The sequence below is a fragment of the Hydra vulgaris genome, chromosome 02 (assembly GCF_038396675.1).
Source record: "Hydra vulgaris chromosome 02, alternate assembly HydraT2T_AEP".
Taxonomy (NCBI): Eukaryota; Metazoa; Cnidaria; class Hydrozoa; order Anthoathecata; family Hydridae; genus Hydra; species Hydra vulgaris.
Window position 1 is genome coordinate 1,066,002 of NC_088921.1, and position 72,089 is coordinate 1,138,090.

Below are 72,089 nucleotides of genomic sequence, written 5' to 3' on the forward strand. Positions count from 1 at the left end.
TTCCTCAAGATTCCATTCCTGGACCCCCAAGGTTTCATACTTGGACCATTATATTTGGAGACTACATTATATTTGGAGCAAATAGAGCAGGTTCCATTCTTGGACCTCTTCTGTTTCTTCTATATATTAACGACCTTACAAAAGCATCGGATAAACTTGATGTAATTATGTTTGCCGATGAAACAAACTTATTTTATTCCTCGAACTTAATCAAAGATTGTTATGAATGTATGAACAAAGAGCTTAAAAGCTTAAATATATATACTAAATAATCACTAAACGCAGAAAACACAAAATACATACTGTTTCATTCCAAAAACCAAAAAATTAATATACCAACTATCCTTCCCTTACTAAAAATAGATAAAGTAAACATTGAAAGAACAGAAACAACTAAATTGCTTAGGTTACTTATTGACGAAAATTTATCTTGGAAAGCCCATATAAGTACAATAAACACCAAAATTTCAAAAAATATTGGGATACTCTACAAAGTTAGAATTATGTTGTTCCAACATAATCTTAAATCCCTTTATTTTTCTTACATCCAAAGTTATCTTACGTACGCTAATATTACATGGGCAAGTACTCACAAATCCAAATTGAGTACTATTTATATAAGTCAAAAACATGCATCAAGATTAGTTTATAATAAAGATAAACTTACCCATGCTGAACCCTTATTAAAAATCTTGAATGCTCTAAATGTTTACCTAATGAACATCTATCAAAACGTACTAGTCATGCTTAAATACAAACTTGGACTAGTCCCATCACATTTTTTAGACAACTTCTTTCAAGTTAGCTCTAATAGATATATAACATGAGCAACAGGCAACTTCTCACTGCCGAAAAGAACAACAAATTTCTCACGGTTTTATATTTCCTACCGGGTTCCGTACCTATATAACAAAATAATATCAAAAAGTATAGAACTTAAAGTATTAAATAATCCTGCCAACATGATAAAAAAATTAAAACACCTCATACTTAATATCAACAATTATATTGACATGTATTAAACTTAACATCAAAATTTATACTAAAATGTTTATGGGTATCACTGACTGTATACTGTTTAACCACTTTTGACTATATATAAATATAAAATAGGCTTTATTTAACCATTTAAAGAGGTACTCGATGATGAGTCTTCTTAGACTTCTACGAGTTTTCCTTTACAAAAACATGTATATATCTAAAGTAACAACAAATTTCATTTAAAATTTGATTTACACAACGTTTACAAAATGTTTTTTAATATATTAAAAAACATTTTAGTGTGATCACAGATATTCCACAATTGGATCAGCACATATGATTATGGAAGATTGTGAGGATAGTGAAGATGATAATATTGAAGATTCAGATTCATTTTTCGCTTATACTACTACGTCTTCGAGCTTGACTGTATCAGAACCAGGTTCTGAAGATAATAACACTGAAGAAAGTGAAGCAATCAGTTTACAGACGTTCATCTAAGAGCCAATGCAGAAGATTTTTTAATGCCGCCAAAAAGAGCATGGGTAGTCATTTTTTAATGCCGCCGAAAAGAACAATGGGTGGTCTTGCTTATAGACAAAATCAAAGCAAAGCTCAACAGGTAGATCTTATAAGTAATATTTTGTCTGACAAAACATCTTCTGAAACAAATCCATCTAGAAATTCAAATCAATGGAAAGATGAACCCCTCAGAAGAAGCTCGCGTTTTAAAGATTGGAAATCAATAAATTTAGTAGATATGCGGCAGTTTCTTGGAGTTCTTCTTCATGTGGGGTGAGTCAATACTATGGTAGTTAAAAATGCCTTTTTTATAAAAAAATAAAATAAAAAAAACTTTAGATATCTTTACCTCTTGTTACGCAATATATTTTCAAACTAAGCATGTTTTGCAATAAGTGTGTTTATTTTTTGTCAAATTATTATAAAGTGATGACGTAATCTTAAATCTGTTTACGTCCCCGGCAATTATCTAATGAATTTTAATTAGAGGAACAACTGTTTCGGCGAGACAAATTCTGAAGTAGGGTGATTCGGGGCAGAATGAGACAACGGGAACATAAGGCAAATTTCTTTATTCTTCTCTGGAGACAAAGAGGATTAAAGAAATTTGGTTATAATCATTATCCCAAAATTATTATAAAGGATTTAATTTATGTTTTTACTTGCAATGCTAAACAAACCTGTTTTTTGGAATATTTAGTTTATTTAATGAAAAAATATCTAGTTTTATTGTGACGTAGTAAAACCGTCGTATTTTTAACTCGCTTCTTAGCGAAATCATAATAAATGCAAATCTTAGTCTTAATTAATACTTACAAATACCAGATTTGTGCTGATTATTTTAAAAAAATAATTTCTTTATTATTCATTACCCAAAAAGAAAAGTTAACTTATTTGATTCGTAATGTAAGAACTTTAGGTTTTTAACACGCAGTCTTTGTTGGAAAGATGAGGCAATCCATTATTCAGTTTTCTTTAAAGTTTATAGACCAGCATAAATTTTTCCCTTACTTTTTGTAACTCACTAAAAACATCAAAAAACTATTTGTAAACATTTTATGGTTATTTATGACAATTAGAAGTTAAAAATGAATACTCGGTTCCAAAAGATTCGCTGAACATGTGGCCGTGGCGCAGTGGTTAGAATGCTTGCTTTATAAGCAAGAGATCTAGGTTCAAAACGAGCCTTGGACATATTTCGCGTCACGGTAAGGAAGGAGGCGTTAACTTCCTGATTAAATGCACTTCCGCGGTGCTCTGTGACAAGACCGTTAGGTCTTCTTGGGGCACCTAAATAACAGTATAAAAAACATAAAAGTAATTTAAATGAGGATTTTTTAAGCTAAAATTAGCTTAAATATAGTAATATATAGTAAAATATAGTAGCTTTAAAGCTACCATACTTTTTATGAGTTATATTTATTATCTTTTGATAATAATGAGTTATATTTATTATCACAAAAAATAATTAATTTAAGTCTCAATACTGCCCCGAATTACCCTATGAAACAAACAAAGTTTGCCATTTTTATATATATTATAAAACACGGAACTTGTAAATATTTGTACGGCTAAATAAGTGAAATAAAAAAAAAAGTTTCGCGGATTTTAAAGTTATTTTTGTAATGGATTTTGAATTTTGCGAAAATGTTGTTTTGCTTTACTGACTTAAGTAATGGCTGTTTCAGTTAACGTTTGGTTTAAGTGAAAAAAAAAAGTTATTTTCATATTGATCTTACAATGTGTACATTTGATCATAAATATCTGAAATATATATTTTTTTAGATTTTTTTTAGATAAAAAGTATAAACAAATTACTAAAATTTAGCCAGGTTCATCATTTGCCACGTTTATTATAAAATTGAGGAAAGTTTTTATTAATTTGTTCAGTGTTATAAAATAAAACATTTTAAATTCTTTTTACAGAACAAAATTATCTCTAAAGTTATAAAAGTTTAAGTAGCACATTATAGAAATGATTTTTAAAAATAACAAGAAGCTGTAAAGCTCGCTTGAAACAGCCGCGTTAAAATATAAAACTAATGTGAAAAAGTTTTAATAAAATTAAAACTATAAATAACTATTAAAAAAAAATTAACAAAAATTTACTTAACGCAGAATACTTTTCTCATTTTAACTAAAGTTTAAACAGGGTTGTGGAGTCGGAGTCGTAGAGTCGGAGTAGCGACGCTTTTAGCGAAGTTAGAGTCGCTAAACAAAGTCGCGACTCCGACTCCAATAGCAAAATTTCTCGGTATTGCACGTGCATGTACAAAATGTTCTTCTAAAAAAAATAAGTTTAAATACTTTGTAGTTATATAAAGTATTCTAAGTTATAGAATAACTGAAAAAACCTCCGTCTATATAGTTTAAACTAACAATAAACATATTTAAATAAACACTAAATTTAGACAGATGTAGAAGATGTAGAAAATTTAGATGTAGAAAGATGTATGACATGTATGTAGAAAGATGATGTATGACATGTATGTAGAAAGATGTATGACATGTATGTAGAAAGATGTACGACATGTATGTAGAAAGATGTATGAAAGATGTAGACAGATATAGAAAATTTAGACAGATGTACGGCCCCTATAGACAAGACGCCTTTGACATTTTTTTATTACATCTCAAGTGATTTTATATTTTATAGAACTGTTGAAATCAAGTCCGTTCACCCACGTAGATAAAATAAAAGAGCTTTTAATGGGTTTCAGTTATGAAAGCTTAATTTCAGTTGATTTCTGTTTAATATATATAGGGAGAGTTGAGATAAGTCGGGATAGCTTAGTTGAACAATTCCTTGCAATTATTCAATACTAACAAAAACGCCCATAGCAGGTTTATAGGTTTGAATCCCAGCTCTGCCAACTCAGTGTGAGTAGATCTTCGGTACAAATGAACTCGCCTTGATCAACTCTGCTATCGTGAAGCTTCCTCTACAATTTATAAAATAAATAAAATATAGTTCAGAGAAAAAAAAATTACCACTTATCACTAATACTGTCTCAAAGCATAGATTGGTAAACTAATAATAAGTCGAGAAGCGACTGAACCTAAATAATTTACTAAATAAAGACAGAAACATTTTTCAAAACTTATGTAGAACCTGTAAAAATAAATGACCTAAGACTATTTGATAAAATATTGATAAATATATAAATGACCTAAGACTATTTGATAAAATATTGTTAACATAAAGTCACAATAGTTATAATAAGTCAACTTTTTCTGATAACAACTCTAAAATACAACAAACAATACTTTAAAAACGTAAAATAATAGTAAAAATTTTTACTATTATTTTGCGTTTTTAAAATGTTGTTTGTTGTATTTCAAAATTGAGCACAATTAATTGTGCTAAAAATGTTGCATTCTGATATTAATCTAATATACGGATTCGATATCAAATGTTTTAGTTGTTAGACGCAGACTGTTGTAACTGTAAAGTAGTGAAATATTAACAAAGAGAATAATATCAACCGCATTTATTTTGCGAATCATTTAGATACCGCAGAGAAGTGTGAGGGCATACTGCGACAGCGACAGATCCAGGATTTTTTGGTAATTGAGATAGCTAACTTCGAGACATGGAGCAAACAGCAAACATTTGTATGTTTATGCTTATGTCAAAGAATGAGGCTGTGCAAAAAATTGCTATGGTTGGAGGCTGGTAATGAAAAAGCCCTTTGATTTCATTTCTTCCCCCCACCCCCCCTCCACCAATACGATGGGGGCAACAAATTGATAAAAAAATTTTGTGTACTATTCTCAATTAGACATATATTCATCGATAAAATTCAAGTTTCATAGTATTATCTCTCAGCGTTCTATAATTATGACCATATAAAATTGTATATAAAATTATATAGTTTAAACCCCCTCGAATTGAGGGGGTTTAAACTTTATAATTTTCGAACGCTTAGAGGATACTATGAAACTTAAAATTTATCAATGAATATAAGTCTATTTGAGAAGAGTCCGATGACGGTCTGAGCTTATTATACTGAAATATTAGATGATTAAATTTAAAATTACCTAGGACGGTGATTATTTTTAATTAGTTAGTAGCTGTGTTTTATTTTATTAAATATCAAACTGTTATTAAACAAAATGTTATTAAATATCAAAAATAAAAGATAATCTGTTTTAAATGGCTTTCGTAAATTAGAACATTTTTAAAATATAGAAATAAAACCTTTTTAATTATTAGAATTTATATAATAGTTACAAAACTTAAAAAAAAATTGTTGCACAAAAAGTTAAGGAAAAATTAGTGACTTATTTTTAACTGTTTATTTATATGTAGCTATAAAACCTCGTGATTTGATTGATCCATTTTACAATGGCATTAAGATCACAAGCGAGATACCCTTAATGAGATCAAAAATATAATAAAACGCTACACTGAATGAAAGCATAGTCTATAGAAATATACCCTATAGTCTATAGAAATATACCCTTAGTCTATAGAAATATATTGGGTATATTTCTATAGACTATGATCAAAGTATGTTTTACGTTAAGGTAGCGTTAAATTTTACATTAAGCAGACCTATAGTATGGAAATTATTCTTCATATAACGTAAAGCAGACACTAAATTTTTTATTTAGTTTTTTTGTATCCTAAGTGAGTTTAATTACAGAATTTGTTTTCTACAGCAAAAATAATATGTTTTTACTAAGAACTTCATTACTATTTTGTTTTTAGGAACAAGATTTCAAGTGTCTGCTTTAGGTCAATTTTTTAATACTGTCTGCTTTGCTATCAACTAGCGTTATATATATATATATATATATATATATATATATATATATATATATATATATATATATATATATATATATATATATATATATATATATATATATATATATATATATATATATATATATATATATATAGATATATATATATATATATATGTATATATATATATATATATATAATTTAAAACTAAAATAGTTGTTTTACTTAAAACTCAGCTTCTCCATTTTACTTTGGTTCTCTGAATCTTTATAATATATGCCACAATCTACAGAATTACTAAAGTAAAATGAAGAAGTTAGGCTACGACTAAAACGACAGCTTTAGTTTTTGCTGATATACATTTAATATTTTTAAATCAAAAAAGTTTAGCCCAAAGTTTTTTTTATGAAAAATTTATTTTATATGAACACAACTAGTCAAGGCAGTGTGGGATCCCTTTAAACATTTATTTTTTTTAAAAATTAACATTTATCATAAAAAAGATACGTAATTATAAAAATAAATATATAAATATGTGTAACATTCATTATTACTTTATATATAAAATCATTAGCAGTAATTTTAAAAACGTTTTGATAGTATTAAAACATTAGTAAAGATCAAGGTTTTTTATTTGTAACGGCTTTTAAAAACATTTGTCATTTTTTTCAACAAAAATTTTTTTATCTTTTCAAGTATATTAACTCTAATGATTCTTATATAAAGTTCATTAAAAACTTTTGTCTAAAAAAGTCATTTATAAAACCGAAATAACTTTTTTTTTTTTTGAAATAATATTTATTATAAAAAATGAATAGTTATATAATTTATATAATATAAATTAAAAAAATTATAAACAACTTTCATTGATACTTAAAATTATTATCAGTAATTTGTTGCTTTATTTATAAGCATTTCACTTAAAATGTAAAGATAAAAGTTTTCATGTTATTTCTAACATATAAATATAATATTTTTTTCTTTATTCAGTATAATATTTTTTAATAAAGCAAAGTCACGTGCAGAAAGCAAGTCACGTAATGCTTATATTTTATATAAGTACTTCGCATAAGGATATAAGTATAAGGCAGACTTGTTAAATCAACAAGTTTTATCATTACCTAAAAAATTTAATTACAAATATTTTATAAAAAAACCATATAAAAGCTTATTATTTTTTCTGTCCCAAACTTTTAAACGAGCGTGATTTTATACTCTCGTTATATGCTGAGGGGGCAGTGTTTATCGCGCTTCGAAGGATTAAAAATACCGTTCATGGGCGTATTTCACAAGCGCAGCGCGATCGCGCCTGTTTCATCACAAGCCCTGCAATATATAATTATATAATTTTAAGTTGTACTATATATAATGTAATATATAAATTATATCATTTTAAGTTATACTATATATAATGTAATATATAAATTATATAATTTTAAGCTATACTATATATAATGCAATATATAATTATACAACTTTAAGTTATACAATATATAATGAAATATATAATTATATAATTTTAAGTTATACTATATATAATGCAATATATAATCTTAGGTAAACAGATGGTAATTGAAACAGTGTTGACAATTTTCCATATAAATGAAATTAAAAATTGTAATTTGGAATCATGTAAACATAAAAAATTGTTTAAAAAAACTTTTTATATATTTTCTAAATTGTTGATTTTAATTCAGACACTTTTTTTCAAAGAAGACAAAGAAAAAGTTTTTTCATCATTCTTTAAGTGAACTAAAAATAAGGATAGTGCAAACCTAAGTCAGAAGTTAATATATATTTTAAAAGCAGTCGATATATATTAATTATATATGGGCAATTCCACGCAAGTGACTGTCGTAACATTTGACGCTTTCTTAGCCATTAAAAATTAACCAAAAATGGTATTTACATAAAAATTTCCAGAAATGTTAAATACTGTTATACAATTTAGTATGCAAAAGTTAAATCATTCAAATGTTCAACTTAAATTAAAAATCCAGTCAACGTAGCGTGACCGTTGTAACGCTTACTTTATGACAAATCTAAACAAATAAACTTTGTTAATCTTTATGCAGCCATCTACACAGTGAAAAAAAAAAAATCCTTTGCTTTGTTCTTCAACTACATATTGAACTTACTATATGGTGAGTTTCATAGTTTTTGATTGAAGTTTTCCTAGAATTTTATTAAGTTTTATGTCGTGACAGTCGTAACTGTGACGGTCGTAACAAAAAAGCCAAAAAAGAAAAACAACAAATAACGCAATGAATGACATAAAAAACGATGAATGATTATAAAACCTATTAAATTGTGTTAAAAATTTAAATTTTATAACATTATCAAGGTTATCCATGATGGCTCTTTTGTTGCAAACCTTCGCTTGATTTTTTTGTTTGCTTTCTTTTCTTGGTGTCAATAACGGCCGCCGTAGATAATTTTTCTATCTTTCTTTGTTTCTTGCTCTATAAGCTTTCGATCTTTCAGCATCTGATTTTAGCATTTTAAATATGTTATTAAATATAACGGCCGCTGTTTGTGATATATGCTCTGTTATTTATTTGAAAAAACCCGCAAAATGTTGTAGATAAAAAAACAACCGCGAAATCGATTGAACAAAAACGTTGCATTACAAATTATAAACAACGTTTAATCTAAAAAAAATTTGCCTTTTTGTTAAAAGTTTTTATTTCCAAAAAAAAAAATTCTTTACATCATTTTTTTGAAATTAGTTACTCATAGTTTCAACAAAAACTTTAACAAGTTTAGTAATAAAATGAATAAACAAACTGCAAATTAAACAATAAACAAAATTGATTTATATTATAACTTGGTTTAAATGATGTAAATCGTTTGAAATGAATTAAATCGTTCGCGCTTTAACAATTTTTTTTTAAGTCTAGAACCCGTGATGGAAAAATCTTGACGGTCGTAACATACTTTGTAACATGTTGAAATGGTGATCTAAAGCACTTTAATGTTTTTTTTTAAACAATGATAAAATACGTATGAGTATCTTTATTTTAAACATGGTTGTAGTTTTAAAAAGTTTCATAAGAAGCATATAAAAAGCTTTTCAACTTTTTACGTCTTGTTTTCATTAATATGCTCTTCTTATAGACCTAGTTTAACTAGGTCTATAAGATTTTTTGACGTTTATATATAGTCATGTTGTGAAGTGTTGAAAAAAGTTTCAGTGCTGTTTTTTTAAATAACTATTACTTCTAATTTTGACTAAAAGGCAAAATTAAACATTACGCATAATATTTTTTTATAAAAAACTCTAACTAGTAGTTAGAGTATAATATTTTTTTATAAAAAATAATATTTACATTATAAAAATAATATTTATACGCATAATATTTTTTTATAAAAAACTCTAACTAGTAGTTAGAGTTTTTTATAAAAAAATATTATGCGTAATGTTTAATTTTGCCTTTTAGTCAAAATTAGAAGTAATAGTTATTTAAAAAAACAGCACTGAAACTTTTTTCAACACTTCACAACATGACTATATATAAACGTCAAAAAATGCTCATTTTACCCTTATAACTTTAAAAGTATGTTATAGTATGATAAAATAATTTTTTTAATAAAATTTTTTCTTAAAAGTTTTCTTAAATATATATATATATATATATTTTTTTTCTAAATAAAAAGATTGACTGTTGGTGGAGGGTATTTGTACTAAACCAGGTCAGAGAATAATATCTCTGGTGAGCATCAACTTATAATTAGGCAAATGGATGGCTTTTGGATGAGTTTTTCTTAAAAATAGTCTTGATACATTACAAGATTAATGCTATTTCATTTGTTAAAATGCTGTTTTCTTTGAACTAAACAATTAAATATTAAATGGTATAAAAGTTCAATACATTTATAATCCACGTGAATTTAATTATTTAATTGTAATTTTATTTTGTTTACTTTCAAAAAAGGAATTAAAAACAGTTAGCAAGTTTCTAAAACTACAAAAATCTTGAACCCAGGGCCTCCAAAAATGTACTGGATGCAACGAATACCGACATCAATGAAACAGGACAGGGGTTTTGACATTTTTTTTTCTATAACAATTAGTAATTGTAACTACTTTTATAATATTACTAATAATTTTTAAAATCCTTTTTAATCTTACTATTATGCATAACAGCTAAATCACAAATATTTATTAACTTTGAAACATATGTTATAAGTTATATATATAGTTATAATATATAATTATAATTGCAATATAGTATGTAGTTACAATTAATTTTTATGCATCCTATGTAAGCTTAAGTAAACTTAGATAGTTATTAGGTACCCTTTTGATCTCAAACTAAAGCTTACAGTTGATGTTTAATGATTTTTGATAAAAGTTAGATTAATTAAAAAAGTTCTTCATATCAGTTTCAAACTCTATATTAAAATGATGATGGTGTTAATCTACAAATTTTTTTTTTTTAATTTTTGAAAAAATTTTAGACCGACATGCTCCCTACAAAATCTAACTAACAAATTAAAATCAAATCTAAAACTTGTATTACAAATGACATTTAAATCTTTTTCTATTAAAAACAAACTTTATTAAAAAATTTACAAAAACAAACAAGTTACTCTAAAAACTTCAATTTTATAATATCAAAAATAGTGGTTAAAACTAGCAAATTATCAAAATAATTTAAAAACTTTATGACTTGTTTTAATAGCAACTTTAATAAAATGTTTGAAATTTTTAATTGATGTACATTAAACATATCTAAATAAAAGTATTATCATTACCAAACATTATCGAACTGTATTTTTTATACCATACAAAATAAACAAGTAGCAAAGCCTTCAAAATGCATTTTGACTTGTTTAACATAACGAACCACATAAGTTTTAAATTAAGTGAGCAGAAAATCAATTTTTTTCAATATTATTGTTGTTATTATTATCACTATTATTTATTATTAATGTTATTATTATTGTTATGTTTATTTACAATTGTTATTATTATTATTATTATTATTATTATTATTATTAGTATTTGTTCAAATAGGTTAATTTTAGATTAATATATGTACTATATTTAAATATCTGCAAATTGTAACTACTATTTCATTGATTAAATTTCAATTATTTTTTAAACGATTTTTAAAGATTTTATTTTTAGTTATACTTTTATTATATTACATTGATTATTTCTACATAAGACATTATGAGTACTAGCAGAAAGCAACCCATAATACGGGTAATGGTCGGTCTGTTACATTATTAATTTATAGTGGCTGTTTTCCACAATTTCAAGTTGCAAAACCTTAACCAATACCCTTTTAGAAAATTGCCTTCAAATTGAAAAAATTAATCCATCTGTAAAATTAACATAAAAAGTATGAGGAGGTAAATTAATTTACCAATTACTATTTAACATTACTTGAGCAATTTACAACTGACATGGGTCATATCAATGTAAGGCAGAACCATTTTCCTCGACATTGCTAAGTTCAACGCAATACGTTTTTAGTTACTGAAACAAACTAATAACACTTCATCATGCTTTAAATTGAGGAAAATATCATCTAAACTCTTGTAATATTTTTTAAAACCTGAACTTTAATTAATTATTAAGATTAAAATGAAGTTAACTTATATTATACAGGAGTTTTTAATATTTTTGGTATCCCCTTGATTCATTTTTCTTTAAAAAAGAAAATTCTTAAAAATGTTAAATGCACACAACTAAGTAAATTTATTGAAAATAACCAAGTTTATTATAAATAACTAAGCAATTGAGTGCAAATACGTTTCAAACAAAATAAATTAATTTACAATCAAACATGTGTATAATAAATTTAAAAAAATATGTAAACTTTGATCTTTTATATTGCATTAATGCATGACACATTAATGCAATATAAAATGACAAACCTAAAATAAAAATTGTAACAGATAAGTAGACATAAAAGAAAATAAACAAAAAACTGAAAAACAATTTACCTGCTTTTCAGTAACCTGTTGTCATCCTTCAGTTGCTGTCATGATGCAGCTTGTTGGTGTTGTTTAATTGATGAAAAAACAATTAAAATTTTAATTAAAAAAGACCAAATCAAATATACAACATAATATGTTACTATAAAAAAAATTACAAATTAAAAAAAATAGAAATAAAAAAAATCATCGAAGAAAAAGCAGCAACAAAAAAGTTATAAATATCTTAACAGATAGAAGACATTTACAACCTTCTGGTTGCTGTTTTTTTTTTCGGTGTCTCCCAACACTCTGGTATGGATGAGCCCTCCATTTGAAGGAGGGCTCATCCATACCACCATTACTACATCACTTATTGAAGAACCTCTCCAAGAGAGGCCCTGGGTGGTGGGAGCGATAATTTCTGTAGTGCTCAAATGTTAATGAATCTAAAATTACAAAAGCTCTCAAATGTTAACGACTCTAAAATTATAAATAGAAGAATATAATAAAAATTATAAATATTTGGAATTTTATTTAATCAAAATATAAAACATAACCTCACCATTTTCATAGGTAACAAAAGACGATGCTGAAAATAATGATAATATAAAAATGAGTGTAAATTAAACAAAAAGGTTAAACTTAACGGTTAATAAAAATGAGTAAAACACGAACAGTTAAAAAATGTCACATTTATTAAAGAATTCCACCACCTATTGAACATATTTCTTCATACAAAATATATAAAATATAAAACACAACCCTACCAGTAACGCTTCTACCAGACACTAAAGACAAAAAAATTTACCTCAGAATATTGTATAAAATAATATTTACACATAAATAAATATATAATTATAATTTTTTTACCTATTCCCCTCATTTCTCCCAAAAAGTTGTCTAAAGTAAGAAAAAAGATAACTGAAGCTAAAACTAACTAAAAATAAACTAAAAATGACTATAAACTAAACCAAAACTATAAACTAAAATAAACTTTAAATCTTAATTTCTGTACCTCAAAAGACAAAGGTCGGTTGTCCAGTTTTGTGAAAATGAGTTATGTATGACACCTTTTTAGTTTTTTCAGTATCTACACAAAGGTATAAAGACTGTCGTCCTACAACAATGTAAAACAAAGTTAGGTCAATATAAAAGGTCTGGTGTCTCCACAATGTTCAAAGGAAAAATGTCTGTTGTCCAGAAAAGACTTTTTACTTTTTTTATTTAACTTTTTTTGGCAAAATTATATTTCATGTGCCTTAAGACAAATTAAATAAAACACCAAAAAAATTACAAAAATTTAAGACTTCCTGCTTAAGTTGATAGCAAAACTACAACACACCCTGGTCTAACATGATCATTTTCAAGGTTGTTTACGTGTTCATGTCAGGCATCATTCTGCTCGCTTCTCAGTTTGTTTTGATTATTTCTGATGAAAGCAAGGCGCTGGCCTTCAATTTTAACATACCCATCAATAGCATATTGCTGAAACAGTATTTTGCCATAAAAGCGTGAAGAAAGAAGTTGTCTAACCGAAAGTTTGTAAATGTAATACTGAGATAATGTAACATGATTTCTAACCAATCTAGCACATTCAGCGTTGTGAACCAATTGATTATGCCAACCAGCATCACCCCTCAGAAAAAATAGAGGATAAACCATAGAATCTAAGTTGGCAGACATACTTGATATAGTTTTAAGAGATGACCTCTTGGGTAAGTAACAACTTCCCTGGAACCAGGTGGTGCACCATCTTCACCAACAAATACAACTGCAACTTCATTATGTGAAGGGAGTTTATAGCGATGTCTATCTTGCCCTTCAAGTAAAGACATTTTCACAACTGACACTGAGCGACCTTCTATAGTTGCTCGATGAATTTCTTCATCTTCCACTTCAGCCATGTTTTTAAATGCAAGAGCAAATGGGTTCTCTTCACTAATAATAGTTTGCAATCGAAACATTAAATCATTTAAGCAAAGATCATTACCATGTTGTTGCATTCTAAAATTTACTGCTGCAAGTGGATCACAGATGTATAGTTGACAATATATCTTCAGAACATCTTGATTTGGCCTAAGATTCCTGTATGATGAAAAACTTGACCACATATTCTAAAATATGGCGGCCCATGATTCATGGGTTGAACTGCATCAGCTTTAAATGAAGTAAAAAAAGACAGGCATTATAATTTCTAATATAGTTTAAAAAGTTCAGATAGCATTTCCATCTGCATAATTTTCTTTAAATAAATCTTGTAAATCTTGTGGAAATGGTTGCAACAAAACTACCTTTCCATTATGGCCACATAAAAAATGTGTTTCATCAGGAAATTTCTTAGCACCACAATGCTGACAAATATATTTCATTTCACCTAAATAATTATAATCTAGAATAGTGTTACCTCTTGATACACAATGCATGCTTTTGTGTCTAGGAGTATTTCTAGCATTTTGTTGATTATTAATTACATCTCGCCTAAGCCTATCTCTTTCATTTCTGCGACGATTAACTTGCCTATTAACATTTCCATTTTCTAAACTAATATCTGCTTCTAGCCTAATATCATCAATTTAAACTTCGTTTTTTATTGAAAGTAGTAACAAAAAATCTTAAAAGAATCTTGTGATCTTTTCTATATAATTTTCTCTCTACTCTAAATAGCACACACAAATAATTTTTATATATAACAAACTGTCATTTAACATAAATTATACAATAATCTTACGATTTAAAAAATATATATATATCAGCAAGGTGATGTTTAAGAAAAAATTAACTTCTAAATTTTTTTATTTAAAAAAATTAATCTAAATAAATAAATTAGCAATAATAATAAGAAAAATTATTAAAAATCTGCAGTTCTAATAATAAACATACCGCTAAACACAGAAAAAGTAAAAAAAAAATGTTGTAAACTTTTTACGCAAACTTAAATATTATTTCTTTAAAAAATTATTAGTAAGCGTTTTTAAAAAATTCACAAAACTTTACAATATTTTGTTCTTCTATACCACATAAATACATCATCTGATGAATCTAAAATAAAAAATGCAACAAATAAGTAAATAAATATGAAAAACATATAAAAAATATGAAAATCAATGTAATAGAGAAAAGCTGTTGCGATTTACTAGAGTAGTAGTTGTTAAATATTATTATTTCATGTTAACTTTTAGAAAATAATTTATGCTAGTACATCATAATTCCAAAATATTCATAGTAAAATCAATTAATGAACAAAGCTAAAGACAAAAAATCAAATTGAGATAAAACACATTGTATATATGACAAAACAATTTGTCTTGGCTTTTAGTTAATAAAATAATTTATAACAAAATATTTTGTATTGGCATTGAGTTTTTAGTTTTATAATACAAATTGTATATATTGCAAAATAATTTGTCTTGGCTTTTAGTGAATGATTAAAAGCAATGAGATCTAGTAATGAAATTACCTATTTATCATTTTAAATAAAAGACACCAATGTGAAGGTAAGTTGAATGTCTATCAACTCAAAAGATTACAAAAAAACAACATCGCAACAACAACACACAGCAATAGCACACATTATAAGTTAATATAATATGCATATAACATAACTTTTATATAATTACTCATAACAGATGAATTTTTGTATAAGCAGAATCTAACATCTAACTTAAACATTTTTGCAATTTAAGTATATTTTTCTACTGTATTTAGAATTGATAAAAAATTTTATTTAAATAAAAAATAAATATTTTGTATCTTGAAAATATGATAAATTAAAACCATTACAAAAGAACAACATAAAACTAGATGTAAAACTTTATAAAGACAAAAATATTACATAAAAACAATATAAAACTACATGTAACACTTTATAAAGTTAAAAACTATAATTTGAAATATAAAGCATAATTTTAAAGAACTCTTTTTTTACCTTTTGTCATTTTGAGGCATCACCTTTTTTTTTCGATTAATTTTTAATTTTAATTATTAAAATGATGTAAATATATTATCTATCATTGGAAACCAAAAATTAAAATAAGTTAATGCTACAATCAATTTTACCTTATTACAAAAAATGTACTCAGTTTTTTCATATAAGTTTTTACTTCTTCCGCAGTTTCAACAGTTTAAATAATTTTTTGATAATTATTTTTGGTTTTATTAAAGTGTATAGTTCGTTAGTAGTTCTAATTTTATATTTAAGAAATAAGTTATAAAAATTTTTTTTTTTTAATAAAAATCTAGTTGTTTTTTAAAATAAATAATGGTGCCCTGTTTTTTTATGACACTGTTAATATACATTTTCCGCACAAAAATTGTTTCTATACGGGTTTTTTTCAGAAAAATAAAAAATAATGAAAAATCTTAATGCTGCCCCAACCCAAGCGCTCAGTTAACATGGCAAGAGCTCTATTCCATGTTCTACTTGCATTAGTTAATGTATGCACTGAACAGCTCCCTAAATCAGAATGACATCAGATTGCCAATTTAAATGTGCTTTCAATGTTATATATAATAATAGTTTTTTTTTTTTTTTCATTAGCCTCATTTTCTGAATGGAGTAGTTGGGTGCATGTCAGAAAGCCGTAGATTAGACAGTGGTTCTCCGACAACATCTCGGTTTAAAACATGTTCCTCTGGACTTGGATCTTATATTTGATCTTTATCAGAGACACAAGAGTGCAACACAAGTACTCCTTGTCAAGGTAAAGAAAATGTTAAATTTATAAACAAATTTTTATTAGGGAACAGCAAAAAGATACTCAGGAAATGCAAAAAGTTCAAGTTTTTGCAACAATATTTACAAAAAAATTATAATAAAATTGGTACATAAGTTTTGTATTATCTTAATTTATTACTCATAAAAAGCATAAGTATTATGTAATTGTATAAAAAAATGCCAAGCAGAAAATAAATTTGATATTTACTATGCCTTGTCTTGGGGTCCTAGGTCAAGTAATGGCCAGAAATGATTGCTTACCATGGGTGTTATAAACTGCTACTGTCTGGTAGAAGACATTTGTAATAAAAAACAAATATTTTATTTTTGTTTAAATGATACACAAATGAAAAACATTTATATCTAATAAAAAACATTTTTTGATGTAATGTTTATATGCATTTATAAAGTTTTTTTCTGCAATTTTTTTTTGACTTGATTATATAATGATATAAGGTCTATTTGTTAAACATTTTAATGAGTTTATATATAAGATAGTCAATGTAGTTGTGGTAGAGGCTGTGCAGTCTATTTTTGCTAAAGATAATGGTTATTACAGCCTTAACTTGTAGAATTTGATTTAAAGACCTTTGATATCCTGTTAAACAATTAGGGATGTGCAGATTGCTTTTTTTGTCATCAAGCCAGCTATCAAGTACTTACCCCAAATTGATTTATTTTTTGCTATTTTGACTTCTCCAGGTGTGTTACATACTTTAATGTTGGATAGTGGTTTTGTTGTCAGATTTAAGTTTAAAGGGTGTGTGTTAATAGAAGTTAAAAGTTCGAAAGTTGTGTACTGGAAGATATAACTTGATTATTCTTGTTGATTTTATTGAAAAAGACAAAATAGTTGTTTATACGTAAGAAAAAATTTAAGCTGTTTTAAAAGTAGCATTATTTTGTCAATACTATTGTGTAGTTGCTTTTTAAAAACATATTTAAAAACATTCACATTAGTTAGGTCTTTTTTAATGATTTTTATGCAAAATATTAAACTTTATGAAAAACTTGTTTGAATAAAATTTATTATTCTACGGAAAATGTACAAACAGAATAAAATAATAATCTATAAAACAGATAGAATAATAATCTATATATAATAAGTTATTTTAATAAATAAATCTCAAAGAAAAAAATATATAAACTAAATTTTTTTTTTTTTAATTATATTTTATTAGATTTATATCATATTATTTTATATTATATTACTTTATTAATGAATAAAGTAAAAGTTAACTTTATAAAATATAAGAAAAAACTTTTATTGAAGTTTTTAAATTTTTTAAAGCAATTTTTTAATATAGGAACAATATTGGATTGGAGTTCTTGGGGTGCGTGTTCTTCTGTATGTAATAATCTTCTGTATGTATGTAATAATATTTATATTATATTACTTTATTAATGAATAAAGTAAAAGTTAACTTTATAAAATATAAGAAAAAACTTTTATTGAAGTTTTTAAATTTTTTAAAGCAATTTTTTAATATAGGAACAATATTGGATTGGAGTTCTTGGGGTGCGTGTTCTTCTGTATGTAATAATCTTGTTAATATACTTTTTTAAACAAGAAGTTGGTCATGCATAGGCCATTCAACATGGGATCCTAACTACACGGGTTGTCCAAGTATCACTACAAGTGGTCAACAAACTTGTAATGTAAATGTTGCTTCTTTAGGTAAAATTTGTTCTTATAATGAATTTTATATAAAGTTTGTTAAAATTTAAATTTTCTAAAAATGTTTTTTAATTTAAAACAGGCAGTTATGGTGCATGGAGCGCATGGAGTAGTTGCTCTGAATCTTGTCAGTCTAATCCTGTTGCAACCCCATTTCAAATGCAGACTAGACCATGTCTAGGGGCTACATTAGGAGGTGGTTGTGCTGGGCCTTGGTCTCAAACTATGGCTTGTAGTAGTGAAGTAGCTTGTCCAGGTATTTTTTTAACAGAAAGTTTTCTGTTGCTTTGTTTCTCTATATATTTTGGTTCACAGTTGTTTTGTGCCAATAGTAGTTACAACTATTAATACAATAATAGTTTAATTACTGCTGTAATTTTGGTAGAATTATCTGTATGTGTGTGTATAAATATATATATATATATATATATATATATATATATATATATATATATATATATATATATATATATATATATTAAGGTGGTCCAAAATTATAAATTGTTGAAATTCATTTCTCCACAAGGCTGCCTTTGTTCCTAATAATATTTGCAATATTGTAGCCAAATTTGAAGCAAATTTGATAATATTTGGGGGTTGCTATAAATTTTGACTTTTTGAACACTATGATAATAAATCAAAAAATTTAAGTTTTCACTATTATTTAATATCAAATTTCAAAATTAAAGAAAGTAACAATTTAAATCAGGTAAATATGAATGCTTGCAAAGTATCTAATTAATATAGGTCATCTGATCAATTTTCATTAAAGTATTTCAATGTTTCGTAATTTTTAAACAAAAATGTAATATCAAGCAAGAATATTGTGAATATGTTGGAAAATGTATGTTTATTAATCAACAATTTTGTCATTTTTCGCCAACATGGCGAAAAATGACAAAATTGTATAAGATGTTCTTAAAAGAACCAAAGGTGTCGAGAAAATGCAGTAAAAGCTGCAACGGCGATTGTGCCGTTTGGATACTTTTGGAACTGTTTCAGCATTTGAGCATCATTAAACGGAGCATTTGCAGCCAGGGGAGCTTCTTGCCAAAAACGTCCATAAATTAATGCCACAAACAATGCAAGCTCTACTAGATCTTTTTTCTCTTGAACAGTCAGCGTAAAGTCTGTCCAAAGCTCTAGCAACTTCTAGGCTTGACACAATACTTTTCAGACGATTTGGCTTTGGTGTAGAAGAAATAGATTGCAATGCAGAAGACAGAATCTCAAAACTCTGGTCATCATTGCTGTTTCGACTGTCTTCTGAACTGCTGATGTTGGCTGTGACAGGACCACTAGAGTGTTGCTGTTTTGATAACCTTGCATCAAATGCTTGATCTCGAGCTCTCTTTCTGGCTTCCTTTGCCAGTAGGTTCATATGAACTCCGACCATGCTGAAGCTGGTAACATCTTCTCGCTGCATTGCAAGAAATTGCCTATCTTCAGCAATGGTTATTGTCTCCATTGCGGTTTTAGTTGCCAAGTCAAAAAGCTCATAAAGTGTGTCCTTGAACATCTGTTTTTTAATTCTACAACTTTCTAGGTCTGTAGCTCGATTCTTTTTTAGAAGCTGATAGGAATCGTATAATTTCCGAAGTTTTCTTTCTCCAGAATCAATTCTTTGTGTTGGGATTCTTACCTTATTCCACACAACAATCAGCTCTTGAATAGTATGATGAATGCTCTCCTTTATTGTGAGATGCTCTTCCAGATGATGAAAGAGGAGACAATGGAGGACATCTCATTTTGTTGCCAATCTTGATGATGAGAGCTGCTTAGATGCCTTCCCAATGAGCCATACCTTTGCAGAGCTTCTTGTAGTAACTGCCATAAGTGGTGATGAATCAGTTGATATAAGAATAATAAGTATAAGAAAATAAATTATTTGTTACCAGAAACAAAAAAATAATCATTATAAATTGTTTATTGAAATACTGCAGGCATGTGCCTATTACAAATTGGGCACCAAATTATAGACAACAAAAAAATTTTAGATATATAAGTGAATTTATATAGCATCTGCTTTTCAGCAAGCATTAATTTATTTACCAGTGTTGAGATAGATGTTCAGTTACACCAAATTATAAAATTGAGTATTGTCAAACAAATGATGAAATCATAACGACCTCTAAAACTGTTCAGATTGGTCCAATTTTTTGTATGGTTATTCTCTAAACAAAGTTGAACAAAATTAGGCTTGTGGAGAGAATGTAGACATATTTTGAATGTGTGTGTGTATATATACATATATGATTTGTAAGGCGCACAAAAAGATTTCTAAATCATATATATATATATATATATATATATATATATATATATATATATATATATATGATTTGTAGGGTAAATTAATAATAATAAAGTTATGATTTGTATGATTTGTACACAGTATCGGTAACTAAAACTTTGCAAAGAAAAAAAAAGTGCAACCTAAAACTGTAAAAATTATTTTTTGTCATAATAGTTTAAAAAATGCACGATTTATTTTAATGTAAATATTTTATTAATAAGATATTTTGTTTATTGTTAATTTAAATTTTGGTTATTGTTAACGTAAAGTTTTAATGACGTTTGTTTAATTTATGAAAATAAATTATGATCACGAATATGTTATCGGTAACTGATAAATAACAAAAAAAAACTCTTTATTGTTAAAAAACATTATTAAAAAGAGTTCACAAATTAAATAAGAAAAAATTTATTAACAGTTAATAAAATAATCAAAAACCAACTGTAAAATCATAAGAAAATAAACAAACATTATTTTACGTTTCATGAAAAGAATATTTTTTTCAAAATAAAATTTAGTTCATATTTGAAAAAAATAATAAAAATGATTTATTAAATAAGAACTTAGATTTTATTTGTAACTTTTGTTCTAGTGAGAAAAAAACTAACTGTTTGTATGATTTTTAATGCGTTAATAAAATAACTTTAATTACAAAGCGGTACTTGAAAAGACGCTAGTGACGCAATATAACTTCTAACGATGCAAAATATATTTGCTGAGTTGAGTTACTTAGAAATGTGTTACGCGTTTTCGCTACGCAGCGAAATCTTGTAGCAAGGCCTGATGTGCGTATATATATATATATATATATATATATATATATATATATATATATATATATATATATATATATATATATATATATGTATATATATATATATATATATATATATGATTTGTTATATATTGTGTGAAAATGTAAAAAAGTTTTCAAATAAATTTTAAAGCATAAAAAATGATATTTTTAAATAATAATGACTTATAGACATCAGCATCATCAACTTGTTAAATAAAATAAATTGGAAGTTACAAATGCAATAAAAACGAGTAATAAGTGTAGTTGTAATATAAAGCTGAAAAATTTGTATTTTTTTGAGAAACTTCTTTTATAAATGTCATTGTGTACTATTATGAACAAATAGTAAATATTTGTTTTTAATTTTTTTTTTTTTTTTTTTTTTTTTTTGGGAAACATGTTTTTATTGCACATAGAATTTTTAAAGTTGTTTTTACAAACTTGATAGTACCTTGTTTGCATTTTTGTTTTTGTTTTATTTTTAAAAGTAAAAAAGAATAAAAAAGTTTTTACAAGTAAAAAAGTTTAAGTTTTATTTAATGGGAATTTTAGTGATCATCATAAGTTTTGATTTTTTTTATTTTCATTCTCTGTTTTAGTCTTAGGTGTTTTAAGCATGTTTTTTTAAATTTATTTTCAATTTCTCATGTTTCAGGTGTATTTATGGGTTTGTCAACATAGCGTGTTCAGCTTCTTGTCAACTGGTTTATACTGTGCCAACACAAACCAGTACTCGTACCTGTTCATGAGCTTCCTTAGGTGTTAATTGTAACAGCCAAGCTTTAACTCAAACTGAAAACTGTAATGTTCTTTTTCCAGGTTATATTTTAACAGTTTTTTCATTATTTGCTATGCTTTGTTTATTGTCTAAAATAAAAAAATATTTACAAATAGTTAAATACAATATAACGACTTGAATAAGGACTTTCTTTAAACAAAAAAATAAAGGCAAAAAAAAACATTTTGAATCAGTTTGGATTCAGTTCAATATTTTCACATATAAGATAAACTATATATTTTAGATGTTGGAGTCAAGATTGAGATCAGGATGTAGTCAGGGTCAAACCCAACTACATCCTGATAACACCAGTGTGTATACTTTTAAAAATGTTTCATTTTAAAGAATTCGGTTTGAACTTAGCAATGTGTACAAAAGATTACAACTTGTACAAAAAGTTCAAACACTTTTTTTTTTAATGTGTATAAATCTTTTAAGAAATGATAACCAAATAAATTACTGTCTCAGTGAAAACCAATCGGCAATTCATTAACATGCATAAAATGAAAATGAGCAATTGACAAATTGACTGAGGCTTGAATATTTCATCATTTAATGTAGAAATTACTTATCTACTGGTAGTGTCAATAATATATCTCTTATTGGGCGTCCAAAAAAATAGTCAGCACAAATGTAAACATGCTTTATGAGCTAACCAGATGCAACCCAAAAGCAAGATTATAAGCTTTAAGTTTAGAAGTCGATAGATCGCGTGTGGAGGTATAGTTGTATGACAATAAATAAATTATTGTGCAAGAAAGAATTGTATCATGATTACAATACAATTGGAAATTTTGATCATTCAAATTAGTATTTAAAATGGGACATATTATGTCGGATTTATTAATGACTAACTAAAATTTAAAACTGATAGGAGACCACCAAAATAATGTTGGACTAGAACTCTATGTTTTAAATTTCTTTCATGCCATAAGAAAGCGTTTAGCATTAACCAATCGCCCAAAACAAAAAAAAGTATGGTGTAAAAAGCGTTTCAGTGCAACAATTTTTAGTTATTCAGTTGAATAAAAATATGGCAATACTTCATGTCACATTTAATCGAACTTTTCCCTGAAAGTAATATTCAACTCATGCCTTCACTAGCACTATCTGGCTTAAACCTGATCAAAAAGTTTTAAAGCTGGATGGATTATTAACTAACAAAAAAGCATATACTAGTCACGAAATCTGACTAAACTCTGGCTTAAAATACTAACCATGATGATTTAAAACCTTAATGAATTAATGCTAAGGTGATTACAACATGTATCAAAAATAACGGGGTCATATCCCGTCTTAATATGTTTTGATTATAAAAAGTTTGTAGGTGCATTTAAACTTTATTTACACCTTCTTCTCATTAATTCTTTAATTACTTGTGTTTGATATTTCATTTCAACGGTTTAGGGTTTTTTCTTTCAAAGCTGTGTTTTTTTTCTTGATAATTGGCTTCAAAACAAATGTGGGCCTTGCATCGGGTTATATCGGACCTTGCATCAGGTGTACTCTTTGTACCAGTCTATTCTCACCATAATATACAAAAAAACAAGTGCTTTTAAACTTTCTGTACACAGTGTATTTCATTAGAAAATGTTACAATAACAATCCCTACATTTATGTCGATACAAATAGTTATAAATATGTTTAACAACATAAAACATTATGCTAATTTAATTAAAACATACTAAAACAAATAAGTATTGTATATTTTTACTATGGTTACTATGGTTGCTCTATTAACTATTTTTGAAATATCAAAATAGGAATATTGAATGGTTGGGGTTCGTGGAGTGCATGTTCTGCCTCCTGTAACACTCAAGTCAATGGTCCATATCAGTATAGAAGCCAAACTTGTATTGTGGCTTTTATATGGAATCCAAATTATGTAGGCTGTAATAACGTCAGTTTAAATGATCAACAACTTTGTAATCAAAATGTTCCTTGTTCCAGTGAGATATGTTTTATATCTGTATTTTTTTAATATATTTGCAAACATATTCAACTGGTAAGTTTTAATTAGATGAAAAGATGAAAACAGTTTATCTTCAAAAAAATTAATTTAATTAAAGATAAACTTTCATTTTCACCTTTTGTTGAGAAACTTTCGGAAAATTTTTTAAATTAACATTTTTACCAACTTTTCTCTTCAAACAATAGGTTTATATTTTTCTTCAAATAATAAATGTTAAAAGAGAACAAATTTTCAGAAAGTTTTTGTGACCTAAACAGTTTTCAGAATACTTAAAAAACTTCTCAGAAAAAAGCCTGTTTGTAGTTAGGTTTGTTATTGCATGCATTTTCTTATATTTTTAGTTACATTTTAGGTTTTATTAGTGCATGGGGAGCATGTTCAGCAAGTTGTCAGTTAAGTTTCACTTTACCTACTCAGACAAGAAATTGTCAATATATTGGTGCTATTTTTAATGGCAGTTGTAATGGTGCAGTGTTCACTGATACTCAAAATTGCAATGAGCAAGTTTATTGTCCAGGTTTGTGTTTAAATTCTGAAAAAGTCAGTTTTTCAACAAAAATCAATATAATGTAAAATTTTTGAAATAATTTAAAAATAAAAAATTAAGTTTTTTTGGTTTTTATGAAATGCTTTGCATTAAATGGCTTTTTTTAAGAAAATACAATTTAATTGGGAACGATATCGCATTGGAGTTCCTGGGGTGCATGTTCTTCAGCATGTAACAATCTTGTTACTGTAACTTTTCAAACAAGAAGTTGGTCATGCATTGGGTATTCAGCATGGGATCCTAACTATAAGGGTTGTCCTGGTATCACAACTAGTAATCAACAAACTTGTCATGTTAATGTTGCTTGTTCAGGTAAGATTTGTTCTTAAAGTAATATTTTTATATAGATATTTAATATTTTAATTTTCTAAAAAGGTTTCTTAAATTCAAACAGGTAGTTATGGTGCGTGAAGTGCATGGAGTAGTTGCTCTGAATCTTGTCAGTCTAATCCTGCTGCTACTCCAATTCAAACTCAAACTAGACCATGTCTATGGGCTACATTGGGAGGTGATTGCGCTGGGTCTAGTTCTCAAACTATGGCTTGTAATAGTGGAGAGTTATTTTGATTGCACGTAATCAAGATTTTAAATCTTGATTACTTTTAATTAAAATAACTTATTTTATGTTTTTTGAGGTTTTATCAAAATAATAAAATACAAAATAAAGGTATAAATTTAATATAAAATTAATTATATACATTATAATTTTATAAAAATAAAAGTATAAAATATAATAACGGTATGGTAGGTCTGTTCCAAACCATTTATATACTTTTTGTTTATAGACTAATTTAAAAGGTTTAAGATCTTGGAGTCAAATGCAACTACATTTCAAATGCTATTTTGTTTATTTTATTATATTCAAAACAAAATTACATTATTTAATAACAAAAACTTGTTAAATAAAAAAAGAAACCGTTTTTATTCAATTTTTTCCTTTAACAATTGTTTCGCACATAAAGTAAATTTTATGTTTAAGATCTTGGAGTCAAATGCAACTGCATTTCATGTTATTTAATTATTTTTATTATATTCATTAGTAAATGTTTCAATAACAATTGCTACATTTTTGTTTAGTAATACAAATAATGATAAATATGTTTATATGGTTTCTATAGTTGATATATTAACTATTTTTAAAATATCAAAATAGGAATATTGAGCGGTTGGGGTTCTTGGAATGCCTGTTCTGTCTCCTGTAACACTCAAGTCAATGGTCCATATCAGTATAGAAGTCAAACTTGTACTGGCGCTTCTATATGGAATCCAAATTATGTAGGCTGTAATAATGTCAGTTTAAATGATCAACAACTTTGTAATCAAAATCTTCCTTGTTCAGGTGAGATATGTTATTTTTATATATATTTGCAAACATGTTTAACTGTTTTCCAAGACAGTATCAGAATAAGTTTTAATTATCAATGCTATTTTGCAAAAAATATAAATATATATCCACAGGGAAAAATAAATTTATTTATAGCTATTGCAAATAAATTTTTTTAACAATAGGTAATTATGGTGCATGGAGTACATGAGGAGCTTGCTCAGAAAGTTGTCAGTTGAATCCTAATGTTTCTCCATTTCAAACTCAGACTTGGCAATGTCTTGGTGCTACATTGAATAGTGGTTGTCCTGGAACAAGCTTTCAAACTCAAATCTGCAATACTGGAATATCTTGTCAAGGTGATTTTTTTTATATAATTATAAAAACAAAATTAAATTGCTTTTTAATCACTTATTAACATGTTATAAATTTTTAAATTTATTTCTTATTACTAATTTCTATTTAAATTACTAAATTACTAATTAAATATACTTAAAAAAAATAGTTGTACATAGGTAACCTTGATTCTCTATAAGTTCTTTTATATTCTCAAATAAATGGGCTGCTGGCTGTGCACGGGTACCCTGAAGGTGACTTAAGGCTTTATATCATATCCCATAAATTATTATTTTTGATTTTGAAAGTAGTCCATTTTTACATTGCAAAACTGTCAACATTTAAAATCTATTATGGTAGCTTTTCGAGAAAACTTAGTTACAATACTTGTTTAATCTAGAGATTATTACCCCTCTGACTCACACAAAGACCCCTGAGAGTGGATCAATTGACAATATATAATTTGTTTGGTTATTTGTGCTATTGTATTGCCACTTTGTGGATCGGATTTAGAAATAATTTCTGAAAACAACTTGGGTTTTCTAGTTTGAATATAGACTAATTCATAATGTTTCAAAAGTTAGTTTCTTTATTGAGGAGGATAAAATAAATTTACAGGAATAGGGTGGCTTTATAGAATGATTTTTGAATTTGGGATAAATAATTCAAAGTAAAATAGTTTTTATTTAAAAAAGAAATATTTACTAATACATAAATACTACATTTGACTAAAGTTATAAAGTATATATATGTACATATATATTTTGTTTTTATGTATTCCTTTAACTATAAATGCCTTGTGTTGTACATGCAGACAATTCTTTGCAAAACTTCATTGAAATTAGCGTTGTGTTGTCTTACCTTTCATATTTCCCAAAATTGTTTGAAGTCTTGATGAACTGATCCCAATGATTGCTCAGTCCAATACCCTAAATCTTTGGAAATATTGAAGATTAATACTTTTACATGTAAAAATCTAAAATGTTTTTAAATACACACTTTCCTCCTTTCATTATAATAAACTCTTTCACATGAGGCTCCACTATATGAACTTTAAGAGTAATGTTTGTACCCGGATCTCTTAAACTTTGTGAAACTTTGTACCAAGATCTCTGAAACTTTGTGTCTTTTAATATATTCAGAGTAGTTTGGATTTAATGTTTTCCTGAAACACCCATGTACAACATCACTTATATCTGTCAAAGCTTTCATATACTTTCCACCAACAATATTGTGCTCATTCAAATAGATTTAAAAAAGATCAAGTTTCTTAGAAACTTGTTGGATCCATTTCCTTCTAGCCTGTGTTTATCTTGATAATGTACTCTGGCAAGATTAATTGTTGACATAATGAAATCCTTGATTAGTGCTCTCAAACAATTTTTTTCAATTAGTTTGAGAAGTTTGTCTACTATATCTAGCAAAATATGTAAGTCTGGTATATTGACAATTGATAAGATCTTCATTGTTACATTTCCAGTCAATAACGGAGGATTAACTACGTTACTAAATACTTAGTCAAGGTTCATGTTTCAAACAAGTTTCGTCAAGGTTCATGTTTCAAACAAGTTGAGCACGGTACTACCAGGAACGTGGTGGGAATCGAACTCAGAACCTCTCGCTTATGAAGCAAGCGCTCTATCACTACACCACTACCGCATTAGTTACAGGTGAGGTAGATTGTACAATGGAGTTGTGGAGGAGTTGCCATTTTAGTACCGTTTGTACGCCCAGGTGAGGTAGATTGTACAATATGCGCCAAGTTCTTTTGCTTAGCTAAATTTGTGCAAGGATGTTTAATACCTTTTCCTATAAGTTGAAAACAACTTTTGCAAAGAACAAAGTTTTCATTGGTTTCAGAAATATTCACATTATTTTGAATGTGATCTATATCTTTATTAGTTTCACATAAAACCATTGGTGGAGGAGTTGCCATTTTAGTACCGTTTGTACGCCCATTAACACAAATAAAACATTCACATTTCCCACCTCGAATAACTCTAGTATTAAGACCTAAAAGTAACAAGAAATTAGTTTTTTAAATACAAACGTAATATTGTTTATAAGCAAAATAATAATAATGGAAAAATTAGCTAGTTTTTATTGGCTTATTTTTTATTAGAAAAAACATACCTTCGTACTTAGGTCGATGACAGTGATTAAAAAGCTTTTTGAATCTGCTTTTTGTAAACTCACTAGGTTTTTTTTACAATTTGAACATAACATTTTAGGCAGATCAGGGTTTTCAACAGAGAAGTTTTTCCAAAAAAATCTCTTGATAAGATTTTCATAACTTTTTCCTTGTTGTGGGCATGAATTACTGCATTTAGTTTGACTGCATCTTAAATCATTGCCTTTTTTCAAACATCATATACAAAATCATTTTAAAAACTCGTTATGATCTTTAGCAAAGTATGGCATTTCTTTTCTTTTCTTGAGAAATAATTTTTATATTTTCAAATTAATTACTTACTTTAAATTAATTACTGCATATTTCAAATTGAAATACACAGTAATTTTATTATTATACTCGCTGTTATTACTAAAGCCTTTATTATTATTCAATTCTTTTATTAACAGCAAATATAAGCCTATCGGAAACTAATAAATATTATTATCACTAATGGCGTGGTTGCAATTACAGAAAGTAAACAATTATAATGACCGATGGAAAAATATTATTTTAATATTAAAACATTGTTATTTATAAAACTAAGTTTTCTTGAAAAGCTACCATTAAAGGATTTAAATGTTGATAGTTTTGAAATGTACTAATGGACTACTTTCAAAATCAAAAAAAAAAATTAATGGGATACCCGTGAGTGGACTCTTTTTCAACAAATGGAGAAAATGATAGTTTATCTTTAAAAAAATTAATTTAATTTAAGATAAACTATCATTTTCACCACTTCTTGAGAAACTTTCGGGAAATTTTTTAAATTAAAATTTTTACCAGCTTTTCTCTAGAAACAATAGGTTTATATTTTTCTGTTTAAATTCTGTTTTATTTTTTATGTTTAAAGAGTACAAATTTTTAGAAAGTTTCCGTGACCTAAACAGTTTTCGGAATAGTTAAATGACTTCTCAGAAAAAAGCCTGTTTGTAGTTAGGTTTGTTACTGCATGCCTTACTTGTTTAATTTTAGGTTTTATTAGTGCTGGGGACCATGTTCAGCAAGTTGTCAGTTAATTTTCACTTTACCTACTCAGACAAGAAATCATCAATGTGTTGGTGCTACTTTTAATGGCAATTGTAATGGAGCAGTGCTGACTGATACTCAAAATTTCAATGAGCAAGTTTATTGTCCAGGTTTATGTTCAAATACTGAAATAGTCAGTTGATCAACAAAAATTAATGTAAAGTAGTATTTTTGAAATAATTTAAAAAATAAAAATTAAACTAGGTTTTTATCTTTTTATATTTTGTAACTTGTTTTACTTGCATTATATGGCTTATTTAAAAAAAAAATACAATTTTATCAGGAACAATATCAGATTGGAGTTTTTGGGGCGCATGTTCTTCTATATGTAACAATTTTTTTACTGTACCTTTTCAAACAAGAAGTCAGATATGCATTGGGTATTTAACATGGGATCCTAACTATAAGGGTTGTCCTGGTATCACTACAAGTGATCAACAAACTTGTAATATTAATGTTGCTTGTTCAGGTAAGATTTTTTCTTAAAGTAATATTTTTATAAAGATATTTGATATTTGAATTTTCTAAAATGGTTTTTTTTAATTAAAACAGGTACTTATGGTGCATGGAGTGCATGGAATAGTTGCTCTGAATCATGTCAGTCTAATCCTGCTACAACTCCATTTCAAACTCAGACTATTTCTTGTCTAGGGGCTAGATTAGGAGATTGATTGCGCTGATAGATTGCGCTGGGCCTAGTTCTCAAACTATGATTTGTAATAGTGGAGTACCTTGTCCAGGTATTTATTTTTAATAGAAAATTTTCTATTAATTTGTTGTTATATAAATTTTGGATTGTAGTTGTTTTGTGCCAATAGTACAATAATAGTTTAACTACTGCTGTAATTTTGGTAAAAAATAAGTATAAATATTATATGTGCATACAGTTGTTATATTCATGCAACCTTTATGCCCATATAATATAATTATACTACGTATTTTACATGTACGTATTATACATGTACGTATTTTCTATATTTATTCTTTGTATGGTCTTATTATTTCAATAATTTTTTTCTTCATTATTTTAATAATTTGTAGTAATCAGTAGAAAATAATTAATTTAAAAATCTTGGTAATTGCATGTCATTTCTCTCATTGTTTTTCGAAATTTTTAAAAAATTCGACCTTTCCAATAATTAAGATCACATTTCTTATTCTTCTTTTTCTTTCGGCATTTCCCGTTTAGGGGTCGCCACAGCATATCAAACTCCATCTAATCCTGTCATGAGTGTCCTCCACTGACACACCGGCCGCTCTCATATCCTCTACCACTGCATCCATAAACCTCCTCTTAGGTCTACCTCTCCTCCTCTTATCTGGAAGTTCCATCCCCAAAACCTTCCTGCCAATATAGCTCTCCTGTCTCTTCTGTATATGTCCAAACCATCTCAATCTTGATTCTCTAACTTGTTATCTCCAAAACATGCTACATGTGCTGATCCTCTAATAAACTCATTTCTAATCCTATCCTTCTTCGTCACTCCAAATGAGAATCTTAACATCTTCATCTCAGACATCTCCATCTCCCTCACTTGTCTCTTTGTCAGTGCAACTGTCTCCAGTCCATACAACATAGCAGGTCTCACTACTGTCCTATAGATCTTACCCTTCATTCTAGCCGACACCCTTCTATCACAGATCACACCAGACTCTTTGTGCCATCCACACAACCCTGCCTGCATTCTCTTCTTTACCTCTCTTTCACTTCCTCCATTACTCTGTACCCTCGACCCTAAGTAGGTAAACTTGTCAATCTTTACCAAATCAACTCCTTGTAACTGGACCTGTCCACCATCTGCCCTCTCATTCACACACATGTACTCTGTTTTACTCCTGCTCACTTTCATTCCCCTGCTTTCCAAAGCATACCTCCAACTTTCCAAGTTTACCTCCACTTGCCAGGCCTTGTTAAGAAGCATTACGCAGCTCGCATTTTGCTTGCGAAAAGGCGATTTGCCTACGCGTTCAGCAGTTTTGCGTTACGCAAAAACTTATATCTTTTAGAATATTTTTAATTATCTTTTGATATCGATTATGTGATGTTTATTCTGAAGAAATAAAGTCGTAAGTAAAAGCATTTAACCACAATTGTAAACTAATAGATTTTTTGTTAAAAAAACAGTTTGTTTAATAATTTTTTTTATTGTTGATAAAAATAAGTTAAAAAAAGTAAAGTGTTTTAAGTTTTATCTTAAGGAATTAAATATATAAATTCCTTTTAAATGTAAAAATTATTTTTTGTCATAATAGTTTAAAAAATGCACGATTTATTTTAATGTAAATATTTTATTAATAAGATATTTTGTTTATTGTTAATTCAATAACGTAAAGTTTTAATGACGTTTGTTTAATTTATGAAAATAAATTATGATCACGAGTATGTTATCGGTAACTGATAAATAACAAAAAAAAACTCTTTATTGTTAAAAAACATTATTAAAAAGAGTTCACAAATTAAATAAGAAAAAATTTATTAACAGTTAATAAAATAATCAAAAACCAACTGTAAAATCATAAGAAAATAAACAAACATTATTTTACGTTTCATGAAAAGAATATTTTTTTCAAAATAAAATTTAGTTCATATTTGAAAAAAATAATAAAAATGATTTATTAAATAAGAACTTAGATTTTATTTGTAACTTTTGTTCTAGTGAGAAAAAACTAACTGTTTGTATGATTTTTAACGCGTTAATAAAATAACTTTAATTACAAAGCGGTACTTGAAAAGACGCTAGTGACGCAATATAACTTCTAACGATGCAAAATATATTTGCTGAGTTGAGTTACTTAGAAATGCGTTACGCGTTTTCGCTACGCAGCGAAATCTCGTAACAAGGCCTGACTTGCTCTCTACTCCAACTACAGATCACAATGTCATCAGCAAACACTATAGTCCAAGGGGACTCCTGTCTAACTTCGTCCGTCAGTCTGTCCTTGACAATTGCAAACAGGAAGGGACTCAGGGCTAATCCCTGATGTAGTCCTACCTCCACTTTAAACCTGTCTGTCATTCCTACTGCAAATTTCACTGCTGTCACACTGTTCTCATACATATCCTGCACCACCCTCACATACCTTTCCGCTACTCCTGACCTCCTCATATAATACCACAGCTCCTGTCTCGGAACGCTTTCATAAGCCTTCTCTAAGTCTACAAACACATAATGTAACTCCTTCTGTCCTTTCCTATACTTCTCCTTTAACACTCTCAGAGCAAACATAGCATCTGTGGTGCACTTAGCTGGCATGAAACCATACTGCTGCTCACAGTTCTCTACTTTTCCTCTAAGCCGAGCATCCACTACTCTTTCCCAGATTTTTAAGCTGTGACTGATCAACTTTATTCCCCTGTAATTACTACAGCTCTGAACGTCATGCTTATTCTTGAAAATTGGCACCATTATGCTATGTCTCCACTCCTCAGGCATCTTCTGACCTTCCAAGATTCTGTTAAATAACCCTGTCAAAAACTCCACTGCTATCTCTCCCAAACATTTCCATGCCTCCACTGGAATATTGTCCGGTCCAACTGCCTTACCACACTTCATTCTCCGAATTGCAGCCCTTACTTCCTCCTTGCTCACCTGGGGAACCTCCTGATTCACAACCTCTGTCTCTTCTAACCTTCCTTCCCTATCATTCTCTTGATTCATCAGTTCCTCAAAATACTCCTTCCACCTTCCCAAGGCATTCTTTTCACTAGACAACAGATTTCCATCTTTATCCTTACTCATCCTAACCTGCTGCACATCCTGCCCATCACGGTTTCTCTGTCTGGCCAATCTGTACAGATCCTTTTCCCCTTCCTTAGTGTTCAACTTCTCATACAGATTTGCATTTTCTTTAGCTTTGCCACTGCTCTCTTTGTCTTGCCACACATCTCCTTGTACTTCTGTCTACTTTCTTCATCTTGCTGAAAATGCCAATTCTTTTTAGCCAACTGCTTTCCTCTTAAACTTTCCTGAACTTCCTCATTCCACCACCACGTCTCCTTGTCTATCTACTTCTGTCTTGATGTCACACCAAGTATCTTCCTAGCCACATCCCTCACTGTATTTGACATCCCTTTCCAGGTATCCAGAACACCACCACTCAGTGCCTGTCTCACCTCATCCCTTCCACCACTTGATCTTAGGTTCTGCTCTCACTCTCTTCTTCTTCTTCACCTCCAAAACCATCTTACCTATCACCATCCTATGCTGTTTAGCTACACTTTCTCCTGGTACCACCTTGCAATCACTAACCTCTTTCAGGTTTCTTCTCCTATAGAGGATATAGTCGACCTGTGTGCCTCTTCCCCCACTCTTATACGTCACCCTGTGCTCTTCCTTTTTCTTAAAATAAGTGTTAATTACAGCCATCTTTATCCTTTTAGCAAAATGTACCACCATCTGTCCTTCTGTATTCCTTTCGTTAACCCCATACCTACCCATCACTTCCTCATCATCACTGTTCCCTTCACCAACATGTCCATTAAAATCTGCTCCAAGAATCATTATCTCTTGTATAGGAACCTGCAGAACAACTTCATCTAAAATACAAAAATGAACAGTAAAATACAAAACAAATTTAATATAAAATTAATTATACTATACATTATAATTTTATATAAATAAAAGTATAAAGTATAATAACGGTATGGTAGGTCATTTCTAAACCATTTATATACTTTTTATTTATAGACTATAAATAAAAAGTATATAAATGGTTGAAGAAATGACCTACAATACCGTTATTATACTTTATACTTTTATTTAAATAAACTTATGATGTATAGTATAATTAATTTTTATCTAAATTTGTTTTGTATTTTACTGTTCATTTTCTGTTGATGAAGTATATTGCAGTTCTCTTATACAAGAGATAATCATTCTTGGAGCAGTTTTAATGGACATGTTGTGAAGGGAACAGTGATGATGAGGAAGTGATGGGTCATCATAACGAAAGGATGCAGTAATCGTAAAGATGGCTGTAATTAACACTTATTTAAGAAAAAGGAAGAGCACAGGGTGACGTATGAGTGGGGGAAGAGGCACACAGGTCGACTATATCCTCTATAAGGAAAGAAACCTGAAAGAGGTTGGTGACGGTATACACAGGAGAAAGTGTAGAGCTAAACAGCATAGGATGGTGATAGGTAAGATGGTTTTGAATGAGAAGAAGAAGAAGAGAGTGAGAGCAACCTTGGTGGAAGGGATGAGGTGAGACAGGCACTGAGTGGTGGTGTTCTCAACTCTGGAAAGGGATGTCAAAATAGTGAGGGATGTGGCTGGAAGGATGCTTGGTGTGACATCAAGACAGGAAGTTAGAATAGGAGACGTGGTGGTGGAATAAGGGATGTTCAGGAAAGCTAAGAGGAAAGCAGTTGGCTTAAAAAATGAGCATTTCCAGCAAGATAAAGACAAGGAGATGTGTCAGCAAGAAAATGCAAATCTGTATAGAGTTAAGGAAGGGGAAAAGGATATTGTACAGATTGGCCAGACAGAAAAAGAAAGGATGATGGGCAGGATGTGCAGCAGGTTAGAAAGAGAGTAAGGATAAAGATGGAAATCTGTTGTCTAGTAAAAAGAATGCCTTGGGAAGGTGGAAGGAGTATTTTGAGGAACTGATGATACGAAGTGGTAGGAAGGAACAGAGGTTGTGAATCAGAAGGTCCCAGGTGAGCAAGGAAGATGAGTACATTAAAAGAATGAAGTGTGGTGAGGCAGGGTCAACCGCATTCACAGTGGAGGCATGGAAATGTTTCAGAGATGGCATTGGAGTTTTTGACAGGATTTTAACAGATCTTGGAAGGGCATTGCCTGAGGAGTGGAGACATAGCATAATGGTGCCAATTTTCAAATTTAGCATGACGTTCAGAGCTGTAGTAATTACAGGGGAATAAAGTTGATCAGTCACAGCTTAAAAATCTGGGAAAGATAATGGGATGCTTCGGCTTAGAGGAAAAGTAGAGGAAGCTGTTGACAGTATGGTTTCATGCCACTCACCACAGATGCTATGTTTGCTCTGAGAGTGTTAAAGGAAGTATAGGAAAGGACAGAAGGAGTTACATTATGTGTTTGTAGACTTAGAGAAGGCTTATGAAAGCGTTCGCAGACAGGAGCTGTGACCATGAGAAGGATGGTAGCGGAAGCTTCATGTGAGGTAGTAGGGTTGTCTATGAGAACTTAGTGTGACACACGAAATTTGCAGTAGGAATGACAGACAGGTTTGATAAGGATTACATCAGGGATTAGCCCTGAGTCCCTTCCTGTTTGCAATTGTCAAACTGGACGAAGGTACACAGGATCCCCCTTGACTATAGTGTTTGCTGATGACATTGTGATACTGTAGTTGGAGTAGAAGACAAGTCAGGCCTTGTTCAAAATTGGTGCAAATGCACCAAAGCACGCCAACGCATTTCTGAGTAACTCAACTCAGCAAATATATTTTGCATCAGTTGAAGTTATACGTACCACTAGACGTCTTCAGAGTACCGCTTTGTAATTAAAGTTATTTTATTGAACGCGTTTGGAGTTTGAATTAGAACTAATATGAACTAAATTTTGTTTGAAAAAAATATTGTTTTCATGAACGTAAAAATATTGTTTAGTTTTCTTATGATTTTACAGTTGGTTTTTGATTATTTTTTATTAACTGTTAATAAATTTTTTCTTATTTAATTTGTGAACTCTTTTTAATAATGTTTTTAACAATAAAGAGTTTTTTTTTGTTATTTATCAGTTACAGATAACATACTCGTGATCATAATTTATTTTCATAAATTAAACAAACGTCATACTTACCGTTATTGAATTAACAATAAACAAAATATCTTATTAATAAAATATTTACATTAAAATGAATCGTATTTTAAACTATTATGACAAAAAATAATTTTTACATTTAAAAGGAATTTATATATTTATACCTTAATAAAAGCTAAAACACTTTACTTTTTTTAACTTACTATGGACAAAATATTAAACAAACTGTTTTTTTAACAAAAAATCTATTAGTTTACAGTTGTGAGTTTAAATGCTTTTACTTACGACTTTATTTCTTCAGAATAAACATCACATAATCGATATCAAAAGATAATTAAAAATATTCTAAAAGATATAAGTTTTTTGCGTAACGCAAAACTGCTGAGAACGCGTAGGCAAATCGCCTTTTCGCAAGCAGAAATCTAACTGGTAACGCTTCTTAACAAGGCCTGGCAAGTGGAGGTAAACTTGGAAAGAGATTAGAGGGTATCTTTGGAAAGCAGGGGAATGAAAGTGAGCAGGAGTAAAACAGAGTACATGTGTGTGAATAGAGGCAGAATGGTGGACAGGTCCACAGTTACAAGGAGTTGATTTGGTAAAGATTGACAAGTTTGTAATGGAGGAAGTGAAAGAGAGGTAAAGAAAAATGTACAAAGAGTCTGGTGTGATCTGATGAAGGTGTACGCTAGAATGAAGGGTGGGGTCTCAGGACAGTAGTGAGACCTGCTATGTTGTATGGTGAAGCAGTGGCACTGACAAAGAGACAAGTGAGGGAGATGGAGATGTTAGAGATGAAGATGTTAAGATTCTCATTTGAAGTGACGAAGGATAGGATTGAGAATGAGTCTATTAGAGGATCACACATGTAGCATGTTTTGGAGATAACAAGTTCAAGATTGAGATGGTTTGGACATATACAGGACAGGAGAGCTATATTGACCAGGAGCTGGGGATGGAACTTCCAGATAAGAGGAGGAGAGGTAGATCTAAGAGGAGGTCTATGGATGCAGTGGTAGAGGATATGAGGCCGTATCATGAAGATGACAGGATTAGATGAAGTTGATGTATATCACGCCCTAAACGGGAAATGCCGAAAGAAAAAGAAGAATAAGAAATGTGATTTTAATTATTGGAAAGGTCGAATTTTTTAAAAATTTCGAAAAACAATGAGAGAAATGACATGCAATTACCAAGATTTTTAAATTAATTATTTTCTACTGATTACTACAAATTATTAAAATGAAGAAAAAAATTATTGAAATAATAAGACCATATAAAGAATAAATATAGAAAATACGTACATGTAGTATAATTATATTATATGGGCATAAAGGTTGCATGAATATAACAACTGTATGCACATATAATATTTATACTTATTTTTTACCAAAATTACAGCAGTAGTTAAACTATTATTGTACTATTGGCACAAAACAACTACAATCCAAAATTTATATAACAACAAATTAATAGAAAATTTTCTATTAAAAATAAATACCTGGACAAGGTACTCCACTATTACAAATCATAGTTTGAGAACTAGGCCTAGCGCAATCTATCAGCGCAATCAATCTCCTAATCTAGACCCCTAGACAACAGAATAGTCTGAGTTTGAAATGGAGTTGTAGCAGGATTAGACTGACATGATTCAGAGCAACTATTCCATGCACTCCATGCACCATAAGTACCTGTTTTAATTAAAAAAAACCATTTTAGAAAATTCAAATATCAAATATCTTTATAAAAATATTACTTTAAGAAAAAATCTTACCTGAACAAGCAACATTAATATTACAAGTTTGTTGATCACTTGTAGTGATACCAGGACAACCCTTATAGTTAGGATCCCATGTTAAATACCGAATGCATATCTGACTTCTTGTTTGAAAAGGTACAGTAAAAAAATTGTTACATATAGAAGAACATGCGCCCCAAAAACTCCAATCTGATATTGTTCCTGATAAAATTGTATTTTTTTTTTAAATAAGCCATATAATGCAAGTAAAACAAGTTACAAAATATAAAAAGATAAAAACCTAGTTTAATTTTTATTTTTTAAATTATTTCAAAAATACTACTTTACATTAATTTTTGTTGATCAACTGACTATTTCAGTATTTGAACATAAACCTGGACAATAAACTTGCTCATTGAAATTTTGAGTATCAGTCAGCACTGCTCCATTACAATTGCCATTAAAAGTAGCACCAACACATTGATGATTTCTTGTCTGAGTAGGTAAAGTGAAAATTAACTGACAACTTGCTGAACATGGTCCCCAGCACTAATAAAACCTAAAATTAAACAAGTAAGGCATGCAGTAACAAACCTAACTACAAACAGGCTTTTTTCTGAGAAGTCATTTAACTATTCCGAAAACTGTTTAGGTCACGGAAACTTTCTAAAAATTTGTACTCTTTAAACATAAAAAATAAAACAGAATTTAAACAGAAAAATATAAACCTATTGTTTCTAGAGAAAAGCTGGTAAAAATTTTAATTTAAAAAATTTCCCTTAAGTTTCTCAAGAAGTGGTGAAAATGATAGTTTATCTTAAATTAAATTAATTTTTTTAAAGATAAACTATCATTTTCTCCATTTGTTGAAAAAGTTTCGGAAATTTTTTTTCTTCTTAAAACATGAGTCCACTCACGGTTATCCCATTAATTTTTTTTTTTGATTTTGAAAGTAGTCCATTAGTACATTTCAAAACTATCAACATTTAAATCCTTTAATGGTAGCTTTTCAAGAAAACTTAGTTTTATAAATAACAATGTTTTAATATTAAAATAATATTTTTCCATCGGTCATTATAATTGTTTACTTTCTGTAATTGCAACCACGCTATTAGTGATAATAATATTTATTAGTTTCCGATAGGCTTATATTTGTTGTTAATAACAGAATTGAATAATAATAAAGGCTTTAGTAATAACAGCGAGTATAATAATAAAATTACTGTGTATTTCAATTTGAAATATGCAGTAATTAATTTAAAGTAAGTAATTAATTTGAAAATATAAAAATTATTTCTCAAGAAAAGAAAAGAAATGCCATACTTTGCTAAAGATCATAACGAGTTTTTAAAATGATTTTGTATATGATGTTTGAAAAAAGGCAATGATTTAAGATGCAGTCAAACTAAATGCAGTAATTCATGCCCACAACAAGGAAAAAGTTATGAAAATCTTATCAAGAGATTTTTTTGGAAAAACTTCTCTGTTGAAAACCCTGATCTGCCTAAAATGTTATGTTCAAATTGTAAAAAAAACCTAGTGAGTTTACAAAAAGCAGATTCAAAAAGCTTTTTAATCACTGTCATCGACCTAAGTACGAAGGTATGTTTTTTCTAATAAAAAATAAGCCAATAAAAACTAGCTAATTTTTCCATTATTATTATTTTGCTTATAAACAATATTACGTTTGTATTTAAAAAACTAATTTCTTGTTACTTTTAGGTCTTAATACTAGAGTTATTTGAGGTGGGAAATGTGAATGTTTTATTTGTGTTAATGGGCGTACAAACGGTACTAAAATGGCAACTCCTCCACCAATGGTTTTATGTGAAACTAATAAAGATATAGATCACATTCAAAATAATGTGAATATTTCTGAAACCAATGAAAACTTTGTTCTTTGCAAAAGTTGTTTTCAACTTATAGGAAAAGGTATTAAACATCCTTGCACAAATTTAGCTAAGCAAAAGAACTTGGCGCATATTGTACAATCTACCTCACCTGGGCGTACAAACGGTACTAAAATGGCAACTCCTCCACAACTCCATTGTACAATCTACCTCACCTGTAACTAATGCGGTAGTGGTGTAGTGATAGAGCGCTTGCTTCATAAGCGAGAGGTTCTGAGTTCGATTCCCACCACGTTCCTGGTAGTACCGTGCTCAACTTGTTTGAAACATGAACCTTGACTAAGTATTTAGTAACGTAGTTAATCCTCCGTTATTGACTGGAAATGTAACAATGAAGATCTTATCAATTGTCAATATACCAGACTTACATATTTTGCTAGACATAGTAGACAAACTTCTCAAACTAATTGAAAAAAATTGTTTGAGAGCACTAATCAAGGATTTCATTTTGTCAACAATTAATCTTGCCAGAGTACATTATCAAGATAAACACAGGCTAGAAGGAAATGGATCCAACAAGTTTCTAAGAAACTTGATCTTTTTTAAATCTATTTGAATGAGCACAATATTGTTGGTGGAAAGTATATGAAAGCTTTGACAGACTTAAGTGATGTTGTACATGGGTGTTTCAGGAAAACATTAAATCCAAACTACTCTGAATATATTAAAAGACACAAAGTTTCAAAGATCTTGGTACAAAGTTTCACCAAGTTTAAGAGATCCGGGTACAAACATTACTCTTAAAGTTCATATAGTGGAGCCTCATGTGAAAGAGTTTATTATAATGAAAGGAGGAAAGTGTGTATTTAAAAACATTTTAGATTTTTACATGTAAAAGTATTAATCTTCAATATTTCCAAAGATTTAGGGTATTGGACTGAGCAATCATTGGGATCAGTTCATCAAGACTTCAAAAAATTTTGGGAAATATGAAAGGTAAGACAACACAACGCTAATTTCAATGAAGTTTTGCAAAGAATTGTCTGCATGTACAACACAAGGCATTTATAGTTAAAGGAATACGTAAAAACAAAATATATATGTACATATATATACTTTATAACTTTAGTCAAATGTAGTATTTATGTATTAGTAAATATTTCTTTTTTAAATAAAAACTATTTTACTTAGAATTATTTATCCCAAATTCAAAAATCATTCTATAAAGCCACCCTATTCCTGTAAATTTATTTTATCCTCCTCAATAAAGAAACTAACTTTTGAAACATTATGAATTAGTCTATATTCAAACTAGAAAACCCAAGTTGTTTTCAGAAATTATTTCTAAATCCGATCCACAAAGTGGCAATACAATAGCACAAATAACCAAACAAATTATATATTGTCAATTAATCCACTCTCAGGGGTCTTTGTGTGAGTCAGAGGGGTAATAATCTCTAGATTAAACAAGTATTGTAACTAAGTTTTCTCGAAAAGCTACCATAATAGATTTTAAATGTTGACAGTTTTGCAATGTAAAAATGGACTACTTTCAAAATCAAAAATAATAATTTATGGGATATGATATAAAGCCTTAAGTCACCTTCAGGGTACCCGTGCACAGCCAGCAGCCCATTTATTTGAGAATATAAAAGAACTTATAGAGAATCAAGGTTACCTATGTACAACTATTTTTTTTAAGTATATTTAATTAGTAATTTAGTAATTTAAATAGAAATTAGAAATAAGAAATAAATTTAAAAATTTATAACATGTTAATAAGTGATTAAAAAGCAATTTAATTTTGTTTTTATAATTATATAAAAAAAATCACCTTGACAAGATATTCCAGTATTGCAGATTTGAGTTTGAAAGCTTGTTCCAGGACAACCACTATTCAATGTAGCACCAAGACATTGCCAAGTCTGAGTTTGAAATGGAGAAACATTAGGATTCAACTGACAACTTTCTGAGCAAGCTCCTCATGTACTCCATGCACCATAATTACCTATTGTTAAAAAAATTTATTTGCAATAGCTATAAATAAATTTATTTTTCCCTGTGGATATATATTTATATTTTTTGCAAAATAGCATTGATAATTAAAACTTATTCTGATACTGTCTTGGAAAACAGTTAAACATGTTTGCAAATATATATAAAAATAACATATCTCACCTGAACAAGGAAGATTTTGATTACAAAGTTGTTGATCATTTAAACTGACATTATTACAGCCTACATAATTTGGATTCCATATAGAAGCGCCAGTACAAGTTTGACTTCTATACTGATATGGACCATTGACTTGAGTGTTACAGGAGACAGAACAGGCATTCCAAGAACCCCAACCGCTCAATATTCCTATTTTGATATTTTAAAAATAGTTAATATATCAATCATAGAAACCATATAGACATATTTATCATTATTTGTATTACTAAACAAAAATGTAGCAATTGTTATTGAAACATTTACTAATGAATATAATAAAAATAATTAAATAACATGAAATGCAGATGCATTTGACTACAAGATCTTAAACATAAAATTTACTTTATGTGGGAAACAATTGTTAAAGGAAAAAATTGAATAAAAACGGTTTCTTTTTTTATTTAACAAGTTTTTGTTATTAAATAATGTAATTTTGTTTTGAATATAATAAAATAAACAAAATAGCATTTGAAATGTAGTTGCATTTGACTCCAAGATCTTAAACCTTTTAAATTAGTCTATAAACAAAAAGTATATAAATGGTTTGGAACAGACCTACCATACCGTTATTATATTTTATACTTTTATTTTTATAAAATTATAAAGTATAATATAATTAATTTTATATTAAATTTATACCTTTATTTTGTATTTTATTATTTTGATAAAACCTCAAAAAACATAAAATAAGTTATTTTAATTAAAAGTAATCAAGATTTAAAATCTTGATTACGTGCAATCAAAATAACTCTCCACTATTACAAGCCATAGTTTGAGAACTAGACCCAGCGCAATCACCTCCCAATGTAGCCCATAGACATGGTCTAGTTTGAGTTTGAATTGGAGTAGCAGCAGGATTAGACTGACAAGATTCAGAGCAACTACTCCATGCACTTCACGCACCATAACTACCTGTTTGAATTTAAGAAACCTTTTTAGAAAATTAAAATATTAAATATCTATATAAAAATATTACTTTAAGAACAAATCTTACCTGAACAAGCAACATTAACATGACAAGTTTGTTGATTACTAGTTGTGATACCAGGACAACCCTTATAGTTAGGATCCCATGCTGAATACCCAATGCATGACCAACTTCTTGTTTGAAAAGTTACAGTAACAAGATTGTTACATGCTGAAGAACATGCACCCCAGGAACTCCAATCCGATATCGTTCCCAATTAAATTGTATTTTCTTAAAAAAAGCCATTTAATGCAAAGCATTTCATAAAAACCAAAAAAATAAAAAAAAAACTTAATTTTTTATTTTTAAATTATTTCAAAAATTTTACATTATATTGATTTTTGTTGAAAAACTGACTTTTTCAGAATTTAAACACAAACCTGGACAATAAACTTGCTCATTGCAATTTTGAGTATCAGTGAACACTGCACCATTACAACTGCCATTAAAAATAGCACCAATATATTGACAATTTCTTGTCTGAGTAGGTAAAGTGAAACTTAACTGACAACTTGCTGAACATGCTCCCCATGCACTAATAAAACCTAAAATGTAACTAAAAATATAAGAAAATGCATGCAATAACAAACCTAACTACAAACAGGCTTTTTTCTGAGAAGTTTTTTAAGTATTCTGAAAACTGTTTAGGTCACAAAAACTTTCTGAAAATTTGTTCTCTTTTAACATTTATTATTTGAAGAAAAATATAAACCTATTGTTTGAAGAGAAAAGTTGGTAAAAATGTTAATTTAAAAAATTTTCCGAAAGTTTCTCAACAAAAGGTGAAAATGAAAGTTTATCTTTAATTAAATTAATTTTTTTGAAGATAAACTGTTTTCATCTTTTCATCTAATTAAAACTTACCAGTTGAATATGTTTGCAAATATATTAAAAAAATACAGATATAAAACATATCTCACTGGAACAAGGAACATTTTGATTACAAAGTTGTTGATCATTTAAACTGACGTTATTACAGCCTACATAATTTGGATTCCATATAAAAGCCACAATACAAGTTTGGCTTCTATACTGATATGGACCATTGACTTGAGTGTTACAGGAGGCAGAACATGCACTCCACGAACCCCAACCATTCAATATTCCTATTTTGATATTTCAAAAATAGTTAATAGAGCAACCATAGTAACCATAGTAAAAATATACAATACTTATTTGTTTTAGTATGTTTTAATTAAATTAGCATAATGTTTTATGTTGTTAAACATATTTATAACTATTTGTATAGACATAAATGTAGGGATTGTTATTGTAACATTTTCTAATGAAATACACTGTGTACAGAAAGTTTAAAAGCACTTGTTTTTTTGTATATTATGGTGAGAATAGACTGGTACAAAGAGTAAACCTGATGCAAGGTCCGATATAACCCGATGCAAGGCCCACATTTGTTTTGAAGCCAATTATCAAGAAAAAAAACACAGCTTTGAAAGAAAAAACCCTAAACCGTTGAAATGAAATATCAAACACAAGTAATTAAAGAATTAATGAGAAGAAGGTGTAAATAAAGTTTAAATGCACCTACAAACTTTTTATAATCAAAACATATTAAGACGGGATATGACCCCGTTATTTTTGATACATGTTGTAATCACCTTAGCATTAATTCATTAAGGTTTAAAATCATCATGGTTAGTATTTTAAGCCAGAGTTTAGTCAGATTTCGTGACTAGTATATGCTTTTTTGTTAGTTAATAATCCATCCAGCTCCAAAACTTTTTGATCAGGTTTAAGCCAGATAGTGCTAGTGAAGGCATGAGTTGAATATTACTTTCAGGGAAAAGTTCGATTAAATGTGACATGAAGTATTGCCATATTTTTATTCAACTGAATAACTGAAAATTGTTGCACTGAAACGCTTTTTACACCATACTTTTTTTTGTTTTGGGCGATTGGTTAATGCTAAACGCTTTCTTATGGCATGAAAGAAATTTAAAACATAGAGTTCTAGTCCAACATTATTTTGGTGGTCTCCTATCAGTTTTAAATTTTAGTTAGTCATTAATAAATCCGACATAATATGTCCCATTTTAAATACTAATTTGAATGATCAAAATTTCCAATTGTATTGTAATCATGATACAATTCTTTCTTGCACAATAATTTATTTATTGTCATACAACTATACCTCCACACGCGATCTATCGACTTCTAAACTTAAAGCTTATAATCTTGCTTTTGGGTTGCATCTGGTTAGCTCATAAAGCATGTTTACATTTGTGCTGACTATTTTTTTGGACGCCCAATAAGAGATATATTATTGACACTACCAGTAGATAAGTAATTTCTACATTAAATGATGAAATATTCAAGCCTCAGTCAATTTGTCAATTGCTCATTTTCATTTTATGCATGTTAATGAATTGCCGATTGGTTTTCACTGAGACAGTAATTTATTTGGTTATCATTTTTTTAAAAGATTTATACACATTAAAAAAAAAAGTGTTTGAACTTTTTGTACAAGTTGTAATCTTTTGTACACATTGCTAAGTTCAAACCGAATTCTTTAAAATGAAACATTTTTGAAAGTATACACACTGGTGTTATCAGGATGTAGTTGGGTTTGACCCTGACTACATCCTGATCTCAATCTTGACTCCAACATCTCCAATATATAGTTTATCTTATATGTGAAAATATTGAACTGAATCCAAACTGATTCAAAATGTTTTTTTTTGCCTTTATTTTTTTGTTTAAAGAAAGTCCTTATTCAAGTCGTTATATTGTATTTAACTATTTGTAAATATTTTTTTATTTTAGACAATAAACAAAGCATAGCAAATAATGAAAAAACTGTTAAAATATAACCTGGAAAAAGAACATTACAGTTTTCAGTTTGAGTTAAAGCTTGGCTGTTACAATTAACACCTAAGGAAGCTCCTGAACAGGTACGAGTACTGGTTTGTGTTGGCACAGTATAAACCAGTTGACAAGAAGCTGAACACGCTATGTTGACAAACCCATAAATACACCTGAAACATGAGAAATTGAAAATAAATTTAAAAAAACATGCTTAAAACACCTAAGACTAAAACAGAGAATGAAAATAAAAAAAATCAAAACTTATGATGATCACTAAAATTCCCATTAAATAAAACCTAAACTTTTTTACTTGTAAATTTGTTCATAATAGTACACAACAACATTTATAAAAGAAGTTTCTCAAAAAAATACAAATTTTTCAGCTTTATATTACAACTACACTTATTACTCGTTTTTATTGCATTTGTAACTTCCAATTTATTTTATTTAACAAGTTGATGATGCTGATGTCTATAAGTCATTATTATTTAAAAATATCATTTTTTATGCTTTAAAATTTATTTGAATACTTTTTTACATTTTCACACAAGATATAACAAATCATATATATATATATATGTATATATACACACATCAGGCCTTGTTAGGAGATTTCGCTGCGTAGCGAAAACGCGTAACGCATTTCTAAGTAACTCAACTCAGCAAATATATTTTGCATCGTTAGAAGTTATATTGCGTCACTAGCGTCTTTTCAAGTACCGCTTTGTAATTAAAGTTATTTTATTAACGCATTAAAAATCATACAAACAGTTAGTTTTTTTCTCACTAGAACAAAAGTTACAAATAAAATCTAAGTTCTTATTTAATAAATCATTTTTATTATTTTTCTCAAATATGAACTAAATTTTATTTTGAAAAAAATATTCTTTTCATGAAACGTAAAATAATGTTTGTTTATTTTCTTATGATTTTACAGTTGGTTTTTGATTATTTTATTAACTGTTAATAAATTTTTTCTTATTTAATTTGTGAACTCTTTTTAATAAGCTTTAGGTTGCACATTTTTTTTTTCTTTGCAAAGTTTTAGTTACCGATACTGTGTACAAATCATACAAATCATAACTTTATTATTATTAATTTACCCTACAAATCATATATATATATATGATTTAGAAATCTTTTTGTGCGCCTTACAAATCATATATGTATATATACACACACACACATTCAAAATATGTCTACATTCTCTCCACAAGCCTAATTTTGTTCAACTTTGTTTAGAGAATAACCATACAAAAAATTGGACCAATCTGAACAGTTTTAGAGGTCGCTATGATTTCATCATTTGTTTGACAATACTCAATTTTATAATTTGGTGTAATTGAACATCTATCTCAACACTGGTAAATAAATTAATGCTTGCTGAAAAGCAGATGCTATATGAATTCACTTATATATCTAAAATTTTTTTGTTGTCTATAATTTGGTGCCCAATTTGTAATAGGCACATGCCTGCAGTATTTCAATAAACAATTTATAATGATTATTTTTTTGTTTCTGGTAACAAATAATTTATTTTCTTATACTTATTATTCTTATATCAACAGATTCATCACCACTTATGGCAGTTACTACAAGAAGCTCTGCAAAGGTATGGCTCATTGGGAAGGCATCTAAGCAGCTCTCATCATCAAGATTGGCAACAAAATGAGATGTCCTCCGTTGTCTCCTCTTTCATCATCTGGAAGAGCATCTCACAATAAAGGAGAGCATTCATCATACTATTCAAGAGCTGATTGTTGTGTGGAATAAGGCAAGAATCCCAACACAAAGAATTGATTCTGGAGAAAGAAAACTTCGGAAATTATACGATTCCTATCAGCTTCTAAAAAAGAATCGAGCTACAGACCTAGAAAGTTGTAGAATTAAAAAACAGATGTTCAAGGACACACTTTATGAGCTTTTTGACTTGGCAACTAAAACCGCAATGGAGACAATAACCATTGCTGAAGATAGGCAATTTCTTGCAATGCAGCGAGAAGATGTTACCAGCTTCAGCATGGTCGGAGTTGATATGAACCTACTGGCAAAGGAAGCCAGAAAGAGAGCTCGAGATCAAGCATTTGATGCAAGGTTATTAAAACAGCAACACTCTAGTGGTCCTGTCACAGCCAACATCAGCAGTTCAGAAGACAGTCGAAACAGCAATGATGACCAGAGTTTTGAGATTCTGTCTTCTGCATTGCAATCTATTTCTTCTACACCAAAGCCAAATCGTCTGAAAAGTATTGTGTCAAGCCTAGAAGTTGCTAGAGCTTTGGACAGACTTTACGCTGACTGTTCAAGAGAAAAAAGATCTAGTAGAGCTTGCATTGTTTGTGGCATTAATTTATGGACGTTTTTGGCAAGAAGCTCCCCTGGCTGCAAATGCTCCGTTTAATGATGCTCAAATGCTGAAACAGTTCCAAAAGTATCCAAACCGCACAATCGCCGTTGCAGCTTTTACTGCATTTTCTCGACACCTTTGGTTCTTCTAAGAACATCTTATAGGTATGGCATTTTTTGATACTTGGCTTGATCTGGATGTGAAGAGGGCCATGGTAGTTAACCTCCAACTGCCTAAAACAACTCTAGCACTGAAGAGAGTAGATTCCAAGAATACCGACTTCAACATTTGTGACTATGAGAACCTATAGTTTATTCGAGTTGTTGAGCAGAGGCCAAAAACTTCATTTCAAAAGATCCTAAATATTGGGAAGACAATGAATCATATCAGAAGTTGGCAGAGAGAGTCCAAGAATGAAAGTTGTTAATGACAGCGCGGAACGTGGAATTGCATTAATTCGACAGTACAACGAATCGATTACAAAGGATGAAGAACAAAGTCAGTTCCTACTTCGTTTTGTTCAACGTCACTGCCAGCTATACCCTACTTCATCCAAGGCAGCCATGTTGGCGAAAAATGACAAAATTGTTGATTAATAAACATACATTTTCCAACATATTCACAATATTCTTGCTTGATATTACATTTTTGTTTAAAAATTACGAAACATTGAAATACTTTAATGAAAATTGATCAGATGACCTATATTAATTAGATACTTTGCAAGCATTCATATTTACCTGATTTAAATTGTTACTTTCTTTAATTTTGAAATTTGATATTAAATAATAGTGAAAACTTAAATTTTTTGATTTATTATCATAGTGTTCAAAAAGTCAAAATTTATAGCAACCCCCAAATATTATCAAATTTGCTTCAAATTTGGCTACAATATTGCAAATATTATTAGGAACAAAGGCAGCCTTGTGGAGAAATGAATTTCAATAATTTATAATTTTGGACCACCTTAATATATATATATATATATATATATATATATATATATATATATATATATATATATGTATAAATATATATATATTTTATGTATAAATATATATATATTTATACACACACATACAGATAATTCTAACAAAATTACAGCAGTAATTAAACTATTATTGTATTAATAGTTGTAACTACTATTGGCACAAAACAACTATGAACCAAAATATATAGAGAAACAAAGCAACAGAAAACTTTCTGTTAAAAAAAATACCTGGACAAGGTACTTCACTACTACAAGCCATAGTTTGAGACCAAGGCCCAGCACAACCACCTCCTAATGTAGCCCCTAGACATGGTCTAGTCTGCATTTGAAATGGGGTTGCAACAGGATTAGACTGACAAGATTCAGAGCAACTTCTCCATGCGCTCCATGCACCATAACTGCCTGTTTTAAATTAAAAAACATTTTTAGAAAATTAAAATTTTAACAAACTTTATATAAAATTCATTTTAAGAAGAAATTTTACCTAAAGAAGCAACATTTACATTACAAGTTTGTTGACCACTTGTAGTGATACTTGGACAACCCGTGTAGTTAGGATCCCATGTTGAATGGCCTATGCATGACCAACTTCTTGTTTAAAAAAGTATATTAACAAGATTATTACATACAGAAGAACACGCACCCCAAGAACTCCAATCCGATATTGTTCCTATATTAAAAAATTGCTTTAAAAAATTTAAAAACTTCAATAAAAGTTTTTTCTTATATTTTATAAATTTAACTTTTACTTTATTCATTAATAAAGTAATATAATATAAAATAATATGATATAAATCTAATAAAATATAATTAAAAAAAAAAAAATTTAGTTTATATATTTTTTTCTTTGAGATTTATTTATTAAAATAACTTATTATATATAGATTATTATTCTATCTGTTTTTGTACATTTTCCGTAGAATAATAAATTTTATTCAAACAAGTTTTTCATAAAGTTTAATATTTTGCATAAAAATCATTAAAAAAGACCTAACTATTGTGAATGTTTTTAAATATGTTTTTAAAAAGCAACTACACAATAGTATTGACAAAATAATGCTACTTTTAAAACAGCTTAAATTTTTTCTTACGTATAAACAACTATTTTGTCTTTTTCAATAAAATCAACAAGAATAATCAAGTTATATCTTCCAGTACACAACTTTCGAACTTTTAACTTCTATTAACACACACCCTTTAAACTTAAATCTGACAACAAAACCACTATCCAACATTAAAGTATGTAACACACCTGGAGAAGTCAAAATAGCAAAAAATAAATCAATTTGGGGTAAGTACTTGATAGCTGGCTTGATGACAAAAAAAGCAATCTGCACATCCCTAATTGTTTAACAGGATATCAAAGGTCTTTAAATCAAATTCTACAAGTTAAGGCTGTAATAACCATTATCTTTAGCAAAAATAGAGTGCACAGCCTCTACCACAACTACATTGACTATCTTATATATAAACTCATTAAAATGTTCAACAAATAGACCTTATATCATTATAAAATCAAGTCAAAAAAAAATTGCAGAAAAAAACTTTATAAATGCATATAAACATTACATCAAAAAATGTTTTTTATTAGATATAAATGTTTTTCATTTGTGTATCATTTAAACAAAAATAAAATATTTGTTTTTTATTACAAATGTCTTCTACCAGACAGTAGCAGTTTATAACACCCATGGTAAGCAATCATTTCTGGCCGTTACTTGACCTAGGACCCCAAGACAAGGCATAGTAAATATCAAATTTATTTTCTGCTTGGCATTTTTTTTATACAATTACATAATACTTATGCTTTTTATGAGTAATAAATTAAGATAATACAAAACTTATGTACCAATTTTATTATAATTTTTTTGTAAATATTGTTGCAAAAACTTGAACTTTTTGCATTTCCTGAGTATCTTTTTGCTGTTCCCTAATAAAAATTTGTTTATAAATTTAATATTTTCTTTACCTTGACAAGGAGTACTTGTGTTGCACTCTTGTGTCTCTGATAAAGATCAAATATAAGATCCAAGTCCAGAGGAACATGTTTTAAACCGAGATGTTGTCGGAGAACCACTGTCTAATCTACGGCTTTCTGACATGCACCCAACTACTCCATTCAGAAAATGAGGCTAATGAAAAAAAAAAAAAAACTATTATTATATATAACATTGAAAGCACATTTAAATTGGCAATCTGATGTCATTCTGATTTAGGGAGCTGTTCAGTACATACATTAACTAATGCAAGTAGAACATGGAATAGAGCTCTTGCCATGTTAACTGAGCGCTTGGGTTGGGGCAGCATTAAGATTTTTCATTATTTTTTATTTTTCTGAAAAAAAACCATATAGAAACAATTTTTGTGCGGAAAATGTATATTAACAGTGTCATAAAAAAACAGGGCACCATTATTTATTTTAAAAAACAATTAGATTTTTATTAAAAAAAAAAAATTTTTATAACTTATTTCTTAAATATAAAATTAGAACTACTAACGAACTATATACTTTAATAAAACCAAAAATAATTATCAAAAAATTATTTAAACTGTTGAAACTGCGGAAGAAGTAAAAACTTATATGAAAAAACTAAATACATTTTTTGTAATAAGGTAAAATTGATTGTAGCATTAACTTATTTTAATTTTTGGTTTCCAATGATAGATAATATATTTACATCATTTTAATAATTAAAATTAAAAATTAATCGAAAAAAAAAGAAGGTGATGCCTCAAAATGACAAAAGGTAAAGAAAGAGTTCTTTAAAATTTATATTTCAAATTATAGTTTTTAACTTTATTTCAAATTATAGTTTTTAACTTTTAAGTTTTAAGTTTTTATGCGGTAGTTGTGTAGTGGTAGAGCGCTCGCTACATGAGCGAGAGGTTCCGAGTTTGATTCCCGCCACGTCCCTGGTAGTCCCGACCGCGCTCAACCTGTTTCTCCGCGCAGCGGCCTTGTTTGTCAAGGTTCGTGTTTCGGAGTTAAAGAGTTGAGAGAGGGTTATAACCACAAGTAGCCTCTTCATCTGTAGTGGCCTTCTCGGCCTTGGGGAGGTAAATTATAAAAAAAAAAAAAAAAAAAAAAAAGTGTTACATGTAGTTTTATATTGTTTTTATGTAATATTTTTGTCTTTATAAAGTTTTACATCTAGTTTTATGTTGCTCTTTTGTAATGGTTTTAATTTATCATATTTTCAAGATACAAAATATTCATATTTTTATTTAAATAAAATTTTTTATCAATTTTATGTACAGTAGAAAAATATACTTAAATTGCAAAAATGATAAAGTTAGATGTTACATTCTACTTATACAAAAATTCATCTGTTATGAGTAATTATATAAAAGTTATGTTATATGTATATTATATTAACTTATAATGTGTGCTACTGCTGTGTGTTGTTGTTGTGATGTTGTTTTTTTGTAATCTTTTGAGTTGATAGACATTTGGCTTACCTTCATGCTGGTGTCTTTTATTAAAAATGATAAATAGGTAATTTCATTACTAGATCTCACTGCTTTTAATCATTCACTAAAAGCCAAGACAAATTATTTTGCCATATATACACTTTGTTTTATAAAACTAAAAACTCAATGCAAATACAAAATGTTTTGTTACAAATTATTTTATAAACTAAAAGCCAAGACAAATTGTTTTGTCATATATACAACTTGTTTTATCTTAATTTGATTTTTCGTCTTTAGCTTCGTTCATTAATTGATTTTGCTATAAATATTTTGGAATTATGATGTACCAGCATAAATTATTTTCTAAAAGTTAACATGAAATAATAATATTTAACAACTACTACTCTTGTAAATCCCAACAGCTTTTCTCTATAAGGTGCATTGATTTCATTTTAATATGTTTTTCATATTTATTTACTTATTTGTTGCATTTTTTATTTTAGATTTATCAGATGATGTATTTATGTGGTATAGAAGAACAAAATATTGTAAAGTTTTGTGAATTTTTTAAAAACGCTTACTAATAATTTTTTAAAGAAATAATATTGAAGTTTGCAAAAAAGGTTTACAACATTTTTTTTTTACATTTCTGTGTTTAGCAGTGTGTTTATTATTAGAACTGCAGGTTTTTAATAATTTTTCTTATTATTATTGCTAATTTATTTATTTAGATTAATTTTTTTAAATAAAAAAATTTAGAAGTTAATTTTTTTTTAAACATCACCTTGCTGATATATATATATTTTTTAAATCGTAAGATTATTGTATAATTTATGTTAAATGACAGTTTGTTATATATAAAAATTATTTGTGTGTGCTATTTAGAGTAGAGAGAAAATTATATAGAAAAGATCACAAGATTCTTTTAAGATTTTTTGTTACTACTTTCAATAAAAAACGAAGTTTAAATTGATGATATTAGGCTAGAAGCAGATATTAGTTTAGAAAATGGAAATGTTAATAGGCAAGTTAATCGTCGCAGAAATGAAAGAGATAGGCTTAGGCGAGATGTAATTAATAATCAACAAAATGCTAGAAATACTCCTAGACACAAAAGCATGCATTGTATATCAAGAGGTAACACTATTCCAGATTATAATTATTTAGGTGAAATGAAATATATTTGTCAGCATTGTGGTGCTAAGAAATTTCCTGATGAAACACATTTTTTATGTGGCCATAATGGAAAGGTAGTTTTGTTGCAACCATTTCCACAAGATTTACAAGATTTATTTAAAGAAAATTATGCAGATGGAAATGCTATCTGAACTTTTTAAACTATATTAGAAATTATAATGCCTGTCTTTTTTTACTTCATTTAAAGCTGATGCAGTTCAACCCATGAATCATGGGCCGCCATATTTTAGAATATGTGGTCAAGTTTTTCATCATACAGGAATCTTAGGCCAAATCAAGATGTTCTGAAGATATATTGTCAACTATACATCTGTGATCCACTTGCAGCAGTAAATTTTAGAATGCAACAACATGGTAATGATCTTTGCTTAAATGATTTAATGTTTCGATTGCAAACTATTATTAGTGAAGAGAACCCATTTGCTCTTGCATTTAAAAACATGGCTGAAGTGGAAGATGAAGAAATTCATCGAGCAACTATAGAAGGTCGCTCAGTGTCAGTTGTGAAAATGTCTTTACTTGAAGGGCAAGATAGACATCGCTATAAACTCCCTTCACATAATGAAGTTGCAGTTGTATTTGTTGGTGAAGATGGTGCACCACCTGCTTCCAGGGAAGTTGTTACTTACCCAAGAGGTCATCTCTTACTATATCAAGTATGTCTGCCAACTTAGATCCTATGGTTTATCCTCTATTTTTTCTGAGGGGTGATGCTGGTTGGCATAATCAATTGGTTCACAACGCTGAATGTGCTAGATTGGTTAGAAATCATGTTACATTATCTCAGTATTACATTTACAAACTTTCGGTTAGACAACTTCTTTCTTCAAGCTTTTATGGCAAAATACTGTTTCAGCAATATGCTATTGATGGGTATGTTAAAATTGAAGGCCAGTTCTTTGCTTTTATCAGAAATAACCAAAACAAACTGAGAAGCAAGCAGTATGATGTCTTACACAAACATGTAAACAACCTTGGAAATGATCATGTTAGACCAGGGCGTGTTGTAGTTTTGCCATCAACTTAAGCAGGAAGTTCTAAATTTTTGTAATTTTTTTGGTGTTTTATTTAATTTGTCTTAAGGCACATGAAATATAATTTTGCCAAAAAAAGTTAAATAAAAAAAGTAAAAAGTCGTTTCTGGACAACAGACGTTTTTCCTTTGAACATTGTGGAGACACCAGACCTTTTATATTGACCTAACTTTGTTTTACATTGTTGTAGGACAACAGTCTTTATACCTTTGTGTAGATACTGAAAAAACTAAAAAGGTGTCATACATAACTCATTTTCACAAAACTGGACAACCGACCTTTGTCTTTTGAGGTACAGAAATTAAGATTTAAAGTTTATTTTAGTTTATAGTTTTGGTTTAGTTTATAGTCATTTTTAGTTTATTTTTAGTTAGTTTTAGCTTCAGTTATCTTTTTTCTTACTTTAGACAACTTTTTGGGAGAAATGAGGGGAATAGGTAAAAAAATTATAATTATATATTTATTTATGTGTAAATATTATTTTATACAATATTCTGAGGTATATTTTTTTGTCTTTAGTGTCTGGTAGAAGCGTTACTGGTAGGGTTGTGTTTTATATTTTATATATTTTGTATGAAGAAATATGTTCAATAGGTGGAGGAATTATTTAATAAATGTGACATTTTTTAACTGTTCGTGTTTTACTCATTTTTATTAACCGTTAAGTTTAACCTTTTTGTTTAATTTACTCTCATTTTTATATTATCATTATTTTCAGCATCGTCTTCTGTTACCTGTGAAAATGGTGAGGTTATGTTTTATATTTTGATTAAATAAAATTCCAAATATTTATAATTTTTATTATATTCTTCTATTTATAATTTTAGAGTCGTTAACATTTGAGAGCTTTTGTAATTTTAGATTCATTAACATTTGAGCACTACAGAAATTATCGCTCCCACCACTCAGGGCCTCTCTTGGAGAGGTTCTTCAATAAGTGATGTAGTAATGGTGGTATGGATGAGCCCTCCTTCAAATGGAGGGCTCATCCATACCAGAGTGTTGGGAGACACCGAAAAAAACAACAGCAACCAGAAGGTTGTAAATGTCTTCTATCTGTAAAGATATTTATAACTTTTTTGTTGCTGCTTTTTCTTCGGTGATTTTTTTTATTTCTATTTTTTTTAATTTGTAATTTTTTTTATAGTAATATATTATGTTGTATATTTGATTTGGTCTTTTTTAATTAAAATTTTAATTGTTTTTTCATCAATTAAACAACACCAACAAGCTGCATCATGACAGCAACTGAAGGATGACAACAGGTTACTGAAAAGCAGGTAAATTGTTTTCCAGTTTTTTGTTTATTTTCTTTTATGTCTACTTATCTGTTACAATTTTTATTTTAGGTTTGTCATTTTATATTGCATTAATGTGTCATGCATTAATGCAATATAAAAGATCAAAGTTTACATATTTTTTTAAATTTATTATACACATGTTTGATTGTAAATTAATTTATTTTGTTTGAAACGTATTTGCACTCAATTGCTTAGTTATTTATAATAAACTTGGTTATTTTCAATAAATTTACTTAGTTGTGTGCATTTAACATTTTTAAGAATTTTCTTTTTTAAAGAAAAATGAATCAAGGGGATACCAAAAATATTAAAAACTCCTGTATAATATAAGTTAACTTCATTTTAATCTTAATAATTAATTAAAGTTCATGTTATAAAAAATATTACAAGAGTTTAGATGATATTTTCCTCAATTTAAAGCATGATGAAGTGTTATTAGTTTGTTTCAGTAACTAAAAACGTATTGTGTTGAACTTAGCAATGTCGAGGAAAATGGTTCTGCCTTACATTGATATGACCCATGTCAGTTGTAAATTACTCAAGTAATGTTAAATAGTAATTGGTAAATTAATTTACCTCCTCATACTTTTTATGTTAATTTTACAGATGGATTAATTTTTTCAATTTGAAGGCAATTTTCTAAAAGGGTATTGGTTAAGGTTTTGCAACTTTAAATTGTGGAAAACAGCCACTATAAATTAATAATGTAACAGACCGACCATTACCCGTATTATGGGTTGCTTTCTGCTAGTACTCATAATGTCTTATGTAGAAATAATCAATGTAATATAATAAAAGTATAACTAAAAATAAAATCTTTAAAAATCGTTTAAAAAATAATTGAAAATTAATCAATGAAATAGTAGTTACAATTTGCAGATATTTAAATATAGTACATATATTAATCTAAAATTAACCTATTTGAACAAATATTAATAATAATAATAATAATAATAACAATTGTAAATAAACATAACAATAATAATAACATTAATAATAAATAATAGTGATAATAATAACAACAATAATATTGAAAAAAATTGATTTTCTGCTCACTTAATTTAAAACTTATGTGGTTCGTTATGTTAAACAAGTCAAAATGCATTTTGAAGGCTTTGCTACTTGTTTATTTTGTATGGTATAAAAAATACAGTTCGATAATATTTGGTAATGATAATACTTTTATTTAGATATGTTTAATGTACATCAATTAACTGTGTGGCAAGGGTCTAATGTTAATTATTTTAATTATTTCTTTTCAAAAAAAATTTCAAACATTTTATTAAAGTTGCTATTAAAACAAGTCATGAAGTTTTTAAATTATTTTGATAATTTGCTAGTTTTAACCACTATTTTTGATATTATAAAATTGAAGTTTTTAGAGTAACTTGTTTGTTTTTGTAAATTTTTTAATAAAGTTTGTTTTTAATAGAAAAAGATTTAAATGTCATTTGTAATACAAGTTTTAGATTTGATTTTAATTTGTTAGTTAGATTTTGTAGGGAGCATGTCGGTCTAAAATTTTTTCAAAAATTAAAAAAAAAATATTTGTAGATTAACACCATCATCATTTTAATATAGAGTTTGAAACTGATATGAAGAACTTTTTTAATTAATCTAACTTTTATCAAAAATCATTAAACATCAACTGTAAGCTTTAGTTTGAGATCAAAAGGGTACCTAATAACTATCTAAGTTTACTTAAGCTTACATAGGATGCATAAAAATTAATTGTAACTACATACTATATTGCAATTATAATTATATATTATAACTATATATATAACTTATAACATATGTTTCAAAGTTAATAAATATTTGTGATTTAGCTGTTATGCATAATAGTAAGATTAAAAAGGATTTTAAAAATTATTAGTAATATTATAAAAGTAGTTACAATTACTAATTGTTATAGAAAAAAAAATGTCAAAGCGCCTGTCCTGTTTCATTGATGTTGGTATTCGTTGCATCCAGTACATTTTTGGAGGCCCTGGGTTCAAGATTTTTGTAATTTTAGAAACTTGCTAACTGTTTTTAATTCCTTTTTTGAAAGCAAACAAAATAAAATTACAATTAAATAATTAAATTCACATGGATTATAAATGTATTGAACTTTTATACCATTTAATATTTAATTGTTTAGTTCAAAGAAAACAGCATTTTAACAAATGAAATAGCATTAATCTTGTAATGTATCAAGACTATTTTTAAGAAAAACTCATCCAAAAGTCATCCATTTGCCTAATTATCAGTTGATGTTCACCAGAGATATTATTCTCTGACCTGGTTTAGTACAAATACCCTCCACCAACAGTCAATCTTTTTATTTAGAAAAAAATATATATATATATTTAAAAAAACTTTTAAGAAAAAATTTTATTAAAAAAATTATTTTATAACATACTTTTAAAGTTGTAAGGGTAAAATGAGCATTTTTTGACGTTTATATATAGTCATGTTGTGAAGTGTTGAAAAAAGTTTCAGTGCTGTTTTTTTAAATAACTATTACTTCTAATTTTGACTAAAAGGCAAAATTAAACATTACGCATAATATTTTTTATAAAAAACTCTAACTAGGTCTATAAGAAGAGCATATTAATGAAAACAAGACGTAACAAAAAAGTTGAAAAGCTTTTTTTATGCTTCTTATGAAACTTTTTAAAACTACAACCATGTTTAAAATAAAGATACTCATACGTATTTTATCATTGTTTTAAAAAAAACATTAAAGTGCTTTAGATCACCATTTCAACATGTTACAAAGTACGTTACGACCGTCAAGATTTTTCCATCACGGCTTCTAGACTTAAAAAAAAATTGTTAATGCGCGAACGATTTAGTTCATTTCAAACGATTTACATCATTTAAACCAAGTTATAATATAAATCAATTTTGTTTATTGTTTAATTTGCAGTTTGTTTATTCATTTTATTACTAAACTTGTTAAAGTTTTTTTTGAAACTATGAGTAACTAATTTCAAAAAAATGATGTAAAGAATTTTTTTTTTGGAAATAAAAACTTTTAACAAAAAGGCAAATTTTTTTTAGATTAAACGTTGTTTATAATTTGTCCTGCAACGTTTTTGTTCAATCGATTTCGCGGTTGTTTTTTTATTTACAACATTTTGCGGGTTTTTTCAAATAAATAACAGAGCATATATCACAAACAGCGGCCGTTATATTTAATAACATATTTAAAATGCCAAAATCAGATGCTGAAAGATCGAAAGCTTATAGAGCAAGAAACAAAGAAAGATAGAAAAATTATCTATGGCGGCAGTTATTGACACCAAGAAAAGAAAGCAAACAAAAAAATCAAGCGAAGGTTTGCAACAAAAGAGCCATCATGGATAACCTTGATAATGTTATAAAATTTAAATTTTTTAACACAATTTAATAGGTTTTATAATCATTCATCGTTTTTTATGTCATTCATTGCGTTATTTGTTGTTTTTCCTTTTTGGCTTTTTTGTTACGACCGTCACAGTTACGACCGTCACGACATAAAACTTAATAAAATTCTAGGAAAACTTCAATCAAAAACTATGAAACTCACCATATAGTAAGTTCAATATGTAGTTGAAGAACAAAGCAAAGGATTTTTTTTTTCACTGTGTAGATGGCTGCATAAAGATTAACAAAGTTTATTTGTTTAGATTTGTCATAAAGTAAGCGTTACAACGGTCACGCTACGTTGAGTGGATTTTTAATTTAAGTTGAACACTTGAATGATTTAACTTTTGCATACTAAATTGTATAACAGTATTTAACATTTCTGGAAATTTTTATGTAAATACCATTTTTGGTTAATTTTTAATGGCTAAGAAAGCGTCAAATGTTACGACAGTCACTTGCGTGGAATTGCCCATATATAATTAATATATATCGACTGCTTTTAAAATATATATCAACTTCTGACTTAGGTTTGCACTATCCTTATTTTTTGTTCACTTAAAGAATAATGAAAAAACTTTTTCTTTGTCTTCTTTGAAAAAAAGTGTCTGAATTAAAATCAACAATTTAGAAAATATATAAAAAGTTTTTTTATACAATTTTTTATGTTTACATGATTCCAAATTACAATTTTTAATTTCATTTATATGGAAAATTGTCAACACTGTTTCAATTACCATCTGGTTACCTAAGATTATATATTGCATTATATATAGTATAACTTAAAATTATATAATTATATATTTCATGATATATAGTATAACTTAAAGTTGTATAATTATATATTGCATTATATATAGTATAGCTTAAAATTATATAATTTATATATTACATTATATATAGTATAACTTAAAATTATATAATTTATATATTACATTATATATAGTACAACTTAAAATTATATAATTATATATTGCAGGGCTTGTGATGAAACAGGCGCGATCGCGCCGCGCTTGTGAAATACGCCCATGAACGGTATTTTTAAACCTTTGAAGCGCGATAAACACTGCCCCCTCAGCATATAACGAGAGTATAAAATCACGCTCGTTTAAAAGTTTGGGACAGAAAAAATAATAAGCTTTTATATGGTTTTTTTATAAAATATTTGTAATTAAATTTTTTAGGTAATGATAAAACTTGTTGATTTAACAAGTCTGCCTTATACTTATATCCTTATGCGAAGTACTTATATAAAATATAAGCATTACGTGACTTGCTTTCTGCACGTGACTTTGCTTTATTAAAAAATATTATACTGAATAAAGAAAAAAATATTATATTTATATGTTAGAAATAACATGAAAACTTTTATCTTTACATTTTAAGTGAAATGCTTTTAAATAAAGTAACAAATTACTGATAATAATTTTAAGTATCAATGAAAGTTGTTTATAATTTTTTTAATTTATATTATATAAATTATATAACTATTCATTTTTTATAATAAATATTATTTCAAAAAAAAAAAAAATTATTTCGATTTTATAAATGACTTTTTTAGACAAAAGTTTTTAATGAACTTTATGTAAGAATCATTAGAGTTAATATACTTGAAAAGATAAAAATAATTTTTGTTGAAAAAAATGACAAATGTTTTTAAAAGCCGTTACAAATAAAAAACCTTGATCTTTACTAATGTTTTAATACTATCAAAACATTTTTAAAATTACTGCTAATGATTTTTTATATAAAGTAATAATGAATGTTACACATATTTATATATTTATTTTTATAATTACGTATCTTTTTTATGATAAATGTTAATTTAAAAAAAAAATAAATGTTTAAAGGGATCCCACACTGCCTTGACTAGTTGTGTTCATATAAAAAACTTTGGGCTAAACTTTTTTGATTAAAAATATTAAATGTATATCAGCAAAAACTAAAGCTGTCGTTTTAGTCGTAGCCTAACTTCTTCATTTTACTTTAGTAATTCTGTAGATTGTGGCATATATTATAAAGATTCAGAGAACCAAAGTAAAATGGAGAAGCTGAGCTTTAAGTAAAACGACTATTTTAGTTTTAAATTATATATCTATATATATATATATATATATATATATATATATATATATATATATATATATATATATATATATATATATATATATATATATATATATATATATATATATATATATATATATATATATATATATATATATATATTTATATTTATATTTATATACATATAACGCAATTTTATAGCAAAGCAGACAGATTTAAAAAGTTGACCTAAAGCAGACACTTGAAATCTTGTTCCTAAAAACAAAATAGTAATGATGTTCTTAGTAAAATCATGTTATTTTTGCTTTAGAAAACAAATTCTGCAATTAAAATCACTTAAAATACAAAAAAACTAAATAAAAAATTTTATATCTGCTTAACGTTATATGAAGAATAATTTCCATACTATAGGTCTGCTTAATGTAAAATTTAACGCTACCTTAACGTAAAACATACTTTCATCATAGTCTATAGAAATTTACCCAATATATTTCTATAGACTAAGGGTATATTTCTAAAGACTATAGGGTATATTTCTATAGACTATGCTTTCATTCAGTGTAGCGTTTTATTATATTTTTGATCTCATTAAGGGTATCTCGCTTGTGATCTTAAGGCCATTGTAAAATTGATCAATCAAATCACGAGGTTTTATAGCTACATATAAATAAACAGTTAAAAATAACTCACTAATTTTCCCTTAACTTTTTGTGCAAGAATTTTTTTTTAAGTTTTGTAACTATTATATAAATTCTAATAATTAAAAAGGTTTTATTTCTATATTTTAAAAATATTCTAATTTACGAAAGCCATTTAAAACAGATTATCTTTTATTTTTGATATTTAATAACATTTTGTTTAATAACAGTTTGATATTTAATAAAATAAAACACAGCTACTAACTAATTAAAAATAATCACCGTCCTAGGTAATTTTAAATTTAATCATCTAATATTTCAGTATAATAAGCTCAGACCGTCATCGGACTCTTCTCAAATAGACTTATATTCATTGATAAATTTTAAGTTTCATAGTATCCTCTCAGCGTTCGAAAATTATAAAGTTTAAACCCCCTCAATTCGAGGGGGTTTAAACTATATAATTTTATATACAATTTTATATGGTCATAATTATAGAACGCTGAGAGATAATACTATGAAACTTGAATTTTATCGATGAATATATGTCTAATTGAGAATAGTACACAAAATTTTTTTTATCAATTTGTTGCCCCATCGTATTGGTGGAGGGGGGGTGGGGGAAGAAATGAAATCAAAGGGCTTTTTCATTACCAGCCTCCAACCATAGCAATTTTTTGCACAGCCTCATTCTTTGACATAAGCATAAACATACAAATGTTTGCAGTTTGCTCCATGTCTCGAAGTTAGCTATCTCAATTACCAAAAAATCCTGGATCTGTCGCTGTCGCAGTATGCCCTCACACTTCTCTGCGGTATCTAAATGATTCGCAAAATAAATGCGGTTGATATTATTCTCTTTGTTAATATTTCACTACTTTACAGTTACAACAGTCTGCGTCTAACAACTAAAACATTTGATATCGAATCCGTATATTAGATTAATATCAGAAAGCAACATTTTTAGCACAATTAATTGTGCTCAATTTTGAAATACAACAAACAATATTTTAAAAACGCAAAATAATAGTAAAAATTTTTACTATTATTTTACGTTTTTAAAGTATTGTTTGTTGTATTTTAGAGTTGTTATCAGAAAAAGTTGACTTATTATAACTATTGTGACTTTATGTTAACAATATTTTATCAAATAGTCTTAGGTCATTTATATTACAGGTTCTACATAAGTTTTGAAAAATGTTTCTGTCTTTATTTAGTAAATTATTTAGGTTCAGTCGCTTCTCGACTTATTATTAGTTTACCAATCTATGCTTTGAGACAGTATTAGTGATAAGTGGTAATTTTTTTTTCTCTGAACTATATTTTATTTATTTTATAAATTGTAGAGGAAGCATCACGATAGCAGAGTTGATCAAGGCGAGTTCATTTGCACCGAAGATCTACTCACACTGAGTTGGCAGAGCTGGGATTCAAACCTATAAACCTGCTATGGGCGTTTTTGTTAGTATTGAATAATTGCAAGGAATTGTTCAACTAAGCTATCCCGACTTATCTCAACTCTCCCTATTTATATTAAACAGAAATCAACTGAAATTAAGCTTTCATTACTGAAACCCATTAAAAGCTCTTTTATTTTATCTACGTGGGTGAACGGACTTGATTTCAACAGCTCTATAAAATATAAAATCACTTGAGATGTAATAAAAAAATGTCAAAGGCGTCTTGTCTATAGGGGCCGTAGGCACCTTCTACATCTGTCTAAATTTAGTGTTTATTTAAATATGTTTATTGTTAGTTTAAACTATATAGACGGAGGTTTTTTCAGTTATTCTATAACTTAGAATACTTTATATAACTACAAAGTATTTAAACTTATTTTTTTTAGAAGAACATTTTGTACATGCACGTGCAATACCGAGAAATTTTACTATTGGAGTCGGAGTCGCGATTTTGTTTAGCGACTCTAACTTCGCTAAAAGCGTCGCTACTCCGACTCTACGACTCCGACTCCACAACCCTGTTTAAACTTTAGTTAAAATGAGAAAAGTATTCTGCGTTAAGTAATTTTTTGTTAATTTTTTTTTAATAGTTATTTATAGTTTTAATTTTATTAAAACTTTTTCACATTAGTTTTATATTTTAACGCGGCTGTTTCAAGCGAGCTTTACAGCTTCTTGTTATTTTTAAAAATCATTTCTATAATGTGCTACTTAAACTTTTATAACTTTAGAGATAATTTTGTTCTGTAAAAAGAATTTAAAATGTTTTATTTTATAACACTGAACAAATTAATAAAAACTTTCCTCAATTTTATAATAAACGTGGCAAATGATGAACCTGGCTAAATTTTAGTAATTTGTTTATACTTTTTATCTAAAAAAAATCTAAAAAAATATATATTTCAGATATTTATGATCAAATGTACACATTGTAAGATCAATATGAAAATAACTTTTTTTTTTCACTTAAACCAAACGTTAACTGAAACAGCCATTACTTAAGTCAGTAAAGCAAAACAACATTTTCGCAAAATTCAAAATCCATTACAAAAATAACTTAAAAATCCGCGAAACTTTTTTTTTTATTTCACTTATTTAGCCGTACAAATATTTACAAGTTCCGTGTTTTATAATATATATAAAAATGGCAAACTTTGTTTGTTTCATAGGGTAATTCGGGGCAGTATTGAGACTTAAATTAATTATTTTTTGTGATAATAAATATAACTCATTATTATCAAAAGATAATAAATATAACTCATAAAAAGTATGGTAGCTTTAAAGCTACTATATTTTACTATATATTACTATATTTAAGCTAATTTTAGCTTAAAAAATCCTCATTTAAATTACTTTTATGTTTTTTATACTGTTATTTAGGTGCCCCAAGAAGACCTAACGGTCTTGTCACAGAGCACCGCGGAAGTGCATATAACCAGGAAGTTAACGCCTCCTTCCTTACCGTGACGCGAAATATGTCCAAGGCTCGTTTTGAACTTAGATCTCTTGCTTATAAAGCAAGCATTCTAACCACTGCGCCACGGCCACATGTTCAGCGAATCTTTTGGAACCGAGTATTCATTTTTAACTTCTAATCGTCATAAATAACCATAAAATGTTTACAAATAGTTTTTTGATGTTTTTAGTGAGTTACAAAAAGTAAGGGAAATATTTATGCTGGTCTATAAACTTTAAAGAAAACTGAATAATGGATTGCCTCATCTTTCCAACAAAGACTGCGTGTTAAAAACCTAAAGTTCTTACATTACGAATCAAATAAGTTAACTTTTCTTTTTGGGTAATGAATAATAAAGAAATTATTTTTCTAAAATAATCAGCACAAATCTGGTATTTGTAAGTATTAATTAAGACTAAGATTTGCATTTATTATGATTTCGCTAAGAAGCGAGTTAAAAATACTACGGTTTTACTACGTCACAATAAAACTAGCTATTTTTTCATTAAATAAACTAAATATTCCAAAAAACAGGTTTGTTTAGCATTGCAAGTAAAAACATAAATTAAATCCTTTATAATAATTTAGGATAATGATTATAACCAAATTTCTTTAATCCTCTTTGTCTCCAGAGAAGAATAAAGAAATTTGCCTTATGTTCCCGTTGTCTCATTCTGCCCCGAATCACCCTACTTCAGAATTTGTCTCGCCGAAACAGTTGTTCCTCTAATTAAAATTCATTAGATAATTGCCGGGGACGTAAACAGATTTAAGATTACGTCATCACTTTATAATAATTTGACAAAAAATAAACACACTTATTGCAAAACATGCTTAGTTTGAAAATATATTGCGTAACAAGAGGTAAAGATATCTAAAGTTTTTTTTATTTTATTTTTTTATAAAAAAGGCATTTTTAACTACCATAGTATTGACTCACCCCACATGAAGAAGAACTCCAAGAAACTGCCGCATATCTACTAAATTTATTGATTTCCAATCTTTAAAACGCGAGCTTCTTCTGAGGGGTTCATCTTTCCATTGATTTGAATTTCTAGATGGATTTGTTTCAGAAAATGTTTTGTCAGACAAAATATTACTTATAAGATCTACCTGTTGAGCTTTGCTTTGATTTTGTCTATAAGCAAGACCACCCATTGTTCTTTTCGGCGGCATTAAAAAATGACTACCCATGCTCTTTTTGGCGGCATTAAAAAATCTTCTGCATTGGCTCTTAGATGAACGTCTGTAAACTGATTGCTTCACTTTCTTCAGTGTTATTATCTTCAGAACCTGGTTCTGATACAGTCAAGCTCGAAGACGTAGTAGTATAAGCGAAAAATGAATCCGAATCTTAAATATTATCATCTTCACTATCCTCACAATCTTCCATAATCATATGTGCTGATCCAATTGTGGAATATCTGTGATCACACTAAAATGTTTTTTAATATATTAAAAAACATTTTGTAAACGTTGTGTAAATCAAATTTTAAATGAAATTTGTTGTTACTTTAGATATATACATGTTTTTGTAAAGGAAAACTCGTAGAAGTCTAAGAAGACTCATCATCGAGTACCTCTTTAAATGGTTAAATAAAGCCTATTTTATATTTATATATAGTCAAAAGTGGTTAAACAGTATACAGTCAGTGATACCCATAAACATTTTAGTATAAATTTTGATGTTAAGTTTAATACATGTCAATATAATTGTTGATATTAAGTATGAGGTGTTTTAATTTTTTTATCATGTTGGCAGGATTATTTAATACTTTAAGTTCTATACTTTTTGATATTATTTTGTTATATAGGTACGGAACCCGGTAGGAAATATAAAACCGTGAGAAATTTGTTGTTCTTTTCGGCAGTGAGAAGTTGCCTGTTGCTCATGTTATATATCTATTAGAGCTAACTTGAAAGAAGTTGTCTAAAAAATGTGATGGGACTAGTCCAAGTTTGTATTTAAGCATGACTAGTACGTTTTGATAGATGTTCATTAGGTAAACATTTAGAGCATTCAAGATTTTCAATAAGGGTTCAGCATGGGTAAGTTTATCTTTATTATAAACTAATCTTGATGCATGTTTTTGACTTATATAAATAGTACTCAATTTGGATTTGTGAGTACTTGCCCATGTAATATTAGCGTACGTAAGATAACTTTGGATGTAAGAAAAATAAAGGGATTTAAGATTATGTTGGAACAACATAATTCTAACTTTGTAGAGTATCCCAATATTTTTTGAAATTTTGGTGTTTATTGTACTTATATGGGCTTTCCAAGATAAATTTTCGTCAATAAGTAACCTAAGCAATTTAGTTGTTTCTGTTCTTTCAATGTTTACTTTATCTATTTTTAGTAAGGGAAGGATAGTTGGTATATTAATTTTTTGGTTTTTGGAATGAAACAGTATGTATTTTGTGTTTTCTGCGTTTAGTGATTATTTAGTATATATATTTAAGCTTTTAAGCTCTTTGTTCATACATTCATAACAATCTTTGATTAAGTTCGAGGAATAAAATAAGTTTGTTTCATCGGCAAACATAATTACATCAAGTTTATCCGATGCTTTTGTAAGGTCGTTAATATATAGAAGAAACAGAAGAGGTCCAAGAATGGAACCTGCTCTATTTGCTCCAAATATAATGTAGTCTCCAAATATAATGGTCCAAGTATGAAACCTTGGGGGTCCAGGAATGGAATCTTGAGGAACACCGATATCAACTCTTAGTAGTTGTGAGTGTTTATAATTATCTGAAAAAACACATTGTTGTCTGTTGCTTAGATAGTTTTTGAACCAGTTAAGGGTTATGTTTTTTATCCCATTGCTTTCCATTTTTTTAAGTAAGATATTAAGATTTACAGACAGACGCTTTTGAAAGGTCTATAAAGATGCCTAGAACAAACTGTTTTTTATTAAAAGAATCACATAACTAGATCTAGAATTGCGTGTTCAGTTGAATATTGTTTTTGGAAACCGAATTGCTTTTTATTTAGAATTTTATTTTCGATTAAATACTTATACAATCTGTTATAGATTACTCCCTCGAGAAGCTTAAAAAAGGTAGGGAGTACTGAGATAGGTTTATGATTATTAACTAAGTATGTTTCACCTGTTTTAAATATTGGTACTACTTTAGCTACTTTAAGCTTGTCCGGTACAACTCCTGTTTAAATTGAAGACCTAAAAATTTCAAATATAGGTTTATTTATCGATGTAAAGACATTTGCCACTACCCTACTACAGATATCATCTATACTATATAAATTAAATAAGACTCCAGTCTTATTTAATTTTAAGGAATTTTTTCGCTCTGGGTATCACTTAGGTATGATTTGAATGAGATGTTAGAAGACTTAATTTTTGAGGCACGATTAGGACCAATGTTAACAAAAAAATCGTTGATTTTTTCAGCAATCGTATTTTTGTCACTGTACTCTATATTATCTATGATTATTTGAGCAGGTAAACTATTTGATTTTACTTTTTTGTGCCCAATTATTTCTTTTATAGTATTCCATGTTTTTTTAATGTCACCAGTTGCATTTTTTATTTGGTTTGAATAGTAATTTTTCTTATAACTTTTTTTTATTTTTTCAAATAAACTTTTGTATTGTTTGTAAGTATTTAGATTTTTTTCATTTCTATTTTTTAAATACTTGTATTTAAAAAATAGAAAAAAATAGAAATGTATATAAAGTTTTTTTTTGACAATTTTTTTTATACCTCTGGTAATCCATGGACATTGTAAGTATTTTACTTTTAATTCTTGTTCTATAATTGGGAAGTGATTATCATAGTGCTTTAAGAATTTTTCTATAAATTTATTATAAGTGGAGTTGGGTATGCACAATGATGCATTCTTGGTAAATCCTATCCCACCTTACTGCCGATAGTGAGTCTTTAAACTGTTGATTTGTAAAATTATTAATTTTTCGTTTATAGACTTTGATTTTAGAGTTATTATTTTTTGTATCTTGAAAAAAGGAAAAGTAAATCGGAAAGTGATCGGATATATCCGTTTTGATTACACCTGGTTTTAATGAAGAATCATATAATGACTTAGTCAATATGTTGTCTATTGCAATGATTGAATTAAATATTACCCGGGTTGGTTTGTTTACTATAGGAAAGATGTAGTGTTGAAACATATCGTCAAAAAAGGTTTTGGTAACAGCATCTTCATCGTACTGTAGACAGTTTATATTTATGTGTCCAATACAGAATAATATTTTGTGCTCTTTATTATTTTTTAGAAATACTTGTATTAGGTGGTTTGAAAAGTTTTTTATATAAACTTCAGGTACTCTGTAACAGGTGGGCACCAGTATATTTTTTAATTTTTTGTTTATTATTTCAATTGTAAAGACCTCACCATCGGCATCAGAAACCGAAAGATCGTCTCTAATTTTAGTTGTCAGATCATTATGAATATACGTTATAATTCCACCTCCTCGTTTTTGAACTTTTCGCTCATAAGATATTAGTTTGTAGTTCGGAATTATTAGGTTTGAATTTATTCTGGATGATTCGTCAGATCACCAAGTTTCTGTTAAGCAAATCATACTGAACAAATAGTTACATTCTATAAGAAAATGCTTTAGTTTGTCAACATTGTTAACCCAACTCGATGCGCTCGTTCCACAATAATTTCAGTTGAAATTTTAAGGTTGTTTGTAAATATTTTTTTTACAGATTTTTCACAACCACTCCAACTTTCTCCTGGTGGATCTTTTAGACCATCGACTCTAATATTGTTTCGACGAGAGCGGTTTTCTAAGTCAGTATTTTTCTTGTTTATATTTTTAATTTCAAGATCATATTTCTTCCTTATTTCTTTTAATTCTTCCTTTATTTTTTCTTTTTGAAAGTTGAGACTTTCCTTCCCATCGTTTAAGTCTTTTTCAATATTTCGCATGTTTACTTTGTTTACATTTAATTCATTTTCTATTTTGTCGAGTCAGTAATTATTTTTACATTTCCACTCACTATTTGTGTGAAGTTCTTTTCTTGGTCTTTTAATAACCTTTCTGTTTCTTTAAGCAAAGCTCGTTTTTGTTCTTCAAACTTGTTTGTAATAACTTTTTCGATATTTTTGATCGTTATTTCCGTTTAATAATTAATATTTTTTATTAATATTGAAGAGCAGCCAAAAACACGTGCGTTCACGGCAAAAACTATTTAAAAAAAAAAGGTTATTATTATTATTACTATTTATTATTATTACTATTGTTACTATTATTGTTATTACTATTTATTGTACCGCAACAAGCTATAGCATGCGTAACCAAATAAGTTAATTGAATGGGAATAAAGCCAATTTCATCGTTAATCAGCTTCAAGGTTTTCAGATTCGAAAAATTTGTCCAATCTTGCTTTGGAACTATTTACTGTTGTGGCACTGACTATGTTTTTAGACAATTTATTCCAAGTGTTCACCACACGATTTGTAAAAAACTGATGACGCTCTGATGACGTTGTTCATTGTTTTTTATTAATTCTCTAACTAGCTTAAAGTTATGACGTCACGTTCGATTTTGATTTAAATTTCCTGTATGAGAGCGAATTTACGTTACACCAATTTACAATATCGAAGCCATTTATTTATTTTAAAACACTGTCTTACGTCACCTCGAACTATACGGTCTACAAGAGATTGAATATCCAAAATTTTTAATCTTTTTTTGTAATCCTTACAAATTAGACTACAAATTTCAAAATACAAAGAACTTTGTATTCTTTATACTTTTCTAAATTACAACTTTTATCTTCTCAATTACATCTTACGATTTCTTATTTACAACTTTCATGTTCTAAATTACATCATACTTTTCTCAATTACAACTTTCATCTACTAAATTACATCTTACGTTTCTTTATTACATCTTTCATGTTCTAAATTACATCTTACTTTTCTTAATTACAACTTTCAAGTTCTCAATTACATCTTGAAAAGGTGTATCATAAAACTTTATATAAATTATAATTAATTTTTTCTAAACTTTCTTAAGTTCACTCTTAGTATTAGAAACACAGTAAGTAAATAGTTTAACTAAGTTTTTTTTTCAAAAAACCAATAAAATTAGATCTATTTAAAATTTTCTTTTCAAAAAATTTTAAATAGTTTTAATTTTATTGATTTATTTAATACTGAATTTTTATAAAATATTTTTAACCATGACTAGATTAGTAAAATTGGCAAGGAGTATTATTTTACTTAAGCATGTTAAACAGAACCATGACTAGGTTATGTTTAACCTACCTAATTTTATTTTTTAACTTAACCGAGCGGAAAATTTTAAAGATATTTGGGCCCTTATGATTAGTTTTTTTTGGGGGCTTCCAAGCCACTTGCCACGACACTGATTTCAAATAACACGAAAGGAAGAAAAAACACATGCCAAGTGTTTTCTCTAAAAACCTAAACAAACCAAGTGACTTGGTTTGCTTAGGTTTTGGTTGATTTGCTAATTACATAATGAAAGAGTTAAATCTTTAAATTCAACATTTTATAAATAACAATATTTTAAAAATACAACTTGTAACCAATTGCAAGTTATAAAAAATTAAAATACTAAATATTGTTCTGTTCTTTTAAGAACATTGAGCACTCTATTTTGT

The 72,089-nt window shown here is 28.0% G+C and overlaps 3 protein-coding genes and 1 long non-coding RNA gene across 4 annotated transcripts; 2 read left to right on the forward strand and 2 right to left on the reverse strand.

Annotated features, from left to right (window-relative positions):
• The first annotated feature begins 20,372 nt into the window (after positions 1–20,372).
• Positions 20,373–30,595, forward strand: LOC136077056 (properdin-like). Its single transcript, XM_065791492.1, has 5 exons — positions 20,373–20,448; positions 24,213–24,398; positions 24,774–24,938; positions 30,111–30,296; positions 30,380–30,595. Exons 1-5 carry the CDS (start codon positions 20,373–20,375, stop codon positions 30,496–30,498), a joined length of 732 nt encoding a protein of 243 aa, XP_065647564.1. The 3' UTR covers positions 30,499–30,595.
• A 623-nt stretch (positions 30,596–31,218) lies between these two features.
• On the reverse strand, positions 31,219–31,749 carry LOC136077058 (uncharacterized). The gene has a single exon (XM_065791502.1). The coding sequence runs from the start codon at positions 31,747–31,749 to the stop codon at positions 31,219–31,221; it is 531 nt and encodes a 176-aa protein (XP_065647574.1).
• Positions 31,750–33,942: 2,193 nt separating this feature from the next.
• LOC136077064 (coadhesin-like) lies at positions 33,943–53,042 on the reverse strand. Its single transcript, XM_065791524.1, has 8 exons — positions 52,966–53,042; positions 51,476–51,638; positions 46,175–46,338; positions 44,266–44,451; positions 43,726–43,890; positions 38,351–38,536; positions 38,166–38,267; positions 33,943–34,364 (listed from the first exon to the last, which is right to left on the reverse strand). The coding sequence occupies exons 2-8, from the start codon at positions 51,550–51,552 to the stop codon at positions 33,943–33,945; spliced, it is 1,302 nt and encodes a 433-aa protein (XP_065647596.1). The 5' UTR covers positions 51,553–51,638; positions 52,966–53,042.
• LOC136076628 (uncharacterized) lies at positions 47,334–49,322 on the forward strand. Its single transcript, XR_010636436.1, has 2 exons — positions 47,334–47,532; positions 47,737–49,322. It is a non-coding gene; the product is annotated as an uncharacterized LOC136076628 (long non-coding RNA).
• Positions 53,043–72,089: the final 19,047 nt, after the last annotated feature.

Bases quoted from the DNA above. Each gene is read 5' to 3' on its own strand.
- LOC136077056 (XM_065791492.1), top strand. From the start codon at position 20,373: ATGAGCCATACCTTTGCAGAGCTTCTTGTAGTAACTGCCATAAGTGGT. The intron at 24,939-30,110 runs GTTTGTGTTTAA...CAATTTTATCAG, and splicing joins TGAGCAAGTTTATTGTCCAG to GAACAATATCAGATTGGAGT. The intron at 30,297-30,379 runs GTAAGATTTTTT...TAATTAAAACAG, and splicing joins TATTAATGTTGCTTGTTCAG to GTACTTATGGTGCATGGAGT.
- LOC136077058 (XM_065791502.1), bottom strand. From the start codon at position 31,749: ATGCTTCTTAACAAGGCCTGGCAAGTGGAGGTAAACTTGGAAAGTTGG.
- LOC136077064 (XM_065791524.1), bottom strand. From the start codon at position 51,552: ATGTTCCTCTGGACTTGGATCTTATATTTGATCTTTATCAGAGACACA. The intron at 43,891-44,265 runs GTGAGATATGTT...GTTACATTTTAG, and splicing joins TCAAAATGTTCCTTGTTCCA to GTTTTATTAGTGCATGGGGA. The intron at 34,365-38,165 runs GTCTAGATTAGG...TTTGTATTTTAG, and splicing joins GACTATTCTGTTGTCTAGGG to ATGAAGTTGTTCTGCAGGTT.